This window comes from Anguilla rostrata, chromosome 8, assembly GCF_018555375.3.
Source record: "Anguilla rostrata isolate EN2019 chromosome 8, ASM1855537v3, whole genome shotgun sequence".
NCBI lineage: Eukaryota > Metazoa > Chordata > Actinopteri > Anguilliformes > Anguillidae > Anguilla > Anguilla rostrata.
Window position 1 is genome coordinate 17,958,777 of NC_057940.1, and position 54,107 is coordinate 18,012,883.

Genomic DNA, 54,107 nt, shown 5'->3' on the forward strand with positions numbered 1-54,107 from the left:
ATTAAAAGCAATGCTGCCCCCTGCAGTATGGTTGGTGTAACTATACACTTTTGCTAAGGAACACCTACTGCAATGGCCCACCAGTGATGCAGCATGTAAATTGCATGGCTGAGGGTGAATGCAGCCAGAATCTGTAGAGATACACAAGGGTCAGTCTGTAACCAGACACACTAATTCACTGAAGTAAGTCCTTCATGCTTTAACTACATTCCAGGCCATTGGGTATAGTGTCTCAGCTGTACAAGGTGTGGCTATTAAATAATGAGACTAATGCTGTAATTTAATTTTAATGAAGAAAACTTACATTTCAATTCCTTTCCCCTTCAATATATTCCCCTTCTGCAACTACACACTGCTGCATTCTGGTGTTACACTGATCAAAGCAGTGCAATAGTTCTTCCGTTAGTACTTGACCACCCTCCCTATTCACCTGATCTAGCACCATGCGACTTTGTTCTTTTCCCTAAAACCAAGTCTGCACTCAAGGAAACCCATTTCGAGTCTGTTCCAGAGGTAAAGAATAAAACGACGGAGCTTCTGAGACAACTAACGAAAGAAGACCTACTGCACTGCTTTGATCAGTGAAAGACCAGAATGCAGCGGTGTGTAGTTGCAGAAGGGGAATATATTGAAGGGGAAAGGAACTGAAATGTAAGTTTTCTTCATTAAAATTGAATTAAAGCATTAGTCTCATTATTTAATAGCCACACCTCATATATCCTGGAGATCAACCTTGCTTACCTTTGTTTATAAAAGCAATCCTTTATCATACATTGGTAAAAAAAAAAAATATATAAGAACACAAATTCAGATGCTATGTCAGGAGCAGGGCAGGACTCAAAGCCCGGTCTCCAGATTCAAAGTGTGGTCCTGTACTGATTGAGCTATTCACAAGGACTGGAAAACCAAAAAGCAGAGGCTGGCACAGAACGGCAGTTATAAAGTTTTAATTTTCAAAATTTTCAAAAAGGGCAAAAGCAAAAAAACAAAAGCAAGTATCCTCACTTCGCACAAACAAAGCAACTTAGGGCAAGAATCCACAGAGGTAGTCCAAAAAACATAGAATCAAAACTTTATTCCACAGCAGGCAAAAAAACTCAAGAAAGCTGAGAAGATAAGAAATCTCAGTGGTTACAAATAAACAGTTCTCAAAAAAAGTCACAAAACAGCCAAGACTTATTGCAATGAAGGCCGAGACACAGAGTGCTCATGCTCAACTTCACACAGAGTGCTCATGCGGTTCAATAGGCAAAGACTGAACAAAGACAGGCACAATAAGGGCAACTTAAATACACAAATCAAAAAAGACACAGGTGAAACACATTAGTTGATAACTTAATAAATGACAGACCCAAGAGAAACAAAAAAATCCATAATAGTGCCATCTGGTGGACAATAGATGGGATAGCAGTCCAGATCCTGACCGGCTAAATGAGAAGATTCACTTCTCTAATATCAGAAGGCATCCTAAGCCCTACGGTGCAGGGCGCACCCTATGTTATGGAATTTGTTTGGAAACACAACTCAATACAATTCAGCTACGTAAAACATAATTGATCATTGTGATGTTTCGTTTATGGGAAGTATCATCATTAAATAATGATCTGTTATACAAGACCAATATTTAAATATAGGAGGGCATAGAACGTCACCTTTGTCTCACCAAAGAAAATGCTTTTTCTTACTTTGTAAATGCATAAATTGTTAACAGTGTTGTGGGAGTAGTGGGTCATGGCGAGTTTTCCTCTACTGCTTCTCAGATACAGATGTAAATCCAATTTCTCTGTGGTGACTCATTCCCATGTGTATGACAGTACTGGCCACAGAGTTTATGACTTCACTTTCTTAATTCATTTATTTTTCCTGGAATCACGCCCTCCCCTGTCCATCCTACCAACTTTGCCGCAAATAATCCCTTAACTGCCTTGTTGTTGAATCCCAAATTGGTCACAGCTGGACCTGTGGAAAGTCTAGAAGGGACAATTAGTTAGCAAATGCAACCTAAAAACAAGGAGTCAGTTGCTCCCTTTCTGTGGTGATAACATGTCATTCTTGCATGAGTGTGTGTGAGTGTTTGTGCGTGTGTGCAGGCATTTGTGTGTGCGTGTATGTGTGTGTGTGTGTGTGTGTGTGTGTGTGTGATGTGAAGGTCACAGACAGCTAATTTGAGAAGACTTCTGGATTATAGCAAGGATGAGGAGTTATCCTGTTCACAGTCGCATCTGAATGATCACATAACCTCTCCTCACACCAATCCATGGCAGAGGTAATTACAATACAATTACCATTAAAGCTGAAGCAAAGGCAGACAGAGAGACACCAATGTGAGATGATGCCCAGTTTATCAGGTTGAGCCAAATTGAGCCTGTTGGGGCTCATTCTGTTAAGGCACTAGTGCGCATTTGGGCCCCCATAGGAAATGTATCTGCATGAAGTTATACTGTATGTGCCTTTCTCATATCTGTGCAAGGGCAACCTGTGAATTGCAGTGTGATAAGAAAATGCGGTGGACATTACATGCTTTAGAGGAGAGTGCATGCTTGTCTGTGCTCTCCTGAATGAACAGCAAAGATGAGCGTAGTGGCTTGATCGCGACTGGGAATTCCAAATTGGGGAGAAAAACATAAAACTGAATTTAGTACTGACTTTCCAATTAATCCCAGTATTACTGATGCTGACTGGCTGAAGCCTAATGGGATTATACATTTCTACACTTCCAAGAAAGTCTGAATCTTTAAGCAGTTGGGTCTGGCCTGAATGAACCTGACCAGTGTGTCATATAGTGAGTTGCTAGAGGAGAAGGCAAATAGACTGTCCCACTGCAACCCTGACCAAAAGGCAATCAACAAGGAACCACTTAGTGCAGTTATCATACCATTTATTTTCAAACAGGCTGTGGGGGGGATTGGGACTGTGAGCCGAATGCATAGATTACAAATAAATTGCTGACCTTTCTCGAAGAGACCAAAATGAACCCATCACCCCAAAGCAGTTTGAGTCAGAAACTGTTCTTTATAGTCAACAAAGTATCTGGCCGTGTCCACAGCAGTCTTGCCCACTGTCCGCAGGATGTCACTGCTCTCCCCCACTTCTCTCCCTGCTGTATCATCATCCTCCCCTCCTAACTCTCCGCCTACCCAGTGGTTACCTTCCTGCATGCTTTTCCAACCACTGAGAGGACCAGTTTTATCTCTATGTTCCATTCATCCCTCTGTTTCAGCAACCGCAGTATTCAGAAGAGGCTTGGGGCAAGCCAGAGCAAAAAAGGGGAAGCACAGAGTACAAGGCAAGACCTCATCTAATTCTCCCCATCACTCTTACGTAGTAAATCAAAATGGAAGATGGGATATCTGACTTGAAGCACCAACTCAACACTTTTCCAACTGCCAAATAACTTCAGACATTAAAATGACAATAATGTGTACAGAACAGCTTTCCTGTTTGTAATTTATTGGCAATTATGCGCAATTATACAAGAATAGAAAAAGACAAACGCCTACTTTTCTTTCAGCTTCGATTTAATGAGACAGAGAAAAGCTTCAAAGATTCAAAATCAACAACTAATCACAATAAAGCACTACCATGACAAAACTGTAATAATTAGCTATGCAACAAGATGAAACAATTTGTTGAGTAATGTATTTATTTGCTTCAGCAAAGACTGTAATTTAAAATTATATTATGAAGCGTTATATTATGTGTTTATAAAAAATGTTTTGTTTAAACCTGAAAAAAGGAAATCGCAATGCAGCACATAACCGAACTTATGCAGGGAAGCAAATTGTTGAAACAGACACATACATATATATGGTATGTGCTGTTTCCCTGTGCGGTTGACTATATAGCCTAACACTAGGCTTATAAGATTCATCATTCCTTTGGTGGCTCCTTAGTAATACAAACTCGTGGGCCTTTCTTTATTTACTTCCTTCACTTTTAACAAATTAGTTACTTTGTTTTTATATACTTCCATTTGCATTTGTAAGTTGACTTGGTGACTACAGTAGTTTACAAACAATACAGCTGAGGTAGGACACAGACTTGAATTATAAGGGACCGGTGTTCAATGAGAAGCTATAAAGGTCACTTCTGAGTATTGATTTGAAGACCAAATCAGTTCTGTTCTAATAAAGAAATATATCCTCACTAATAAATCATTACCCCTCCTAACCTCATTGGGTTAAAATGTCCCCAAATGTGAGCTAGGTTTGTCTGACATAGCTAGGTGTAATGGTTCCTTTCCACTCCCTGGGTATACAGTATATACTGTGCAAAATAAGTTTCCTGAGGCTTCAGCAGCCATGAGTCATCAAATTGAGCCTGGCAGACTGGCAGGTGGTGGGTGGAGTGAACACTTCAGGGTCGCTGATGCCCAGCTGTAAGTCAAAGAAGCGGGTGGAGGTTGTCACACTGCTGTTCCTGGTGTAGGTTTCCTGGACAGGGTAGCAGTCCTTGACTGTGTAAACACCAACCCAGGCCTCATCTGCACAGTACAGACAGACATTAATCAGTAATTCCACGCCAATTGCTTTTCTTTAAGATTCATTTATACCTGACCGGCAACAGTCAGGACGCTGATTTCAATCCACTATAAAGCGGGCAAGGAAAGGCATGTTTTTGTAAAGAAATGTAATGATATTTGAAACCACAAGCATCTTTATATGTCATCTTTATTTGACTTTATATGTTTAAAAACTGAGCTTTAACACAGAAATGTTCATCTTCATCTTCAATCAGTTGCAGTCTTTGTTATTAGAACTTTGTTCTTGTCTATTTGTGTGGACTGACCTCAACCTTGTTTCATTTACTCTCAGGCATAGATACTGCATAAGTCATGCATTTATACTGTATCTTACATGAGGCTGTTAACACTATGAACAGCACATGAGTAATGCTTGGCAATAATTAATATGCATGACAAAAAAATGACATTCCAAGACAAATACCGTCCTTGGAAACCGCCAGGGAAACATTCAGATAACATAAGACATGTAATCTGAAAACTCATTTGCAATCCAACAGAGTATTGATTTCTTGGTCAATAATAATAATAATAATAATAATAATAATAATAATAATAATAATAACTTTTTCGAGCAGGCTTCCTGTCTGACCACTCTTGCACTTCAATCATGTCACCAGGACCACCTATGAAGTACTGGTCCTCATAAGTGGAGTTTTCCGGAATGTCATAGGGATCCCAGGTTTGTGTCAGAGGGATCTTGGAGCACTGCTGGGTGACCTGTTCAATCTGGAATAGTACGGCACTCTTGAACAGATATATGTATTCAAAGAACCTTAAAAGATAAAGAAAGTTATTTTGCTGATAAGGTTTGTTGAAAGTAGGCATTTCATTAACCCGTTGTATTGCAGGTCATATTGTATCAGTCTGAGGCATATCATAATGCTGAAGGCACTTGTAGGCTACCACAATCTTATGGGTTCACACATTGAAAAATATGTAAATTCGTCCTGCATAGCACTTTTACAAAGCAACGCGTAGTGTAGAAATAAAATTAAAAATAAAAGCAGGATCCTGATACTTTACAATAACTGGCCATCATCATTATAGTATTCAGGATGACATGCTCACGGCACTCTCGGCTATGGATGGATGGCATTTAACCTACTGTGTGATTCGTTAATAGAAACGTTGAGTTGATACGATTATTCAAGTATTAAAGGGGGGAAGGGATCAATACGGAAAATAAAACAAATTACGTAAGGGAACACGGTTGTGTACAATGAAAAAAAAACCAAGGATGCTGCATCGCTTCTGTGCATCGCTTACGATTGACGTTTACGATTGCCGTGAAGCCCAAAATTCGTAAGGCACGCATAAAATAAAGGAGAGGATTTCTTATATTCGTATAAGAATCGCTTCAATGCATGCGTCTTTAGCAAAGAGTCCTGACAGAGTCACGTGTTCATAATGCAGTTACTGTCATCATCAAAAATGTTATATCACGTTCCGATCATAACGACTCATCAACAAATCCGATGTCAAGGACTGAGTAGAATGTTGGTATGAGCAGAATAATACGTTGCCTACTTTTTGCATGGTACGTGTCCTCTCTTCTCCTCCAAGACTCTAATTCGCTGGTTCTGTCCATCATACGAGACCATGGCCCTCGTGTTCCTCCCTGTTTTGTGATCATATTCCACAGACCTGCCTTCCCATTGTTGCGGTGCTAAACAGGGCTGAACGGTACCGAAAGTCCCAGGGTAAGCTCGTGAGGGTTTCACTTCCGACAAGCATAATACTAAAGTGGAAAAAAGCACAAGCATCTTGTCAAATGGACGTTCCAAATGCATAAACAGCTACGAAGAAACAGTATATAATCGGCACGGCTGCTAATGGCGGTGCGTTTGGCCGCTCGGCACCCTAGCTTAGAAAAACCCTCGTAATTTTCTGCAAACCGTGCTGCGCAGAAGCAGTAAGTGAACTAGAATCCCTACATACCATATACCACACTGTTCTTCTGAGCACTGGCACTTTTTTGTATGCGGTGCAGAAAGTATATCTCGAGAAGCTGTATTGGCTAGTATAACACAGTGGTTCCCAACCTTGGTCTTGGAGTACCCCTGTGTATAGCCTACTGGTTTTCATTCCAACCACAATTGCAATCCCCAAATTTTAACGAGATGTCAATTTTTCCTAATTAGTTTTTCATGAGGGATTATTTACCCACCTAAGCCACATTATATCAAAAATAGCAGTGAACAATAAAATTCCCATTTTCATATTGTGCTACATTCCAAAAAAATGCATAAAAGACGGTAAATCAATAGACGTACCTGAACACGTGCTAATTTCCTGTTATTAATACGAGGTTTGGCTCGTTATCGTTTGCTTTGTCTTAAAATTTTTCATTATCTTCCAGATGGTTAGGTTTAGTGGTCAGGAGTCCACACTTAGAAGCCTATTGATTCACATCAGTCTTTAATTTGATCGATTAAAAATAATTTACCTTTTTATGCAGTTGTTTGCAATGTAGGACAGTAAGCACAATATGAACATGGAATTGTTTTCTTCATGGTAGGCATAGCTAGTTTTGACATAATGTGGTTTAAGAGGGTGAAACAGACGATAACTGGTGGGCCAATTTACGCAGTGCAACTCCACGCTAATGGGGATGCGAGAATTTAGTGTAACTCATGTCAATGGTGTCACTGACTTTGGAAAACAATAAACGATGTAGTCGAAAAGAAGCGGTAAGAAGGCATGTCACTTGTGGCTTTTGTATTCCTCCCACGCTAAATCAAAGGTAACACTTCCATCACCGATGTTTGTAGTAGCTCCATTCAGCCATCCTTGAACTGGTATCAGCCGTGACTTAATTCTCACTGTCTTTATGAACGTGCGTGGATTTACGGGTATCAATCAATTTATATAAAGCATTTTCTTTTTGATTAGCTGGCAGGTGAACTCTTATATTGTGGATATGCTCCGAGTAGCGACCGCTATTCTGTGTTTCTTGGTAGGTGGAGTGGTGGTACATAGTGCCCCCTGCGAGCCGGTTCATATTCACATGTGCAGAACTATGCCGTGGAACATGACAAGAATGCCCAACCACCTGTATCATAGCACTCAGCAGAATGCAATACTGGCAATAGAGCAATACGAGGAGCTCGTGGACATCAACTGCAGCGAGGTATTGCGCTTTTTCTTGTGTGCAATGTATGCTCCAATCTGCGCATTTGACTTCCTCCATGACCCGATCAAGCCTTGCAAGTCGGTGTGTCAAAGAGCGAGGGATGGATGCGAGCCCATCATGAGGCGCTATAACCACAGCTGGCCAGAAATATTCGCTTGCGAAGAATTACCAGTTTACGACCGCGGAGTCTGCATATCACCTGAAGCGATGGTGACTGAATTTGCCGAAGGTGAGTCTCTAATGTTCGCCTTTCGTTTTTATGGAACAGTGAGGTGAGTATGGAAATAAATTACTAGGGGCACCGAGCGTCTAATTTTCCAAAGACCTGATAAACTATTACAACTCTACGCGTTGAACATGCTAACCGCCCTTAATTTTGTTTGCATAAATCAAATAAGCAGCACTGCGACTATTTATTTTAATATACCATTTTAACTTCATTCAAGATGTAAAAGTTGTCGATGCCTCGCTAGACGTAATGCCAAACGAACCACAAGCTTTGGACTGCAAAACGTGGAATTCTGGTGAGTGAATGCGCATGGCTGGTCTCACAAGCTAGTCACCATTAACTGAATAAATCATTGCTGATTTACTGTCTGTGCCGAATGCATCTCAACAGATAGATGCAGATGCAGTAAAATGAAACCAACACTTACAACATATATGGAGATGAAGTATGATTACGGTATGTACCCCTATACCAATAACACGTTCGGTATCAGCCTGGAAGTCTATTATTTAGTCATGGATATTTATATATATGAAAAACATATAAATGAACCCCCTTCTTGCTTCAGTAGGCTGCTGGAGCAAACAATCACTATATATATATATATATATATATATACAACAAAAATGATTTCACTGTCCAAATATGGACCGTATTTGGACAGTGAAATAATTTTTGTTGTTTTGGCTCTGTAATCCAGCACATTGGATTTGAAATGATATGATGACTATGAGGTTAAAGTGCAGCTTATCAGCTTTTATTTTAATTTTTACATCCTTAATTTGGAGCAGCCAATTGTTAAATTACTTTTGGTCCCTCAGAAAGGGGCACTATGTGTAAAAAATGGCTGCAATGTACTTGTTGCAATGTAATTGTTGCACTTGTGTCAAGTACATGTTCCACATGTACTTGACACAAATCCAATGTGCTGGAGTACAGTGCTAAAACACAAAAATTATGTTATTGTGTCAATTGGGTGAAGTACGTATGGACTGCACTGTGTTCACTGCCCACTTTATTTGGTACAACTTCTCTTTAAACTATAGTATGCTCCTCCAAACAGCTAATTATGTGGCTTCAACTCAATATATAAAGCATGCATGCAAGTTTAATTTTTTGTTTGACCAAACATTAGAATAGGCAAGAATGTGATGTAACAACTCTGACTGTGGTATCATTTTTGGTGCCAGATGTGGTGGATTCAGCATCTCAGAAACAGCTGCCCTCCCAGGATTTTTCTGCACTACAGTCTGTAGAGTTTACAGAGAATGGTGCGATAAACAAAAAAACATCCAGCGAGTGGTAGTTCTATGTTTCAAAAACACCTTGTTAATGAGAGAGCTCAGAGAATAATGGGCAGACTTGTTAAAGCTCAACGGAATGGAGTGTGTGTGTGTACGTCTTCTGTATATCTGAAGATAGGAATGTTTTACAATAAGTATCCTAAGCAGTAGGTATCTTGTATAGGTAATTAATTATTCATGACCATATTTTGTTGCATTTTTTCCCTCACCTGCAGTTATTCATGCAAAAGTTGTAGACATGAATCAGACTGGATGCCATGAAGTGATTGTGCTTGTAGAGGTGAAAGAGAAGGTCAAATCTTCCCAGTCAATCACAGAAACTCTCGTACCTGTAATATCAAATTCCTCATGCACGTGCCTGCAACCTCAACCCAATCAAGAAGTAATTATCATGTGCTATGAGTGGGGCTCAAGGTAAGTTGCTTCTGACAGCAAATAGACCATGATTACATTACTTTGAAATTCATTAGACCTGCAGGTATGAGTGTTATACAGTAACTGCTAGTTTGCACTTTTGAGACGATGTTTGTTTATTTATTTATGTATTTATGTATGTATTTATTTATTTATTTATTTATTTATTTTGGTTCTTGAAAATCCACGCAATGCAGCTTTTATGTAGTGTTAGCTGGGCATCTATTTAAGGAATATTCATTTCAAGAGCCTCTTTACATCATATTTCTCATAGAGGCAACCCTGAAAGGTCCCTGCTTTGAATTTTATCATCTCAACAGTCTTGGGGCACAACTAACCACCAACTTTATTAAAAGCTGAATGTGTGCGAAGTTTTCAATTATTAGACATTTTATGACATAATTGCACCTGGACTATATAAGGCTGTTGAAAAACCTTGTTGTCACTCCAGACTGATGATGCTGGACAGTTGCATCATAGAGGAATGGAAAGACCAGTTGTTGAAGAGATATAAGGTAAGGTCAGCCCCTTAAAAGTGCGGCCTTTCAGGTATTATTATTATTATTATTATTACAGTAGTAGAAGCAGTGGCACTAGCAATAGTATCATACATGCACATTTCTAGTCAAAGCGCTGATCCCTTGCTATTATTTAACATTAGTGCAATGATGATTCACTGAAACAAAGCTAAGCATTCATCATTTTGCGAATGGGGCTTGTGGCCAAGTTAAAGTTCATGCAATTCCTACAGTAGGTTGTCCAGTGTTTCAGTTCACTGGTTTCTTTGCCACCAGAATGTTAGAAATTGTCAAGCAATCATTTAAAACCTTTCTCTCATTAAATACATACATTTTCAGGCAGAACTGTGTCCCACCTTGTTCCAGTACACGCCACACTCACGTAAAGTCCATTGTAGGTTTTAACTCTTCCTGTGCTATTTGAGAGTCTTCTTTCCATCCATACAGCGCTGGGAACAGCGACTGCAAGAGCAACAGCAGAGGGGTCCCAAGATTAATGCGAGAGGCACAGAGGCGGGCGTGAGGAAAACAACCAGGGCCAAGAAGAAAGCGAGAAAGGGTGGCCAACATGGGAAGCTTTAAACTGCCTCTCCAGCGTGCCATATTCTCTCAGATACTGACTGCAGGAATCTGCCTCCCTTGCGATGGATATCAAAATATTTTAAAAATATATAAGGAATGTGTTCTTAATACAAAATAAAAACAAGTTTGTAAGGAGTGATGCATTTTGTGAAATGCTACATATTGAATTTGTAACATTGAATGTTCTCATGAACACTAATCTCATGTAGGCAAAAATATAATTACTTCTTATAATAAACTTTATAACGCCATCCCAGAAATGTATATGAGGATTACTGTACAATGGCTGTTTGTTCAATATGCATGTAGTTTGCTTTAACTTAATTTCCTAGGATAGAAAACAAGTGGGATAGGAGACCATTTGGGCAGTTGGCTCTGAACGAATATACAAATCCCTCTGTGTGGCCAGGGTTTCAATTTTCTGTCATGGCACTTACTGAAGTGTGAGCCAATATCTTTATGAATAAAGAAGAAAAGTACAGGAGGGTGGATGTGTCCATTACCCTTAAAATGAATAAATAAAATAAATAAGTGGGACAACCCCAGAATGCACATACAATCACTGCAAAACACCTTCCAAGATGATGTCTTCCATGTTAGAGCTCCCTGCTGAAAAATGAGGAAATTATATGCTTATTCTGTGAGGAATTATACCCAGAGACATTGCAAGTAGACACATGGTTATTATATATTGTACAATGCTTTTGTAAGCCTTCAACCGTAATTAGCATTTTCTAACTAAAGAAAAATAAGAAAAAACAGTTGGTCTGTTTAAACCAATGCTGTGTGTGTTTAGACAAAAAAATGTCCATGTGTCACAGAGGAATCACTTCTATACGGTTTACACTATGTGTCTGAAGAATAACAGCCAGTTCATTTGACAGCCCCAGTAAAATAAAAGGGTTTCTGTTGACTCATTTGTTTTCATGGATTACATTTTCTGGAGAATCTGGATGTATTATCTTTATGGAAATCAACAAGTCTCCGGCAAAGGATAAAAAAACAGATCATTTGTTGGAGAAGAAAATTATCTTAAATGGCAAAAGATAAATGGTGCGATCAACGCTCCTACCTCTGTTCATAACAGTCCACTCATCATACAAGATGTCTAAACTGTTTGCAAATAGAACTCCCTACCAGTCTGAAGGGATTAACGCCTACTGAATTCAACAGGATGCAAATCCTGCTCGATGCAACAGGATATAGTGGTACAAATAAGTGTGAACAGCAGAAATAATTGATTTTATGGTCTGGAATATTAAATAATGAACAATAACTTAAGATGAGCACTTGCCAGCTCAACGGGTTGTACTTAAAATATATAGCATTTGCACATAAGTAAGAACGGTTTTATATGGTCTATGGTTATGACCGACTTTTACACAGTCTATGGTTATTATATGATTTACCTCTGTCGTCGTAGAACATTAACACCCGTGCCACTAGAGGGAGTCATGCCTATCGTAGCCTGTGAAAACAACATCGTAGTGAGGTGAAAGTTCACGATGTTGTTTCTGATTTAAAGATGGCGAAAAAGCAGCATGGGAAAGTAGGCGTCCAAATGGGTAAGCAAAAAAGTAAGAAAATAACAGAAAATTTACATTTAGGAGTCGCATCCAGCGAAGAGGACGACGATGAGGCCCCAGAAGAGGTGACATTCGAGGATTCTAAAGCGGTGGCCTTACGGAGTATGCGAGAGGCCATTGATACCGCAAGAAGGTGCTTTGCAGTATAATATTCGCGAGTTGGCTAGTATCTCATACATTTGTTGCTTGATACAATAATTAGCTTGGTGGTTGCTTTTAACAACCGTCATTTGTTTCCAGAGAAAAAGAATTATTGAAGGAAAAACGAAGAAAGAGGCAGGAACTGTTCCAGGAGCAAAAGGTACGATTTCAGAACGAAATGGGCAATGAGAATATTGCACAGTTAGCTACCTTTCAACACAATGTGTAACTACGAAGTTCTGCGCATAAAGGTTAGTAACGCAATGAGTGCTGCGTTTTTTGTAATGTTGGTGAATGAGTTTGTATTCGCAAGATTTTACGACGTTGTAGCCTGCTGTTGTAACCTGTAAGAAGGCACTTTTGATGCATGATTGCCCCTGTCCTGCGGTATATAGGCTAAATGTAATCTAGAGGTTATATGTCCGTTTTCTCGGATAACTGGTCTGATCAGCGAAATTGTAATGATAGTATTGTTGTCATTATTATTTTTATCTGCTCCTAACAGAAAAGAAAGCTTCTCCCCGATGATATCCTGGAAGAAATAGACTCTACTATTCCAAAGTAAGCGTTCCCGAATGCACTTCTGGTAGAAGGACATGAAAATATAGTTAATTCAGTTTCACAATAGTCTAAAATAAGTAATGGTTCTCTCCTTCTATTCCTTTCAGAAAGCCAAAGGCATCCAAAGTTCAAGGTATGACATTGAACCTATATGCAGTTCGCAAATGCAGAATATCCTTCATGTTCTGCAGTGCAATTGCGTACATCAACGTTGTCTGGCTGAATGATGGCAATTAAATGCTTTTGTCAAAATAGAAAAGGCCTGCAGATTGCAATTGCTGTAATTATTATTATTTTTTAAATCACAGGTTTGAAATTTGCTTATGAATTGATGGATTAATTCAGTTACAACTTATTTTTCAAATTGGTTGACAGCCCTAGAATTAACTTTTTGATTTGCACTTCTCTTACAGCCTTGTTTATCAGTCATCTCCATTACTCCTGAAGTTATGGTCTTTCTTTGTTTTCTAGCTGAAAAAGCAGGGGATGGAGAGGAGGCAAGCTCCTCTGGAGTTGAGGAGAGTGGTGGATCAGACACAGATGGGGTAGAAGAAAAGGGGGAGGCAAAGAAGAAGAAGAAGAAGCGGAAGAGACGAAGGTAAAGTGATGGTTTACTCCAGAGATTAGCCAGAACTGCAGGATTAGGTACAGGTCTCACCTGTGTCTCAATCATGTATTATCAGTGTCTGCCAAGGCTGTGTACAACAGCACTGAGGAATGCCCATCTTGTGTGCTGTACTGGAGGGTATGCACATGACGTCACCGCAGGCGAAAGTGCTGCGGTTACACCCACTGAGTGGCAGAAAGACTATGAGTGACAGCGTTAGCATTCAGCTTGAATGCCCCGAAGACACAAAAAACATCTAAAATGGGAAAGGTTGTGCGATTGACTGTACAAATAGATTCAATAAGAAATCGGAGGTATCTTTTTACAGACTTCCAAAAGCTAAAGAAAAGAGAAGCAGATGGATCGCTGCAATTTGCAGAAACAACTGGAATCCAGGCACCGAAACGTGGATTTGCGGTTGTCATTTTGTGTCAGGTAGGCTATGTTGGATTTTTGGGTAAAATCATACCTTAAGTTATGTACTGTATTGACTACTCATCAATTAAATATTTAGCATCTTTCATTTATATTCTGTGTAACTGTGAAGTTTTTGTCAGCATTTATTAAAAATCATCCATGATGATGAGCCTTGTGTTCTACAAACAAAGGGGGGATGGTTAGATCGTATTAGCTAGCCAAGCATATAAATTATTAAGGTATGATTTTACCCAAAAATCCAACATACCTGACACAAAATAACAACCGCAAATCCACGTTTCAGTGCCTGGATTCGAGTTGTTTCTGCGAATAGCAGCGATGCATTTGCTTCTCTTTTCTTTAGCTTTCGGCAGTCTGTAAAAAGATAGCTCCGATTTCTTGTTGAATGTCCACGGACCACTGATTCTTTGGTAAATTGTAAGGATCACTGTCGAGTCCAACTGCCTTTAATTTAAGCAGATAATCGTTTGTTTTACTCCCGGTTTGGCTGTTTCCTATACTAAAGACAGCCATGTCGCAGCATGTTTTGCCACTCAGTCCCGACTGAGGGGACGTGTTCCGGTGGGAAAGTGACGTCAATGCATACCCTCTATAGGAATGGGCCAGCTATATATATTGAGTTATTTCTGTGTGTATGTTTTACTCGTATATACGAAACTTGGAGTTTTATGTCTTTAGTTATGTTATGTGATATCACAATCTCTAAAGAGACAACCTTACCCCGAACAACAAATACGGAGAACATGTGTTTCAGATACTTAACTACCTTTACAACTACCTGATGTCTATGAAGACACATGCTATAGGTCCTATAACTCAGTAATTTCTGTTGTGTCTTTAAAGAATACACATGTATTTTGAGTGTAAATATGTGTTCCACCCATCAGCTTGAAGGGGAACAGTAGCGTTATGAGATTGAAAGACCAATCCCTGTCCAGCAAGCAGCAGCAGAGCGCCCTCGATTTCATCCAGTCCCGCCTGTATGGTCCGGGGGCCAACAGAACCACAGGTGAGAACCAGAGCTCTGACAACAACAGATGCACCAATCACACTCAGTCCCTCAGAATGCTCATAACTGCTGGGTCAACTTGACAGAGGAGCTGGGTGTCACCTTGCCATACATGAAAGGCCTGGGAAGTCATACAAGTGTGTTTAAGCTGCTAGCCCTTGGTGTAGTGGCTAGCCAAGAAAAGGTGCTTTAGGCAGGAGCGGGGTTGAAAATCTGTGTGTGTTCAGATGTTGCCTGCTGTAAGCTCCTAGGGAGCAAGTATGCAATTAATTTTGTCTATCGCTAGATAAATGCCTCCTACATGACATTTGTTTGGTTTTCTAATTTGTTTCTTGTCTCATTCTCAGTCAATCAGCTTCTTTCACTGCAAAACAAGAGGGCCTTAAACAAAACCGCCGCCGTACAATTTGTGGACAAGCAGTGGGGTGAGTCTGGATGAATCGCGGGTAAACCAGATGCTTGTAGAGCATGGTCATCTTTGTGAGGCACAACACCATAGCCATATGGCTGATTCACATTAGAAAGTGGTTGTCATACTCTATCTTGGGCCCCCTGTGTATGGTTTTTGTTGCTCCCAATCAGTTTAGAGTGCTTAAGTTCCTCCATAATTTCCCCCCTACGTGGCTCAATGCAGGTTTGGCTCATTGTTATCTGCTTTACCTTTGAACTCATTTCCACTCTAGGTATTCTCACTTTCAGCAGTTAGAAACCCACCATTTTCATCTGTCAGTCTATAGTCACTTGAGTTATTTTGAAAGTTCTTTCTAAAGGAACCATTTGCTATATGGCACATTAGATAAATCAATTGTTTCTAATATTGAAAGTTTTGTAATGTGAATACCGGACATGTATTCATGGCATGTATAGCTATTTTTGAGTCTGTATGGCTTTAAGAGGCAAAAACCTCCAACAAAAAGAATTAAGTGTCTAATAAGAACAATTAAAAGCATGTAATATTGCAGGGGTTGCGGTTGTGGTTGGAGAAATCTAGTAAATAGGACTGAGTATGAGAATCCCTATTTAAAGGAACCACAGTGCACAGAATACACTGCAGATCCACTGACTTTTATGGTATGTGGATCGGCCATACCATAAAATGGGAAAGCATAAATAAGGGTCCATCCTAATAATTTAAAGATCATTGAATGCACATTGTAGTTTGGACAGCCTATTGCCCTAAAGAGATCCACATTATCTTTGGCACCATTTCTCAGAAGAACAGCTGAAAATCTGCAGGTTCGAGGGGTCTGTGGTTATATAGATTTAAATAATGTAATATTAAGTAAATCTCATACATAAAACAGGACATTAAATGACATGTTGATAATTGAAGAGAGATGGTTTAGAGGTCATATGTGGGTTTATTGTGGACTGGAGGCTTTAGCATTCTTTCTGGAGTCACTGGCCTTTCCTCTGCTGTGTCGAGTGCACAGTTCTCCTTCAGTGTTCTGAGGCTCCTCTTGCCCATTTCTCCAGGTGCAGAGAAGAAGGAGGAGGCAGAGAAGTTCAAGAAGAGGTGGAAGAACAAGCAGGGGGTGGGGCTGAGCTGAGGGTGGGGCGGAGCCACTGTGGAGAGCTCCACCCAAGTGTCCTCCCTCACTCAGACTGGAATGTGGGGCTACGGACTCATGTTGACCCAATACTGCCCTCTGTAGGAATGACCAATCTTCTGGTCAAACCGCAGCTATGTTGCAAAATTGAAAGTAACATGATGTTGTCAAAACTATTGGAGAGGAACATTTTCTGTTCCTTGTTTATTTTTTGTAAAGTATAAATAAAGTTTTCCTCAAACCATGTTTTGTACTATAACAGGGTTATATTGCACACACTTCTGGAAGCGACAACGATCGTTTCCCATATGGATATCTCTTACTTGATGATGCAGAATAAAAGTTTTGTGTGTGCAAATTACTAGAATCTGATCACTCCATTTGTTTCATTAGTCAAATTAACACTGGCTCTTGCCTTCAGCCACAATGGTAATGTTGGCCTGTTGCGTGTTACTCTACAATCCATTCCCTTGAACCATTAAGCACCCTTAGAAACTGATTTCATTAAGTAATTTGTATTCTGATTGTTTCTGATTTAATACTGGTCAGCAGTTTTGCAGAAATAGAATGCCTAATTCTGTGATGAAATTAAACTGCACAGCAATGACAAACCAGCCATAGTTTGCAGCATCCATTGAAACTTTCTCACCATTCTGTGGATGCAATAGCTCTGAAAACTCCAGACTGGCATATCAAGAACCAGCTCTGCCTGACTGGACTTGCTTTCCATTATGTTCATTTAATTCTGTGAACAGCAAACCATACTTGGCTTTTTTTCCTTCAAAATCACAAGCAGTTTGACAATTGAATGTAAAAAAACAAAAAACAAAAAAAAACATTGCACACGGCTGCGCTGTATTGGTTTGAAATTATTTCATAAGCACATATCAAAAATAATGTACAATTTTTTATGAGATAGGACCCCCCCACCAATTAAGTACTACAGTAGATTAATGGGATACAAAAGTGAATCAGGTTTCATAGACAGTCATAAAGACAACCTCAATCCATGTAAAAGCCAAAGGGATGCTTGGAAATGTTCGATGCGCTGCATGCCAGACTTGAAAGGTTTTTAAAATCCCCACCCTGAGACCGAGTGCCGGTAGAGCTGAAGGATAGGAAATGAGTTCTCCGAGAAGTCATCAATTGTACAGTGCAACAGAGAGGGTAGAGAAATCAAACAATTCATGCTGGAACGGACAATGGAAATAAACTTTAATCGGTAGTTAATGGGGATGATACACTTTGTTTCCGTTTTTCCTCAGAGCAGAACAGTACTCACTGCAGCATGTAAAAATATGTAGAGTGCACAGGGTTGACAATGTCTTCCTAGGCATTTGGTTTTTAAAATTTATTGTAAATGTCATTACCACACAGTGCTGTTGACAATACTTTTTTTTATGTTCCTTTGTTTTTCTCCTCTACGATGGCGAGGCGCACAAAGGAATGTTCCACAAGTTCCGAGCAGGCCCAAAAAAACAAACGGAGCAAACACTGAAAGAGGTCAGGAAAGTACACTGGGCCTGCAATGACTACAGACGTTTACCGCAGGAACAAGGAAGGGCACTGGGCTCCTGAGTTGTTTGTGGTTCGAGGACAAGCTTTGACGTTATTGGGGTGGAAAAACGACCAAAAAATGATGATAACGATAAAACAAAAAAGGTCAAAGCCACGTCACGTCAAACCTGCTTCTCCCATGTGTGTGCTGTCTGGGAGGCATGGAAAAATCAATGAGGAAAGAGGGAATTCGCCATTCGAACTGAAGGATTTGTCAGCGACCATGGCATAGGTTACACTAAGCGTTCGTACAAATATCCACCACAAAAAGATGCATCTCTATAATAAAAGTTTTTTTTTTTTTTGGTTTTCTTACTTTTGGTAGCTAAATATTTTTTTTTTAACTTCTTGTGTTAATATAATTCCATTAAGTTTTAAATATATATTCATATATATATGTACACAGGCTGACACATATACTGCACTCGACCGCATATGTGAGTGGTCCGATAAAACGTTCCGCCGAACGCCATGCAACTTACAGGGATTTGTAGTACTGAAGCCTTGTTTTTCTTTTTCTAAATTGGGTGTTCACTGCTGGTTTCAAAAATAACAACAAATATAGTTGTATATGCTAATTAGGCAAAACAAAAATGAAAACAGTAAGAGTGGTAATGGCCATTTGCACCATGCCTTGTAAACTGGGAAACAGGAGATGAGCGACAAATCAGAGCCTGTCCCCTGTAAGTAACAAACAAAATTAATAAAAAAATAAAATAAATAAATGCAAGGTAATTTTTCTCTGGCTTAATAAATCCGTCTCCACTTGTGTTGCAAACGTCCGGCGGGCCGGTTTGCATAGCTAGTGCAGGTAATCCTCCAGGGCGGCGAATGCACAAGAGCCGCTCCCTGAGCGAGCCATGATTGACAGGCACTGGGAGACCTGACCAACAGCCTGGGCCAGGGGGGGCTGCTTGGGCAGGTTGTGAGTCTCTGTGGGAGGGGGAACACAGACAGAACATCAGACAACTATGTGTAAGTAGTGTACATTGTTGTACTGATACTACCAGTGTACAGAATCCCACGCTAGACCAAAAGTATGTGGACACCTGACATCTAACATCTCATCCAAAATTATGGGCATTAATATGGAGTTGGTTCACCTTTTGCTGCTATAACAACCTCCACTCTTCTGAGAAGGCTTTTCTAGATGTTGGAGCATTACTGCAGGGATTTTCTTCCATCCAGCCAAAAGTGCACTAGTGAGGATGGGAACTGATTGGGCGATTAGACCTTGCTGCGAAGTTGCTTTTCAATTTATCCCAAAACGTGTTGGATGGTATTGAGGTAAAGTTCTTCCACACCATTCTTGAAAAAAACATTTCTATATTACATTACATTACAGGCATTTGGCAGACGCTCTTATCCAGAACGACATACTTGTTGTATGTCGCTCTGGATAAGAGCGTCTGCCAAATGCCAAGTGCATAACCATAACCAGGAACAAGTGTGTCGAAAACCCTAGAGAGAAGTACCCTTCCAAGTGCAGGGAACAACTGCATAGTTTAACTATATGGATCTTGCAGCGTGCCCAGGGGCACTCATGCTGAAACAAGAAAGGGCCTTCCCCAAATTGTTGGGGAAGTGCAGAATCGTCTGGAATGCGATTGTATGCTGTAGCATTAACATTTGCCTTCACTGGAACTAAAAGGGGCCTAGCCTAAACCATGAAAAACAGCCTCAGAATAAGTGGTGTCCAGATACTTTTGGTCAATAAAACTATGCGCTATTACAACAAAATGATCTACATGTATTACTTCTACAGATGTATAATCATTATACTATTGCTGGTACAGAACCTATAAGTGACTGCCGGACAATAAATTCAAACAGAGGTCCAATGATACACCACCACAGGATGGTTTAGCATGTACTACATTTCAGGGGCTGAACTTACATGTCCGTGATGCATCCGACATACATCCTATTAATATTCCATTATGTGGTAATAAACAAATACACAAAAAGAGCATCAATGATGGCTCCTAAGCTAACTATCCGTCACATTTTACATGCTGTGGAATGCTTGTGGTTGGATAATACAAATATTTACACATCTGTTTTGTAAAGACAGAATGCGCTTTGTGTGTCCAACCAAACACTTTCCCTGAGATTCATTTTCAAATTCTTGTCTAGCCTAGAAACTTAACTTCATTCTCATTAGATTCACACTGAATGCTAAGGTCATATTTCTTTCCCAGAAAACAGCTGTCCCAAACTTCATCCAGTTGAATTTAATTGCCCTCCGGCAGTTACATGATAAAAAATATTTCTGACAAATTTAATAACTGAAAATGAAGAGCAAACATCAGCTAAGGCATTATGAAGCTCTTATGCAGCTGAAATGCTGAGGCAGTCTTCTTCATTTCAACATAATAAAATCAGTCTTCCAAAAAAGAAACCTTCGTCTATAGCAACTTGCTTGTTTTCCAACCATTACATTTTTCATGTGTACTAGGCCTATAGTCATTTCTGAAGAATTACAGCAGCAGATGCTGATTGAGAGACAAACTGTTTTTTTTTCCCCCTTCTCTTCCCAGTTCGGCATCAGCACCTGCACTGCTCAAACTGTTGCTGTGGAATTGGTGGTTGTGGAAGCAGCGCTCCACTGATGCACTCACCGGTGAGCCAGTGATTGACAGTTTACGAAGTACAAGCTGATCTGAGGAGAGGTATTAGGTCTCACTAGTGTCAACTGGTTCTAGTTTGGGAGCACGTATCTCTTGGCTGTGAAGAGCCAACAAAGCAGTAACCCAAGGAATTATTTAAACGCACCCTATCACTAACAGAACAAGGCCAATGGTGTTCCACCACTGAAGACATAATCGGCTAAGGACATAGCTTATCCTCTGAGCTGAGATAATCAGCCCCCGGGTCTACGCTTGTGGCAGGCACCTTTACTGAGTAAGCACTTTGGGAATTCTCCAACCAGCCGCTTAACTGCAAATGCACCTTTTCCTTTTTTCGTTAGCTGATCCCTCACTGGCTTTTCAGCATTCAATAGATTTACTCTCATACAGAAACTGTACACAAAAAAGCCTTACCTAATATTGCACTGTTGAGGGTGGAACAGACAGGCTCTCTCTGTATGGAGTCCAGCTGATACCCAACCGGGCTGCTCCAGGGGTCTGAATAGGCCAGTAAACTAAATGCATCCTGTGTAGACAAGAAGAAAAGTACATCCTCTTCATTTAATGAGATGGCTGTGGCTTCAAAGAACCAAGAGAGCAACCACTGACAGATGAGCACACGGCGATCTACCAACTTAACCCTAAACAAACCGTGTATATACACATTTCACAGTATTGGCATACCAGTAATCAAAATTTTAGATACTAAAACATTTTTTATATTATGATGCAACTACCGTGTTAATATACAGTTTGTGGAAATGTATATTTAATATTAGTTTGTTAGTCAATATTGTTTATGTAACCAAATTAATTTTTAATTATGCGAGAGTGTAGGCTATCCGAAAAGTCACAGACACGTGAATTCATTAAACTTCCGTACATTTCTCACATCAATTACTTGGAACCACTATAACCGGACATATAATTAAAAAAAATAAATTTCCGGTAAAAAATACAGACGATTGCCAACCCTGGCTGGATAGCGAGATGTAATGTTACTTACAGGTTCAACAAAAAACAAGCGAACTTCGCGTTGCTTTTCAACCCCTTGGCGAACTTCAGCTAACGACACCGAGGAAAAGCAATCCCGAAATGATTGAATGAGCCCAGTCAGTTGGTCTTTTTTGCTTCACTATACTTGGGCCATTGCAGCGGCTAGATAGCTAGCAACAAACATTGCGCTGAGATCTGATCCCAAAACACAGGATCCGTAGCCACACCCACCCCTCCCCACACAGAAAAAAGCGCCACGCGCAAAATACAAATACAGGTAAAGTTGTGCATAAAGTGCATAAAGACAGATATTGCCAGCGCATCATAGATATGCTTTAGCATGGTTATTTGATAATATTTTCAAGTAAAAAAATCCTGCATAGTATGCCTTTACGCTAATAAAAAAGAGAATCTGGAACGTACGTAAATCTGATCTAAAGGAGTGAGGCCATCTATCCTATGGAACCTGACTGTTTTCACTTAAGTTGATTTGTGTGCATAATAATTTTTTTTTAAATGAATGTATGTGCTGCTTTTCAGAATAAGAACAGAAACGTCATATTCAAGAAATCAATACTTAAACCTTGCATATGAGGCCAAAATAACTGACTAAATTCACCATTTTCACTGGTAATACATTGGATCTTGCAAATAAAATGTATTCACGTATTCTGGGAGCATGGAAGCAGCTTCATACAGCAGACATGATGGAAAGCGTTTTTCTGAGTTCATAAGCAACCATCCATGTATATAAACAATGAACCAAATATGTTCAACTTATTATCAGCAAGAACTAATATAATAATAATAATAATAATAATAATAATAATAACAATAATCACAACCCATTTTTATTATCACATGCAGGTAGCAGGAGTCAGTCAACTGAGAGGAGGCTTAATTTCACTGGACCGTCTTCTGCTGGACATTCATTATGGTTCTGTGACCTATCAGTTACAAAACCAAAAACTTGCTAAATTCTGAAAAGGTCTGAGCAAAATGCCAACATCCATCTACCCACAAGATGACCTGTGTGCAGGGCCAGGAAGCTACCAACAGGGGGCGGTAGAGATATGTGGCGCCAGATTATACATGCTGTGTAAAGCATATCCGCTGAAGTGTGGATTATCTATGCTCATCACACCTGGAGTGTGAGAGGTGACCTCTAGTCTTAATCTGGGGTTTAGGAGGAAGGAATTAGCCATCAAGGGATTGGGATTACCTTCAGCATCTTCTTGTTGGTGGAGTTCTTGCCGCACTCTCGGCGCAGGTGCTCGCTCATGCTCTGCAGCTCGCGGCCAAAGTGGATCATGCGCTCGATGGCCGCCTGGCTGCCCCCACACAGCTGCCGCCGCGGCTGGCTGGACTCCACCTCTGGTCACACGACATGGGAAGGGGTATCAATCGACAGCCAGGGTCTGCCCACAGAATCACTCCGACTGAACCCACTCAAAGCCCACAGGTATAACAACAGAGGCAAGCAGTGGGCCACACTCAACAAAGGAGGGGTGCCTGGAACCACAGGGGTGCACTTCCATTCAGTCCCCCAATCAACAATCTGCTGCCACCTTCTTAATTAGCCTCAGCGTGAACCCTGAGGCCTCGTTATGTTGTTAAAGCTGCAGTAGGAAAACTTTTTATAAAGATATTGGGGAACAGTCGTGCTTAATTGGTTGCTATCATAGACAGCTGCTGTGAGAGAATTCCAGCACCATACACTGTCTTCATACCCTCAAATTCTGCATCTTAAAACCAGGAATTATGTATATAACTGACTAGAACCCTGCTTGTCAGCTGTAGTCAGCTAATGCCTGGTTCAGACTGACATTACACAAACTCAGCACGACAGTCCTAGATGTAGCAAGATTTATGATCCTTTGACCACCAAATGGCCAAAGGATCGGTGGGAGAAACATATCATGTAGCCTGAGTCTGGCTAGCCACGTGCGGGACTAGTACAAAGTACAGCATATGTTTACATATCTGGGGTTTTTACAGAAACTGGCTAGCTACATAATTCAGGCAGCCATCACTGTCAATTGTAGTGTTCAAGTAAACCTGGCTCGCTGAAAGGTTAGCTCCTTTTTGAATTTTCTCCTTTATTTATCAGTTACGAAAACATCACTTCATTAACTACCAAAACGCTGAAAATATATATTTTTTTTTACGTTATCGGTAATCTCAGCAACAACAAAACAGATTCCATTGTTTGGACTCTTGGTGCTGACATTTCTACTGCAGCTATACCAATCTGTAATCCTGTAATCCTGCTTGCTGAGGAGTCGTAGCTAGAAATAATGACAAGGTGTGTGGAGAAGCAGGGGGGTGGGGTTGTGTCTCTTTCCCTTCACAACATTGTGATTGTTGAGAAAGTTGACTACAGCAGCTTTAGTTAAGAAACCGGCAGAATACAAGCCAATCTGGGGCTCAAAGTGAGCACCAGCTACGCCCAGATCTCACCCATTTCCACATCGCATTCCTCCAGTTCTGCTTCGTGCTTGGAGCCATTCAGGAAGCCATTTGATGAGGACTCTGGCACCCCATTGCTATAGTGCTCCACCTCCATGTCCACATCGTTGCTGGAGAGTACGCCACAGAAAGTCATTTCTCTGACACACACCAAGAAATAAATATGGTACTCTCAACCCCAATATTATAAATGGTATCAAGAACAGACACCCATAATGAACTTGGTCATATGATAAATGTACTAGTACTGTAATCAGTCTGGTTTGTTTTTGGTACAAATCGACTGTATTCAGAGAACATATGGTAGAGTCGATATATAATTCATGCCCTGTGTTAAAACAAGAGCACGTGAAACAGTGAATGATCAATGCACCATGTTTGCTGTCTTCAATGCTCAAAGAAGTGTGCATTGAAAACACCTCTCAGCTGTGTGTTTAATACAGTGTGCTCAACATACTCAGTGTGTTCAGCACTGTGCCAGTTCTCTGTGTTTACAGTGTGAATTGTCTGAGCAGGTTCACCTGGTGCAGCTGTTTGCTTGCTGGTTCCTGGCACTGTTGATGCTGTTGAGCTCTGCGTTGGAGAGGTTGGGGGGTGACTGCTTGTGACTGTGAGGTGGGGGGTGGGGCTTGCTGGATGCCACACCATTACTGCAACTGCTGTCGAAACCTAAAGGCAGCAGGAAGTGGGGTGTCACCCGAGAGCTCGCAACAACAAAAAGACCACAAGCAGACCGTTAAAAGAGCCTCTATGTACCTACTGCTGGAGTTCTTCACAAAGTTACAGTTAAACTGAATTTAGAATCTAATAAATCTGACTTTAGATCTATTAGTCTAGAATCATTAGAATACTAATAAACATTTGGGGATAAAAATGAAGTATTCAGGTCAACTAAAATTCTGAAGCATTCTAATCCTTAAATCACAAAGCTCAAGCATGTACCTGAAAGTAGACCATACAGAGGATTTGCTTTTCTCTTCACTGAAAACACACACTGACTGACTCTGAATGGTGCATCTCGGTGCATTCAGAGGTGAGTACATGTTGTGTGCAACAATACGTGACAACCATGCCTATGACCAGTCACAGAGCCCAGCCACAATTCAGCCGTGATCTTGCCATAATCCAGGCAGTACCACAGCAAAAATCAGGAATGACCTCGACGTGACCCAGCCGTCAATAACATTGCTGTGCCCCAGACGCAGTATGACCTAGCCATGATGCAGCTACGGCCTAAGGATGAACCAGCCGTGATCCAGGCGTGACCCGGTCGTACAGCGTGGTGGGCCTACCTGGCAGGTAGGACTGAGAGCTGCTGGGCTTGGCGGGGGACGCCAGGCTGTGTATGCTGGCGCTGTGGCTGGGGCTCAGGGTGGGGCTGCTGAAGAGCCGGGGGCTGCCGGGGTAACTGTCCTGAGACTTGGGGCTCCGCCCCCCCAGGCACCGCACCTCGCTGTCCGTGCCGTTCACCATCTCAATGAACTGCCGCACCCTGTTGGGGGGGGGAGGGCTTAGCACACCACACTCAGCCTGTACTCACCCCTCTGTGATGGATTAGTACTGCCTGCCAGCCCAATATGCCAGACTCTCTGCACCTAGCACTAAACTTTGGGGCAGTAATGTGGCGTAGTGTTTAATGAGGGCTTTGCAACCAAAATGTTTCAGATTTAGTGGTGTTCTGCCCTTGGGCAAGGAGCTTACACTGACATACTTCTGCAGGTATCCATCATTATAAAAGGACAACCTGTACAAATGTAGGCTATGCAAGTCTGGCTGAAAAAGGTGAAATAAATAATGTAATCATAGCGCTTTGTTGACCTGAAAATTCCACTACAGAACAGTTTAAACCACAAGCAGAACTCATTACCCAGAGCAGGAAGGAACACTGAGAGCAGTCACCTTGCATTTAAACAGTCTATGCATACAGAGCAGGTACTCTGCCCATTGGGAAGAATTTTAGATCAACACCATTTTCATATCAACAGACAAATCAAGAGAAACATTTAGAAGGATAACATGAGCAGTAGGTGAAGCAATGTCATGAAAAAATTCCCTTGACTGCACATGGTACATTGGAGAGTTGACATCAATCCAAGCCAGACAAGGGACTGAGAACTGAATACTTGCCTTTAGTGCATTTTACATTCAAAGCAGATACACCGCATGTCTGTATGCATGCTCATTTGCAATATACTTTTCAGATTCACATACACCTGCCAACAGCAGAGACCAGAATCAAAGCCAGCCAGACAGCAATCGCACTGGCACGGCGTCCTTAAAATGTCTGATCATCGAACTTACTTCAGCATGAATAAAAGATCGGGGTTTCTTTCTAGCAGGCTGGGATAAAGCTGTTGTGTCGTCTCTATAGCCTCTCCCATTCTACCCGACAACACCAGCTTCTGGATTTCTGAAGGGGGAAAAGAAAACTGTTTATAGCACGTACATGCTGTAAGTCATACGTAATGTTTTCGTATAACAGGGGCACGTTACATTCCTTAAGGACTAGGACACACACTAGGACAGGCAATGTGTTTTTCAACCCAGGCTGGGATGCCCAAATGTAATTGCAGGCCTGTTCCACCACTGCAGTCCCACTCTCCGTAAATTCGGGAGTATGCAGCCTAAGCATGAGCAACCAGCTGCCAACAGCTTATGCTCACTCTACAGTCCACCTGCTGACCAGCAGAGTCACTGTGTCGGAGGACTAAACTTAATCAGCTGCACAGGCAGATTGCAGATGCCCAGTTGACAAGATGAGGGGTGTGCAATCTTATCCTAAAAGGGCTAGTGTGGGAGCAAATTTCTGTTTTAGCCCAGCTAAAACAGATAAAACTAATTAACTAATCATGGTCTTCAATCAAGACCTTGATATGTACAATCAGATGTCATAATGCTGGGCTTAAAAAAAACATGCCTCCACATCAGCCTTTTTGGGTAAGCCGCGCATCCCCGGACTACATGGTCACTAGACGGCAATATAAAATAAAATGAAAAGATAGAGATGGCCCACCCATTTTACCCCAGCTTACTTTGTCTGTTCTTGATTGAGGCGAGCTCCTCATGCACAGCCTGGTCCGTGGATTTGGCAAATGCTTCGGCTGTGGCGCAGTAGCCGTGGTGCACCAGGTATGATGCCACCATTCTGTAGGATGGACAGGAAAGACTGTAAAGGTGTACTATTGTGGTTTTAAGGCTTCCTTTGTGAGGAAGGTGAGGACCCCAAGGAAAGTGCATGAAGCAATCTGCTGTAACCAGAGTATGCTTTGTACGTCCAGGTAAACACTTTCACTTGGTTTCCTCTTGAAACACCTAAAGGACTTAAAGCTATTATTTATAAAGCAATTTAGGGATAAGAACTTTCCATTTGTGAAGCGAGCCCAAACATTCTTGTGCAATGTTGAGTACAGAGAATGTCTTCAAGAATCATAAAATGATGACCATTCATGGTATTTGGGTGGGTGGACTGACCTCTGGATCATGGACTGCCATTCACCCTCGCGCTCCCCAATAGGGAACCTGTCGATCTGGGCTTGGATCTTCGTCCGCCACTCCCGCATGTAGTCCTCAATGTCAAAGACGAACGGGTGCTGGCCGAAGTTAGCGTCCACAACCTCCCCCGGAGTTTGTAGCCCCACCGTGGGGTAGAGGTTGGGCTGGGAAGGGGTTTGACACATGGGGAAAACTGATTATGAGGAGGTTCTTCTACATGGACGCTCTTTTACATTTATGGCAGCCAAAGAACGTTTCAGAGAATGGCTCCAGGGTGCAAAATCAATCCTGTGGCCTTCTGCTTTCAAAGTCTTCATGGCAATTATGTACTTTTGAAGTTAAAATACAATTACAGTTACATACAATACAGTAGGGCTGGGCAATATGGACAAAATATCACAAAAAAATTATTTTCATATTATTAACGGTATGTCAGTATTTGCTTTTCCAATACCAATTGCATGGGAAGTAACCTGAAATATACCGTTACTGTAGAAAAATAAGGATCAATCAAAATGCAGTAACAATCCATCTCTCTATTAGGAACATGAACACTGAATGGTGCGAAATATTGAATAACATGAGATAGTAAACATAAAAAAAATATTTTAATGATTGGCAAGAATGAAGGACAAGGTGTGTTTATTTCCTTGCCTACCTTTACTTCAGGTGGCAGTTCTAACTGCAAGAATAAACAAATTCTTTCCCAGAAAACCAATACCAACAATGTTAATGTCTTGGAGACCAAACTAACAATGAATTAAAGTACCACTGTAGCCATTTTTACTATTGTGTTGCTTTTGACTTTGTTTAACTGTGAACACAACCATATCAATGTAGCGCAGTCACTGGCAGGCATTAGGAGGCATGAAGGTGATGATTATTATTATTTCAAATCAACAAATGTTGGAAAATGAATTCTGTTCTATGGAATCTTCATGCAAGACCTGGGGATTCAGTCCATGCAGTTCCATTATCACACTTGCTAAATGAAAAACAATAAAAACTGGATCAAACTCTGCTGTCACGTGGATCGACAGAGTGGATAATGCAGACAGTGTGTCCAGCATTTGCTGCATCTCTGAAAGCTTTAATTAGAATTGCTTCAACCCAGAAATACAAATCTAATGAGACACTTACCGGTAAATCTGTAAAAGCAATACCTAGAAGACAAAGAGTGAAGGAAAAGACATCAGTAAATAGATTAGCATTGACCTTAATGGCAGATCTTTTTCTCCTGTCTCTGTCTATGCAGACAAGAGGACTGCTACAGGAAACAGCCACCGTTTTGATTAAAAGAAACTGTTCATGTTCTCTGGATTTGCCTCATTCAGTCTATTTAAAGACAATCCCACAAAAAACCACACACTCACAAGTAAAATGCACACTCTGGAAACATGATCATTGGGTGGAAAATATGATGATGAGAACCAAAACAATGGCCGTCAATCATCTACTTCACAATCAAAAAAGAATGCACACATTCTATCAAAATCTACTCACAATTTACAACACCACTGTGAGAACAGATTTTACAGTATTTGGATGGAATTCCAGTTGAGCTCTTGCATGCAAATAGAGTGAGGTGTCAGTAATTTTTTTTAATTTTTTGCACAAAGTATTCATTTAGCAAAAATTGTCATATAGTATGCATGTTTCTGGGGTCTGAGTGAAATAAAACATACAGCTTCACTGTTATTTTTTTCAGAGGAGCACGTATTAAACATTTGTATAACAGCAGTTGTGTTAACTCTGTATAGCAGCAGGTGTTGCTTTAGTTCTCTTTGTAGTAAAGGGTATATTGAAGCTGTTACCTAGACTATGGCCATTCTTTGTATAGAAGCATGTGTTGTTGATTAGGTTGACACAGCAGCCGATGACGTCGCCTGTGGTAAACGTTGGACCGTATGGCTGCCCGGTCCCCGAGGAGCAGAAAGAGTGGCCGTCGTCACCATGGTACCCATATGAATGCTTGTCCCAACCTGAAGGAAAATGACAAAAGCACAAGTAAGCCACATAAAGATGGTCACACCATGTCACACCAAAGCAAAAACATTGGCCTTACCCATGTGTGTGCTGTTAAAATGCAAACCAACATGGCAACTGCAATTCATCTTAGAAAATGCTGCTGTCTACTACCGGACATATTTACAATTCAACCTTGAACCACTGTTTACACGACTGAAGCTTTTAAAATGTCAATCATCAAAAATGTTTTAATTTTGGACTTGTATAATGTAGGGTACCGGTAATTAACAAAGTAATGGAAACGCCAACAGTAGTACCCCCTCTCAGTAAAGTTCTCGACAGACCGTTTCTTGATGAAACTGCCTGCTCGTACATTACATTACATTACAGGCATTTAGCAGACGCTCTTATCCAGAACGACGTACAACAAGTGCATTAGTTCAAGGTGCAGAGGTGCAAAAGAAACACACTAGAGTGAAGTAAAGATCGTAGTGCCAGAAGTGATCACATAGATCAGGACTCCAACCCTGTAGGGTAACCTGTTCAGCAAACAAACAATCCTGCCAATTAGGTAGATATTTGCAGTCAACTGATTCAGAGTTGTTTGTCTGTTTTGCCTTGCAAATTGGACCATGGCATGGATATCAAGGTCGAGGACTATCAGCTTTCCACCACAGTTGCCCATAGCTAATGATGTCTTTCCCTCAAACTTCAATGCCAACACCACCTCAGCCACTGTTCCGGGAACATCACCAAAGTTCAACAACACTCATGTCTTCAGGCTCACCTCTTCAGGCTGCACCTCTCCCCATCCCTCCCTACCTCCCTGTAATCTCTTAAATGACTGTAAGCTTAGGGTTGTAACTAGGTAGCTGTTTCGTAGGTGACTTAGTTAATGCACCTGTCTTAACTACTGCTTGTATTTTTCCATAGACTGCGTTGTTGCTGTTCTCGTTTGTGTTAGTGTTAATCAGTTCAACCTTCAGGGTCCAAGTTGAACTATGCGGTTGTTCCCTGCACTTGGACCGGTACTTCTCTCTAGGGTTTTCATCATACTTGTTCCTGGTTATGGTTATACACTTTGTTGTACGTCACTCTGGATAAGAGCGTTTGCCAAATGCCTGTAATGTAATGTAATGTCAAATGTGCCCCAACAGCCACCCCTCTTTCAAAGTCACTGAGATCTCCTCGTTAAACAATGGCAGCCAAAATAATGGGCAACTGGGCCTACTCAGCATTTTTATACAGTACACAACCATGAGGAACCACACCAGTGTGGAAGCACCTGCTTTCAATTGTATCGTTCATTTACTCAAGCGCTTCCTTTTGGCAGTTACATGTATTGTGTCCATGCATTTGGACAGTGAAATATTAATTTGTGAAGCTACAGTTTACAATGCCAAAATGAGTAAATGTGTTACACAAATCCTTACAAAACGATTGTGAAACTATAAAAAAGCAGCTCAATCTTCACGACTACATTGCACCAAACCCGGAGCAACTGCAGTTAGAATCCATTTGAAAGGCATTTTGAAGACAACATTTGATACAATATCAGAAATCTGATGAAACCAACTGAAAGATCAAGGCATGAAATGAAAACAACACTCATGTCTTTTTATTCAAGGCTGGCCAGGCATTACTAATCAAATACAGAGCCGCCTCATATCTCACAATTCCACAAGTAGGGGGTCAGATCCATGAACGGTCAGATGTGAGATACAATGGTCAGGGCTCTAGACCCAAGGGTGTTATGGCCAACTCCTGTGTGAGGGAAATGCCACTATGCAACTAAAACAGTTACAACATACTTACAGAATAAGTACTAAATACAATTGTGAGTATGACTAATGGATTTAGGCTGTTAGCCAAGCGCACAAAGATATTTAATGTACAAAGATGGGGCATCAGCTGAGAACGACTCATGGCTGCTATGCATTCGTTATCTCACACCATGATCTGCACTGGGGTTTAGCAATGAGAAACGGAATTTCAGAGGTTGCTGTTCAAGAGAAGGCCTGTCCATCAATTAGTGTGTCATCAAGTGGGAGGAGGTCTGCTCCTTCCTGTGCCCCCTGCTGGAAATATTGTAAATGCATGGCCTTGGCCCCAATTTCACCCTTCAAGCATTGCATCAGTCCTGAGGGAGAATGACTATATAGACACACCCAGAGACAACACATAGGCAGGTGTGCTCACACACAAGCATGTGCACATACATGCATAAAGGTGCACACAAATGGACAAATATGCATTACTACACACACACAATAGACTGGCGCAGATACACAGAACAACAGGCACACACAGCCATTCACAGAATATACAAGAACAGGTCCATTCATACATACACAAACACACACATACACATGCACGTACATGCGAACAGCAGTCAGAAGCCAATGCAAATTTACCTGGGAGTCGGTTCATGTTAACACCTTGGGCAGAGAGACCGATTCCCATATATCTGAAAGAGCAAGAGCAAGATGTTAATTTGAATAATTTCATAAAAATATCATTGTTTTGGAACAGAACCACTTATTGCAACTATCAAAATGATCCACTTTGTGAGATGGCTTTCCATCAAAAACAAACTCAAAAATTTGTCAGAAATAAAAAGCAGGGTTCCCACTCATTTTAGGAAATCATTTTCCAGGACTTTTCAAGGACAATTTCCATGACTTAAGCCTGATTTATACTTCTGCGTTGAATCTACGCCGTAGGTACGGCATGGTCGCGTTCCCTACGCCATAGCCTATGCCGTAGCCTGACGTGCACCTCCCCAGAAATGTAACTACACGTCGCGGCGACGCAGACCGCAACAACTGTGATTGGTCCACTTGGTAGCATCGCACTTCCTCCAACGCATTTTGGCGTCGCGTTTTGGCGGTGTATTGCAGAGCGACGCAGACAGACCAGCGCACAAGTATAAATGCTCGCAACGGCGTACGCCACTTGCGTAGGCTCTACGTAGATTCGACACAGAAGTACAAATCAAGCTTTAGACTTACAGACATGAAACAAGGACAATGGTAGCCCAAAGCCGGTGGTGGACCGTGGGGTGGGGGGGAAATGTGCAAGTACCATAACCATTCAAAACTTTGTGCTGCCGTGTGTAATCTTAGCAGCTAATAAAAATGAGAAAAGCAGAGAAAAATACAGAAAAAATACAGAAAAATATGCAATCTCAGCTCTAAATATACTGTGTAATAGCTTGACTTATAGTCTAGCCTACAATTTTTCAGGACCTCACAAATATTTCCAGGACATTTTGTCAATTTAATCATTTTCCAGGTGTTGTCCATGACTAGAAAACTAGTCGATAAATTTCCAGGTTTTCCAGGACGAGTGGGAACCCTGAAAAAGGACAACCACGTGCATACAAAGCTGTGACTTTCTGCTGGCGAAGGCCTTCAGTGTCATTTTCCCTGTCTTCTGGAGCAATGTGGAACATCATCCACCATCTGTATCAGCCATGAATGTACCAATTACATTTTGTGTCCAATAAAGGCTGAAGCCTTGTTATAATTAGACTTACATTATTACACCCACACATGCACCCTAAGAAAGAGTTTGGTAGGCAGTTCAAGGATTTATCAGATACTTCAGAAATACTAATACCCTTGCAGAAGCCATACATGAGTTGTTTGCTTGTCATTGAGAGAGCACTGGTGAGCTCAGTAGTCACAAAGGGCCTAGTAGGCCAAAGATGACCTCTACAGTTGATGAACGAAGAACGAATCCAACCAAGATCACCATAATGAAGTTAAAATCCCCAAACATCTGTCTGATAGAGCAGAAGCAGTCTCCCGGAGGCATGTCATGGATTTGCTAGAGACTACTGTCCACAGAAGACTTCATGAACAGAACTACAGAAGCTACACTGCAAGATGCAGAACACTATGTTGTGAGGTCAGATGAGATCAAGATTCACTTGTATCAAATTGATGGCAAGAGAAAAGTGTGAAAGCTAATCAAGAAAAAAAAGAAGTTTTTTTCACAAACATTATTGGAGCTCACTGTATATGAATACCAAGGTAGCAGCTACCATTCTTCCTGAGGTCCACTACAGACAACTGCCTTGAGAGTTGGCTAAGGAGAGTCACCGTGCTGCAGGGCTTCACTTATAATCTGTCTGATCTGCAGTAATGAAGGCAGGGGGTGGACAAATCTTAAATTTGTGTGGCAGTCCTTGGGGCTACAAAGCAGCCAGACCTGGTTGTCTAGCTCACTTCTTGACTCATACATAAAGATGCATCATATCCGGATCTCAAACTTTGTCACTAGAGAGCCACAGCATCAGCTGGTTTTTAAATTCAGCAGTTAAGTGATTAAGTAAGTAATGGGACAAGAGTTCACAAACCTTGTTTTCAAGGCCTTAATAAATTGAAAGGAAGCCACAAAAACCTGACAGTGCAGTCCTGCAGGACTGGAGTTTGAAGCCAATACCCGTTAAAAATAACATTGCAAACTCCATTCTTTCCATCAATTAATGCACAGCAGTTTTTAATTTTATAAAATCATAAAACTTTGTTGGCATAAAAGATCACAAACTTGCATCACAACCTTAAAAATCTTTCTACTTTAATTTAGTAAACATTGCATTAAAAACACACAGAATATATTTATGAACTGAAATCCCCAGTCTTCAACTGAAAGTGGCTCAATGGTGTATATTGAATGGTACTTCACTGCCTGCTCTCCACTGCACTCCATTCTACACAGCTACGTATTCTATAAAATTAAATAAATTGGTTTATGCTGCTCATTCAGTTAACTTTCATTTTTCAATCTGCAGGAAGCCATAAGCAAGCTCTGACAGTGCTTCATATTGCATGGATGGGTCCCCTTACCCATCTCGTCCTTTGCTGACGATTTTGACTTCAAAGTAATAGACCCCGCAGGCAGCTGGGATGGGGTGCGTTGCTCGTACAGAGGCTGCATCTTTTGGAGTCTTTCCGTGACCTGGGAGAAAAGGAGGGGATTAGGTGTAGATATGAAAATTTAGTTCCCTTAGTGTATCGATTGAATCGTGATGTAACCCAGTTACCTAAAACTGCTAGCTAAGAAAGATAGTTTATATGAGCTTCTCACAACATTGAGGGGAGCCCTGCCACAGCCTATTATTCACCACCCTGACCCCAACACAATTTCAGGCTGGCGAACAACAACAACAACAATAATAATAATAATAACAATAATCAAATTGGTCACTTTATAGTGAAAACCATTAAAACAATTTGGGCCCAGTATTGAAATAAAGAACCAGAAAGTGGGCCCTTGGTGCAATGCAAGAAAACACACTTCAAGTTATTCTAAAGCAGACAGTGCACAGTTATTCTTCAAAAAATTAGCTTAATCTTATTTTGCTTGGAACTACTTTCTGAAGTGCATTTCCCTGGTATAAATGTATGATGCTCTATGGCTGGCTTTCTCTGCTGAGCAGACCTTGAAAGATGGGGCTACCTCCGTGTCTCACATGATAAGAGGAAAATCTCTATGCACATCCTACAGGGGCCATAGACACCACCAACAGCATTATTCTTTCCTTTTGAAACGTTAGCTATAAATACCCCCTATTATAAAAGGCATATTTTGTAACACACATGACACAATAAGCTAAGTAGACATTCAGTATACACAGCAAATGGAAAATGAAGGCATTGGCAAGTAAAACCTCAAGGACAATCAGCAATGCAATAAATAATTGACCTCACGACAATGCCTGCCAATTAGCATATGCATACAAACATTTTCCTTTGACGGAGTATGCTCAGTGGGTGACCCTAGGTGACCTCTTGAGAACTATATGCATTATGGCAGACAAAAAATATTATATTACACCATCTATGCCCTTAGGCTATTTTGTAGATGCCTTATGATGTAAGCCATGCCATTCTGATGGTTGTTCAAGTTGGACAAGTATAGACATGTCGATGTTCCAGGCTCCCTGGACCTAACATGTTTGTCCCATAGCACCATACCTGTCCCTTATCCACAGCAGCACTGAACACATGCTATTTAGACCAGAAGCACAGCCTGTGAAGACTGAAGTATTCCCATAGGTGGTTTGACCTTGTTCTTTGCCCAGGGAGTTATAAATCGCAGGTCAGCAGTTCTGAGTACCCTGATAACAAAAATAAGTGAGCCAGTGAATCCAATCCGTGTTATGAACATATGTTGCTCAAGAAAAAAGAGGCTTCTTCGCACCTGTCACTGGTATGAGTCAATGAGGGGTGGAATGGGCCTCTTGAACTGAAAAATTACAAGCAAATGGCAGAGAGGGTTGGGAATGACCTCTGCATTATTCTTCTTTCAGGCTCAAGAGAACAATATGGAATATAATTCTATAATAATATCTATATATAATTGAAAACCCAATGCCCCTGGGTTTCCAACTATAAAACAGGGGACTCATATTCTTGAGGATAAAATCTGTGCATAAAAATCCAGTGACCCAGAAAGCAGCATGAGATCACGAAAAAAGCTTGGTTGTCAACCAGGTTAGCAACAGCACAACACTATAAACCCCAGTCAAATTGAAAATCAAAACTTGTGAGGAGAAAGGTCAAAATGCATTAAAGATTAAAGCAATCAAAACCAAAGAAACATGCCTCATTCCTACCAGTCCTTGTTAGGAAAATGTGAGTTTGAGGAGATTCCAATATTCAAAAAGTCTTTACTGAAAACACACACAAACACACGCACACGCAAAATAAAGCAAATTGCAAGAATAAAACAAATCCTTGTAGAAGATGACCAGCCAACTAGCCACCTGACAAGAGTGTATTCAAAAGGGGCCATTCTGGGCTGCAAGTGCAGGGCATTCTGGGATATGTTGATTATGTACACCGAGAGGCCATGGCAGGACAGCGCACTCATTCCACACACTCCACAACACACCAGCAAAACAACCACCACTCCCTCCACACCCAAAGTACTCCACACACACATCACTCTTATGTACTTGCGTGTGGGGGAGGGGAGAAAGAAAATTTGACTGAAAGTAATTTTATCTCAATTGAATGATACATCATCATTCTTCTGAAATTGTCTTATTTCACCTCAACACAAACAATTAGCTATGCTAAATCTTAAGTTTTGTATATCAGCTTTTATATGTTTTAGATGTAAGCCCACTTGTCAATAATCTAAATTCAACAAACTTGAAAATAAGGACATGTATGTAAGCATATGTAGTATCAATGAAGAGCACCACTTGCAAAACCAGTCTGACTAGAACTTCTGAAGCATATCACATGAAAAAAGACAAAGTATGGACAACCTTTGAAATATTTGGTAAGGCTCAAAACGGTTGTGAAAAAGCAGTACACGTAATTCCATTCATTACATATAATATTTAGCTTTCTAAAATAATTTGTTCTAAATACTCATGGGATATCTCTCAGCGCTGTAACATTTTCACAGGCCTATATTATACGACTAAAATCACCCTCCTTCCTGTTATTTTAAGGCCTAGCTTGTATTGCTGCACTAGAGCACTGATCTCACCACACAGTCAGTGGTAATAGCAGTGGTTCTTTGTTAAGACTATTACCTACAGTTTAGTAGCCTACGATCGATTCCAAATGAATTACCGCTAGTTAGCATTACATTGTCCATTGATTATTCAAGGTATTTTTTCAGCAAATCTTCAAGTCACATTCAACTTGCCCTCTGTTTATTTTGTTATTCTGACATAGCAATTGATGCGCTTTCAATAAAGCACCATTTCTAGTTTCATTCCACGACGACACTGCTCATTATCCACTTAGATCCAACGCCAAATTTTGTTTCTCTGCTTACAGAAACTAAAATAGATGAAGACATGCTAAAAAAAAACAAATACAAAAAAAAACCGCAGCTCCAGTTCATCGAATGCGTCCATGCAAATATTGAGTGTGGATCTGCCGAGGCATTGGTAGCTCGTCAATCATAATTGCTGCTATCTAGCTCTATTGTCTATTTTTGTGGATAGCGAACCTGCTAATGTAATGTTAATGATGTTGACAGAGTCATACAAGCTTTATTCGTAGCGAATGTAACAAATTAGTAAATGTTAGTAAATTTAACTTCAGCCAAAAACAAAGGACTTTGCTGACTGCTTTTAACTAGCTGTAAGCTCGAATCCATTGTCTAACAGATGTTTTCGTAGTTGTCATGTTGCCTGCTGTACGTTTATGTAACCTGTAATCCTGAAAAAAATGGATTGGGCAGCACACTGCCTCTCGCTAGCTACTGTTCACTAGCTAACTTAGCTATAATATGTAGTACAGACACGGGGTAGCAACACAATGTATTTTCCTAACAAACCGGCTACGAGTAAATACTTCAATGTGGTTGATTTAAGAATTATGGGAAACTACGACGTTAGTCGTATAATAAATAAGTTATAAATAAATGAACGGAAATTTAGCCATTCTGCTAGCCAGCTCTGAATAGCTAGCTAGAACATTTTGTACTCCTAAGCGTAGCAAACTAGCCAGGATGGGCCAGGTGCCATGTAATGTTAACCTGTTAGCTCGCTACTTAAATTCATGAGACAATGTATCTAGTCTATCCCACGCAAACCAGTCAGAAAGCATTGCTGAAAAATAACTATTGACAAGAGTTGAGTTATTGCTCTTGTTCGAAACTGTAACGTTGCCACAACGTTAGATGCCACAGTTCGATTAACTAGCTAACGTTAGTCTATTTATGAGGCCACACTCCATTTCTTGTTGATTTTTAAACTATGCTGTAACTTCACTGCTAGAAATGAGTGATTAGCGAGCTAATGTCATCCTCGATGTTTCTGCTACTAGGCTTGTGTTTATAAGTAGCAGGGAAGGGACAAATGTCATATTCCCTAATCGTACCTTTATAATGCACCCGAAGATTGTTCTGGGAGAGACCGATGTAACTGAACTTGTCCTTGGGGCTCCAAGATCGGGGGAGCGGGGTTTCTTGTTCATTTACTGCTGGATAAAGACGCCTGAGTCGTTGGTTGAGCTCTTTTTCTTGCTCGTTGAGAGCCAAATCCCCATGAACAACAACCGACATTAGAAACCCACAGCCCGAGGACTGCCCGGACATGGCGATCGAACTGTTTTATATATTAAAATATACAATGAAATAATAACGTTACAATAGCAGCTAGGACGGTAACAAATGAAATGAAGTTATCTAACAAGTCAATTAATATTGTAAACAGAAGGTCTTTTAAAAATTATCAGTAAGATACGATTAAAAGCAGACATGGGCAGATTGCTAGCTAGCGCTAGCTAGATCTTTTGTTTGTTGTCAGTGCATGATCCACAAATCTGATTGGAGAGGAGAGGCTCCAGTCAAACTAAAAACACACTTCTTCTAGGCTGAATCCGTGCACAGACACAACCAATCAATGCCTGAACTGCATGATTCTTCTCTTCCTCTTTGAGAGAGAGAGAGAGAGAGAGAGAGAGAGAGAGCGAGAGAGACCTTTGACCTTTGACTCTGTATTTTAGATATTCACACAATCAAAACAATAGAAATTTACAGACAGAGGACAGCATCAATACTCTGAAGTAAATGCAACACCCCCCCAAAAAAAAAACCCAGAGAGCAAGAGAGAGAGAGAGTGCGAGAGTGCCAACTAGATGCATTTTACAAGTGCAGGAAGTGAGTAGTCTTTAAAATGGAAATCAATTGTATTTATTACAAATATAAAACAGGCGAGCCATTATGCTCACCAACTAAAACAAGTATATACCTTGGTGATCAAACAATAAAAATGAAACTCACTTCTCTAGTGAAAAATGTATGAGACTTAAACCATTGCACAAGGAGCTCATAATTTATATGTATTGTGTATGGTGCCATTAAAAATAATCTCCCTAGATTTAACACATGTATACAGTAGGCCTATTTCAGTACCTATGCAGAATTTCTCAGTACCACTGCACTGGCATTTTCTTAGGAAAACTGCCGGGTATGAGTAATACTTTCAGATGGCAACTGGAGAGATCACAAATCAGAGGTGGTCCGTTTGACTCAAGGAACGAGTGGTTTGACTCTTTTGGCGAATCTGTTTTAACAAACTGAGCAATCCAGCAGTGGATGTCCTGTCCTGGGTAGAATTGAAAGCCCTTATCACAAAGGCAACGGTGTTCAACTGCGTCTTCTCACAAACGTCGCACAGTACCTCAGATATTTCTTGCGCATTTCTGAGAAAACCTGTGTTATGGACAGTGTCCGCATTTAGGATCTATTTTAACAGGATTTTAATGGGCATCTTAATGGGTGTTGCGAGTGTGAAAATGTGATCTATTAATCCTCGCCTGATTAATTTCAACATAATGAGTCTGTCCTTGCCCTCTGTGATCACCTTAACTCTGAATGAGATTAGTGTGTGTGTCTGTGTGTGTGTGTGTGTGTGTGTGCATGTGTGTGTGTGTGTCCAGAATGCAAACAGGCTGTCAGAGTTGGGGTTAAGTCTGGACAGATCCACTCGTCCTGCCTTGCAGGAAAACCCACAGCCCTCTTGTGATTGGTGAGTCATCAAAAAGGAATTTTCAGTGGCTGAGATAATTCAGTACCTGTTCCTTCCAAGGCATCTACCATGTAGCTGACCAACTGCTTTACAAAGCCCTGTCCTGCACTGCTCATGATACTCTGTGTGTAGGGTTGGGGGAATTGTACTGTGCATTGCAATAATGAGCATGCACGGAAATCAATGCACATACTCTAGATGATAACATACTTAGAGTACCTGATTCTGAAAAGCTTCTAACAGTGAGCTGGAATCATATAGAGAAAAAAAAATTAAATTTCCTCAGATATTATACAGACAGGTGACTAATAAAAAGCAAAAACCAAAATAAATGAGTGGAGAAACATAACAAATGCAGATGACTCCATACAGATGTAATGCATGATACAATTAAGCAACTGACATCCTATCATGCTCTTTGGCATTAATAAAAATGCTGAGCAGGCCCAGTTGACCTTGATTTTAGATCAAGATGGTAAGAGGAAAAGATATAAGTGACTTTGAAAGAGGGTTCATTATTGAATGGTTCTGTTATGCTGTGGGGGGAATTTTCCTGACATGGTTTGGGTCCATCAATATGAAGTTATTCTGAGTGATCACCTTTATCCTATGATGAAACATTTTGTCCTGATGGGTGTGGTCTCTTCCAGGATGACAGTGTCCCCATTCACCAGGCACGAGGGGTCACTGAATGGTTTGATGAGTATGAAAATAATGTGAATCATATGCTATGGCCTTCAGTGTCACCAGATCTCAATCCAGTTGAACACCTATGGGAGATTTTGGACCAACGTGTTAGACAGCGCTCTCCACCACTATGATCAAAACACCAAATGAGGGAATATTTTTTGGAAGAATGGTGTTTCCTCCTTCCAAAAGAGTCCCAAAAATTTGTAGAATCTATGCCAAGGCACACTGAAGCTGTTCTGGTAGCTTGTGGTGACCCAACACCTTACCAAGTCACTTTATTGTGGTTTTTCCTTTGAGTTGTCACCCGTCTCTGGGTGTGTGTATTTGCATTTTTTTCTTCCTCTCTCTCAATAATACTTTTTAAGATAAAGTTTTTCTTACATTAGTTCAATTTTATCCTCTTAAGAAATTGCATTTATGTGTGTCTGTGTATGATCAGATTACTATACCAACTGTAGTTTGAAATTAGTTACTCCACAAATGAAAATAAATATGATTAATGATAATGATCAATATTGTAATAATTTTGTTGTTCTAAAACTTTTGAAAGGTTCCCGTTGGGTAGACAAGCCAGACTTACTCAATAGAAAATACTACTTCTACTTCTGACTGTTCAGGTGCAGGTGAAGAACCACAGAGATTAAATTGATGTTAGCCATATTTTACCCTAACCCTAACCCTAACCCCCACCAGAGGGAGACAAAACCAGAACTTTGTTTAGATTAGTTCTTGGCACCACTGAAACTTAGTCACAACGTATGCGTTTGTGATTCTGTTCAGTAGTTTTGCTAAGAGTCAGCTGAATTCTTAAATAATTGGTACCATGAGTCCAGATAACTAAATAGAATAGGAATCTAAGTTCTTATATGTCACTCCCCTGCTGAGGTCACTTCACTGGCTACCGGTCACCCACTGGGCAGTTACTTGTGTTCCCTAGATGGTGGCATTGTCACCTTGAAAGGGCTGACACTATTGGAAGGAAATCCTTTAACATGGAATGAAGATAATCTCTCATTACCATTAATTAATTACATTGACCTCACCTCCTTAGGATATAAACCATGCTGAGAGAATGTACCACACAGCATTATGGAACTATCAGAATCCTTTACTTTTGGAACACTGCTATGCTAACATAATATTTGCGCAGTACCTATATATTAATGAAAACTGATCAAAGTTTCTGATGTATTCCAAATAAAGCCTCCCTTCCAAACAGTGTTGCCAGATTTGAAAACGGTGAACCCACCCAAAAAATTTCCCCGCACAATGACATAAAAACGTAACCCAATTGGACGGGAATCCGCACAATCTGGCAACACTGGTTCCAAGTAGCATCAAGTACCAAAGACTCCTGGGAATGACAATTACATGTTCGTCAGTGTATGCTAATGTATGAGTTTCCTCCTAAACTTTTCAGAACACATAGAAGAATATTGATTCATACTTATGTTTTACTTCAGCCATAATCTTCTGTATTTATATGCGCTGTATTGTAGGTAACCAGGGTCTTGATCAAGATTCTTAATCATGGTTCCATTAAAAAAGAGATCCACAGTGTCTCAATGTAATTTCTCTGTATAAATAAAGGTTAAAAAGATTGCATCCAAGTATGCACTTTAAAACATGACCCTATTGTTTGCATCTACATTCCTTATTAGATGCAGTTGATGCCAACTGGAGTGCTTTTATAAAATGTTATTTCCTAATCTGGATGGCTTCTGTTGACATTAATCTACATACAGGCTGCAAAAATATGTGAGAGAAATGATATTATATCAATTATATTTTATCATATGACCTCACAATAAGAACAGCTTTCTTACATCAAAACTGAGAAATTTTTGTCCCTTTCAAAATGTACATAGAGCCACAGCTGAGGTAAATAAATGCATGTAAAGCTGCCAGTTTAAATCATAGGCTGGCACAGTAGCCCCCGAAATGACATTCAGATCAGAGGCCTCCAAGTGCGGAGGGTTCTCACATCATGTAAACAGCGCACACGGACAGCACAGACATAAGGGCGGCTGCGACGGCTGTACCGCACAGCAGGGACACCGCGAACACTTGGCTGCGGTCGCAACAGCGGCCCGGGTCCTCTTCGTCACTGGACAGCAAGGCCAAGGAGGCGCTGTCAGCGCTGAGAGGGTCGGCATACTGCGGCCCGCTGGCCTCCACCGTCCAGCGGAGGACGTTCACCTTCTGCTCCATGTCCTCAATCATCTGGTCAACCTGAGCGATCTCCGCCTCCAGATCACCCTGCTCCAGCCGCTCCACGCTAGACGGGGCCTCGTTGTGGTTCAGGTCTCTCAGGCTGAGGGCCCGAGCAGTCATCTCAGAGGTTTCACCTAAAAAAAAGTTAGATGCTGGATGGCATTCAATAGGCAAATATTATTGTTGGGATGCTGATGGACTGCTTGAAAGACTTGTTCTTGGTTACTGAGTATTCTTGCATTATAATATACCTTCCACTCCTGTAATTGTCACAAACAACAACATTAACAAATCATTAAATACAGTAAAGAGAAATATAAACAAGCACGAAACCGTCCAGACCCATGTCGCACCTGTACAAACTGTCATGAGTAAAACTTGGCTAACTATAGCTAGCTAGCTATGGCATGTCCTCACCTCTGTAACCTTATTTGTTGTCCTCCGTGCATCCATACATCTGTATCGGTGGTACACGCTAACTAGCTTAACTAAAGTAGGCGAAACACTAACATGTTAGGGTTAGCTAAAGTAACGTTAGGCGATAAAGCTGTGCTTAAAAATGTTGTGCCGTTTGAAGTGGTGATTTGGGAGATGCACCTGTGCATGCGTCTTACTAAACGAAGCACCACCGCACGACCTGCGCATGCGTTCTACAAAACGTCCCTCAAAGGTCATCTGTGAGTGAATGACCACAATTTGCCTTGCATAGCCCACGGTGGCAAGCAGTCCTGCGCACCGTGGGAAAAATGAACTTGCTTAGATTATGCTGATTCAATACAAGGCCACACAGCAATGTGGTGAATAATCTACACTGCTAAATCTTCCCACACGGTCAGTTAATTTACAGATGAATCAGATGAAAGTGCTTTATTTCAAAATTGGTGTTTATCTGTGTTTTTATGTTTTGTTCCTTAGTTTTCGGGGTACTACTCTGCTGATATTCCACGGAGCCCCCTGGTCCTGCAGTACCTTGAATCCCAGTCTGCACGAAGGTTTTGACCTTGTCCGATAGGGAGAAGCTCTGCCCAATGTTGAAGACCTTGCACATGTCAGCATGGAGGAGCTCCAGGCAGGAGGAGAAGGCCACCCATAGGAGCTCGGCTTCTCGCCGCTCTTCCTCGGGCAGGCGTTTGTCCCGCAGACGGGTCGTCAGGCACTGGCGGTTAGCTGTGGCCAGCTCCTGGGCCCGCTCCCGCGTCCGCCGTAGCTGGTGGCGCAGGTCCACGCTGTCCGTGCAGCCTCCCACGCAGGAGGACAGCTGCCGGTAGCACGCCACCACCTGGACCACAAGGGAATGCAGGTATTACCATCTCTGATATTTGGAAACATTTTTTATTATTGTGCTCTACAATAGATGGTCTAGACTTTTGGTGAAAACCAGCCTACATTTGGTGGAAAAGAAATGTTTTCTGGCCAACTAGGACTTTCATAGCCAGGCTATATCTGGTAAAACTTGAGCTAACCTAGTCCCTTTATGTCAAAACATCTCTCAACCTAGATTTGCACCCTTCTAGATGTCTAGATTCCATCTAGATTAAGATTGTGCTTCCTTGGTGCAAGTATGAGAGCTTTCATTATCTGGTTTAGTTTCTAGCTTTTTGATTGCCTTTGGAGTCTGTTATTGGCATTCGTCAACATGAGGACCAGAGTTGTGCCAGTGAAAATGAAGGAAGCCATTATGAGGCTGAGAAATAAGAAAAAAACAACAAACAAAAAAAACAGTCAGAGACTGACAAACCATAGGATGATCAAAATCAACAGGCTGAAACATTAAGAAAGAGAGCCCTAGTAAGTTCAGAAATCACAAAGAACCTTGAGAATTGTTTGATTACAAATCTAAAATTGTGGAGAACAGAGCCAAATTTAAAAAAAAGAAAAGTCCTTTGCCAAAAAATTATAGTGCTTACTGTTTGCTGTACATATATTACAGTGAAACTCCCACACTATCACAAAACTGCACATAATGCACTTCTTCAAGCCTTGAGGGAATATTATGTCCATATTGACAGAGGCTTCAATAATTAAAATCCTTGAATCGTATCTAAGAATAGCTCTGGTACAACAGAGATTATGAACACTTATCTATTCTTAAACTACATACAGAGAATTTTAATGCAAAGTCCTAAAGCAGGATTAAGTTATTTAAAAAGAGATGATAATTTAGATTTGATGATGAATTCGAATTCACTATCCCACAAGGACAACAGCTTCTTCAAAACAAATTTCACTGTATATTTTGTTGACTTTGAACATGGTATGTTGTAAGTATGTAGTTTAGAAACACAGATAAATCTGGCTTCCAGGAACATTGTACAGAAGGGGTTATGTAAATGTAATCAATATGACTGCCGTTCAAAGCATATTCTATCCCTTTCTGAAAACAATGAAGGAACTGATGTAAATGATATTGTGTTGTATTGCATTGTTTTCTGAGTGTCCATTGAGAGACATATGGAAATCTGTCCTAGAGTACCATACAAGTAGGCTAAGATTTGTCCTGCTATAAAAAAATACATTAAGCCATTCATGCTCTGTGGATTCTCAGGCAGCCCTCCAGCATCGGTGTGCACATCTTTAAATGAATTAGTCATTCAAATCTGCCATGCTTTTTAGAAACATTAGTTGATCTTCTGTGAGGGAATACTTGGCCTGTACTGACAGAACTTCTACCATATAATTTTGTGAATAAATGTAAGAATTGTTCAAACATTTTGGAAGTATCAATGCTTACCAAGCCAAGTTACTTGTATAAGGTGCCCATGGTCCTAATTCAGAATTAAAGAGGCACTTCTGTGAACATCTGTGATTTGATATTTTGAATAGTGTGTGAAAGATTATTTTGAACTGACCAATTATGTTGTAAGAAAAACATGTAGGTATCCAATGGACAAATTGACTAATCCTCCATAAGTTTTGGACATTTGCTCCATTTAGCAATAAGAGGAAAATAAAGAGGAAAACTTACCAAATTGATCATTCCATGCTTGCCACATAGATTGCTAATTTTGTTTTAAATTAAACACTTGAGACCTTTACCTCAAGAGTAAAACACATCTTTTAAGCACAACCATCAGTCTTACCTTCATCAATGAATCCACCAGAGTTTTCCCATCATCCAGAGACTGTGGTGAGCCGGCATTGTCATCGGCACCCACCTTGTTGATGGAGAGGGGCATGGGAGTTCCTTTTAGGTTGGAGTCACACCAGAGGATGGCTTCAGGGTGCACACCAGAAACTGGGCATTCATTTCTGGGTCCAGAGTTTGAGGGGGCAGGGTTCCATGGCAGGGCATGCCAGCCCAGGTACGTCCACTGTTTTCTGAAAGCCGAAGCTGTGAATGGGTATAGAGGTGTGTGGCAGTCCACAGTGCCTCTTCCTGCACAGGCCAGATCATTCCTCCGGTCATGCCCTGTGCATTGATGAAGGGCAACCCTCTCAGTATAATCTGATAATCTGCTGCTCTTGCACATGCTCTCTTCCATAGTACTACGAGCATGCACACACAGATAATCTGTGTGTGCATGTGTGTGTGAGAATACATGCATGTGTATGTACGTGTGTATGTGAGAGAGTGTGTATATAAAGAGTGTGTAAATGAGTGAATATTGTCCCTCTTGGCCCGCTTGGCTGCCAAAACTAGCCCAATGGACAAAAACCATTCAGGAACTCCCAGATCCCACAAGCGAAGTCACAAAAGCTGTTACTGTTCTAAGTGATTTTTAGCACAAAGGAAAAGATTATGCAAGCTTATTACATTAAATGCAAAGCAATTTCTAATGATTAAAACAGAAGCTATGTGCTTATTGGAGCGGAATTCAGAATTGCACATGATGATTGAGTAGCATCCAAACAAAACGCGCATGGACGAGTTCCAACTATTTTTTCTGTGGGTGATGAGATAGTTGGAGGGAAATTCTCATGGAAAATTGAGTCTCAATTTCCCCACAAAGCTCTTTGTCACGAGCTGCAACTCACTGGAACAAAATCACTAAAAAGGAATTCAAGCAATTCAAGTGTTACTTGAGCTTGGATTCAGTCAACATTTTCCCTTGGCTTGGGCATACAAATGAAATCGGAGAAGTAGTGTAGAAGTGGCCCAAGGTTAGCAAGATCACATAGTTTTGGATTATGGGTTCATAGTGTGCATTACATGCACTTCTCACCATTACATTACTGCAGCCTGCTTAAAGAGCACCTAGGGTGCTTGAACCATTAAATTCATCCAGGAAAATCATCTGGTTGACTGTAGAACCTGACTGAAGACCCAGCAGGGGACAGGGACATGATTTGTCAGGAGTTCCTTGATGAACTACGGTAGTTTTCTCCAACCATTATCCTCACTGGCCTGCATCACAATATTCAACTGGCAAGTGAAATCTGGGGCATGGTACAAACACTTTCTGACACAGGTCAAAACTGAATAGGGGATGACTGAAATATCACCTGGCCAATTAGGTGTTAGTGATTGCATTTAAACTGAATATGAAAAATATGTTGTTTTTTTTTCAAAAAAATTTTTTTTTTCAAAAATTAAAGCATCAGACTTTTAATTCACTCAGCACTTCTGTGCTAAATGTGGCATTTAGTGGAGCTCTGTTTTTTTGCTATGTTTGGTCCCATCCACTGTAAAGCACAAAACAGCTCAGTTTGATATGGATTCCTCCATTTTCAGTTTGAAGTTCTGGTTCCAAATCATCTGTTAGTATAAGGTTTGACCAGCAGAGGGCACAGTTAGGCACATCACTGACTCTTCTGTCAGATAAAGACAGGTGCAGTTAAAGGCTTTTTAAAACCTCAATGGCTTTCTTTATACTACATCACCCTCACAGTATTGCAGACCCCATCTCTATTTAGTAAAATACAATTCAAACATCAGCAGTCCTGAAAGCAGCTGTTTTGGCTGGAGCAGTGTAATTTTGGACTGTCCTAACCGTACTCTACTTTCCCAGTATGAATATGCTGAGCCCATAATCGGTGTTCCCTGCTGCATATCCTACTGAACACAGAGCAAATTTTCAGTGAGAGAAAATGAAACTGATTTAGACACGGATGCCACTGGTCTGACCCAAATATTTGCACACAAAGCAGGCTGGGAAGGGCTTTCAAAGGTAACATTGCAAAAATTGATTTTTATTGTAGTTATGAAATCCTTTAGGAAAAGCCATATAACACAATAACTCTGCATAACAGCGGAGGGCTTATTCACTGTTCTTGTTTTAAGAGAAACCTATGCAGCCTGTGAGAAAATGAATCCTATAGACAATACCTGGATAGATGTTTTTCCACTGTTTATCAACCAGCTTTGGAATATATGTTTTAAACATATTTTATAGCTCTTCATATGTCTAAATGAATTACTTTCCCTGGAGTAAAACAAAACAAAACAAAACAAAACAAAAAAACATTTTTTTTAAATGTTCCTGCAAAACAAACAAACAAACAAACAAACAAACAATAAATAATAAAACAAAAAATAATATGGGATTCATGATACATTTGCAGAATTGTGTTTTCAGGCATATGAAATAATGAATGCTGACTGTTTGTAAATCTTATGTGCAATTCTATTCATGTAATTAGCATAAGGAAACAGCCATGAAGAAATATAGACAAGAAAAAAAAAATATGAAGGCCGAAATGTTCTTGGAAACACAGTCTACAGTCTATCAAATGTTATCATACACATGTTTCCTGAATGATGCCCATTGACTTTCTGAACATATTAAAATAAATTTCAGGTTTCTATTAGAAATACTTAGTGAATGATAATTCAAGGTTGAAAAACTTTTCACCCTTCAATTTTTCAGATAACAGTTGTGCGTGCCCTATAATTTGGGTCAAAAAAACACTGGCAGTATTTTTAACAATCTTACATGCGAACATGCCTGCAGGAGATGAGACGGTCAAAACATCAAAGAACTTTACACTGCACGGGTGAAATTCATTGAGAGTATCCTCCAATGCAGCAGGGGGCAGTGGAGAGATTTTTCTGATTGTTACTAAAACTCAAGTTCAATGCGGCCTGCTGAGAGTAATGGAAATTGTATCCATCAGATGACCCCAAAACAATACATCATGTGTACTGGTCTGGGAGGTATTATATGCGATCTGATAAAAAAACTCTCCTTCCTCATAGATAAAGTAATCATGTTGTATCCTTTGTTTTCTTCATCATGTGGTCTTCTTTTAAGAGAGTCCTGTTCTGATCAAATTTCGAAAATAAAAATGATTTGAAAAATGTTTACTGTGATAGAGAATATTTGCTTACACAGCACAGAACATATTACCCCTTGTACTGGATACACTACACACACCAGTGACTCCTAGCTGCTCACATCCTAGTAATGTTGTACTGTATGTACTGTGTATTGTATATTGCAACATATAGAATGAGAGTGTTTTCAAATCAGCTTTGTTTTATGGTTTGCATGTGATGTCTTTCTTGCATATTACACATTTTGTGATGAAGAACAAATTTGCTTAATGTGTATTGCAAAATCTACAATTTTTAAGATAGATGGGGCAGTCATTTTTGTCCTTCATTACAACTGCTGTTACAGCCTCACTTGCAATTATCTGCCTATTTCAAGGTCACAAACTCGACAGGACGGAACAAGCTAGCTTTCTGTCCTGTGTAGGAACATGTTGTTGCAGCCACAAATTTTCCCACAATGTCTCAGCAGTCATGCGCAGAACACAAACAGGCGCTTGCTTTCTGAACTTGAATCTTGAGTTTAATTCTTAAGTGTTCTTAAGCATTGCTGTTATCCAATACATTCTTTAGTACAATCAAGTGTCTTGAGTGCCCTCATACATAGGGACCACCGTGCTTACAGTGATTCCTTTATATGAAGAACGTGCTGAATATCGTTTACAAAAGGAGTGAGTGATATAGCATGAAATGGAACATATTTACAGCTGTAAAAACACAATGGTTTAAAAGGTTTTATCACTGCATATTTTCTTACAATATTCAAGTGATTTTCTTTCAATGAAAAACAAAAGAGAAAGAAAAAATACACCCATATCAAGTTAATTGTAATCGCGAGTTTCTACAATTTCCAAATTTTGCTTTAGCCTTTTCCTCTCAGAATACGCCACACTGAGACATCTCAGAGCTGGTCAGATGGTTTTAGTTAAACGGTATGTTCCAGGTTTGATCTATGTTGTTCTGTATTGAATCATCTCAACACCCCTTAAGCCTCATTCTTTATATTTCAGTTTCATAATCCTATTAGCACTTCAGTTCAACATGCAACTAATGTAGAGTGTGTGCAGGTTATAACGCACTGTCCTGCTCTATTATTTGCTGCCCATTTTTGTAGTCTTCAAGGCTAATTCTCAATTCTTGCATATCCTTGGGATTAGATAAATCGGGCTACAATGGCAGTTTGGTTCAAGCATTGTTTTCTTGTAACAATGCCCCTACTTCATGCTGTAGTCCTCCCTTCTGAGGATATTTGTCAACAGTTACAACATCTTATTCTGGAAATGAGAGACATTGTTCTTCACTTAGTTTCTGTGGATTTGTGTTCCATTCATACCATACCTCTCCTCTCTTTTATAAAAATGTACAATGCAATGAGTTTGGTTCATGCTTTGTTTTATGAGCTCCTGCTAAGGTCTTAGAGATGAGGTTAGAGATGAGGTCGTAGTGCTATTTCGGTGAATTTAAAAGGTTTTTTAAATGATATATAATTGTATATACAAATCAAACTATAACAACTATTGAATACAGAATATACATGAGTTGCTATCAAGGTTTTTAAGTATCCATAATGGTTTTTACAGTCAATCACCAAACATTCTTAATCATAAAAAAGAGAAAGAATCCATAGAATCTATTCTTTTCTGTTTTGATCAGATTATGAATTTGAAAACCGTGATATGGCCTGATATCAGCTTTAACTGTATTCCATGATTTGTTTTTTTTAAAATCAATCCATTTGGGGAATCTTTCAGGATCCATTGTGGCAATCTTTCGGATCTGTTGTAAGTATTAAGTCAGGCCACTCCAGGACTTGTGAACGTACACATTTGGCTGTCCCTCAGGGTACTATGTGGACACGCAGTTCAGGAGTTCGCGACAGAGGCACTGGCTGAGTCCATAGACCATGATGAGCACCAGGCTGGATGGTACGAGGCTGACCAGGAGCACGCCCAGCGTGGTCTTCTGCATGATGAGCAAGTAGACCCCCAACGGCAAGGAGCTGAAATAGAGCAGCCCCAGGAGCCAGATCAGGGCCCGGGCAGATGCCTGACATAGCAGGGAGGCGCAGTTCCACACAGTCCAGCGGCGGGCGATGGATGCCATCGAGTCCAGACTAGGGGAGCGGTGGGTCCGACCGGCCGGGTGGGCTTGCGAGGACACAGCTGGTGACTCCTGGCCGGGCTCCACGATGGCGATGACCAGGCAGCTGGGGGATCCGCGTGAGGAAGGAGACGCGGAGGAAGAGGGAGGCCCAACAAGAGCGTTGAGGCACCGAGGGCTGAGCAGGAGCTCAGTGGAGCCCTCTAGCAGGTTCCTCCGGTTCTGCAGCCGGAGGGCCAGGGCCGCCACCAGGCCACGGTCGTCGGGTAGGCCGCCTGCGTCCGCCGCCGCCTCCTCCTCCTCCTCGGGCAGGCTGGTGGCGCAGCGGCAGAAGGGGCACACTATGGCACGTGGCGGGGACTCGCCCAGGTCCAGGATCTTGGCCAGGCACTTGGCACATAGGCGATGGCCGCAGTACAGCACCTTGGGCCGACGGCCACCGAGGTTGTAGCGGTAGTAGCAGATCTTGCACTCCAGCTCTTCGGCTCCCAGGCCCTCCTGCGCGTCCTGGGGGGCCTGCCCCATCATCTCTCTCTCCTCTCCTTCAGGGGCGCTGGGGTTGGAAGTCGGGGTGTGCGGGGTGCGGCTGAGGAACGCCGGTGCGGGGATGCCCGCCGGGACGCTCCCGGGGGCTGGAGGCTCTCGAATGCTGGCCGCTGTCAGAGTGACGGCCCGGGAGCACGGCTCAGCTCTCTGGGCCAGCGACTGTGGGAGGGGCTTTCATGCCCTCTGAGGCGGGAGGGGAGTGGAGAGGCCACAGAAAAGATAACAGTGAACAACGTGGCCGAGAACAAACACAACAACAAAGCGGGCCCTGTCGCACGGCGGCTGGAATTTTCTAGCCCCTTCATTGTTGCCAGTGAACCTCGGCCCAATTAGCGGCCCTCCGTTTGTTTCTGTCCTGGCCAGGCCAGGCCATTTTTGCCACCACTGAGCCTGCACCGCAACAAAGAGCCATTTGCTCTTTTCAGCCACCCCATTTATTCACCAATTGGGGACAGACCAGCATAAACGTATTTCCCAATAAAACAATACCAGTGTACATTCACATTAATGCTCTGTAGCAGAGGAGGAAAATTATGAACGAGAGAGATTTGTGGTTGCAGCTGTCAGTGACCTGATTTGGCAAGGAATGTGTGCTTGAAATCCAGCCAATTCAAATACTCGACAAATGACAATTACTGGAAAATGGGTCATAGTGCTACTCATCGGAAAATCACTTTTACCCTGGGAGACAGGGATTGTTCAGAATCTGCCATGCGTGACTGAGTTCAGGATTAGGCCGAATCTTGGCCAGTGAAATACTCCTTTGACGTGCCAAAATGCCATAGGACCTCTAAAAAAAAAAAAAAAAGAAAGACAGTGAAACTCAAAAAGAACTGTATCGACTCATGCCTCCATCTCTTAGCTGGGTAAACATCTTTCTCATGAGGCACTATTGCAATATTAGTAAAGAAAAAAGAGTTTATTTTCTCCTGTCTATGCAGAAACATAAGCTAGATAGTATACACCCTTTTTGGTCCTGGGGTGACTCTGAATGTTGGGTTTTGTTCCAATCACAATTACAATCCCAGAATAAAAAAAATGTTAATTTTTCATGATTTCACATTTAGAGGGATAATTTACCTCTCAAGCCACATTGTCATAAATAGCGATGCATGCCATGAAGAATAAAAGTCTCATGTTCAAATTGGGCGTATTGTGCTGTATTGAAAGCAATTGCATAAGAGCTTTATTTAGCTGATCAAAGACTGAAGTGAAATAACAGGGTCCTAATTTGGTTGTTGAACATATGTGTTAAGTTATTTTATATTTTTTCCCTTAAACACATATACACAATGTAGGTTTGGCCATTATCATTTGCTTTGTCTTTGAATTTTTCAATATCTACCAAATGTTTAGTTTTAGTGGCTATGTGTTCACACTTCACTAATTAGGAGCCTATTGATACACCTTGATCATTAATTCTTTCAGTTAAAACATTTTTATTTCACTGTGTGTAATTGTTTGCCATATAGCAGAATATGAATATTGGACCATTATTCTACATGGAATGCATAACTATTTATAGTATTCTGCTTAAGAGTTGTGTAAGTCGCTCTGGATAAGAGCGTCTGCTAAATGCCTGTAATGTAATGTAAAAGAGGGTAAATAATCCCTCTAAACATTAAAATCAAGAAAAGTAATCTATAGTGTAATCAAGAAAAATTTACAGCTTGTTAAAATTCTGGTAGTGCAATTATGGTCAAAACAAAAACCAGCATACACAGGGGTCCCCCACAAGCATTTGAGTACCTCTGACATAGAATACAACTGCATTGTATCCGGTATATTGGAAGATACTTGCCTTAAAATCCTGTGTGCAACAGATGTCAAGGTGGGTTTGCTTTCATCACTCAGGTGCTTAACTTGCCTGTCAGCATTATTACAAATTAAAGCCAGTTGTCTCAGTAAAAATGTCTATTATGGTTGTTCAGTATACAAAATGATGCTGGCCTGTGTAACTGACAATGGCTGGTGCAGTAAAAAGTAGACAATTCGTTTCCTTTTCCTGTTAGCCCAATTTGTTTCCTTTTCCTGTTAGCCCAAGTGTCAATCAATTCTAATTCTCAAAACTGTGGCCTGGCTTGATTCACCATATCACATTCACTTCTGATTTCTTGTATGTCATAC

General features: G+C 40.9%; 6 protein-coding genes across 6 annotated transcripts; 2 read left to right on the forward strand and 4 right to left on the reverse strand.

Moving 5' to 3' along the window:
- Positions 1-932: 932 nt before the first annotated feature.
- Positions 933-6,502, reverse strand: epdr1 (ependymin related 1). Its single transcript, XM_064346845.1, has 3 exons — positions 6,053-6,502; positions 5,089-5,297; positions 933-4,483 (listed from the first exon to the last, which is right to left on the reverse strand). Exons 1-3 carry the CDS (start codon positions 6,313-6,315, stop codon positions 4,293-4,295), a joined length of 663 nt encoding a protein of 220 aa, XP_064202915.1. The 5' UTR covers positions 6,316-6,502; the 3' UTR covers positions 933-4,292.
- Positions 6,503-6,536: 34 nt separating this feature from the next.
- Positions 6,537-11,915, forward strand: LOC135261011 (secreted frizzled-related protein 4-like). The gene is made up of 6 exons (XM_064346844.1): positions 6,537-7,887; positions 8,105-8,182; positions 8,278-8,343; positions 9,407-9,605; positions 10,057-10,120; positions 10,571-11,915. Exons 1-6 carry the CDS (start codon positions 7,446-7,448, stop codon positions 10,703-10,705), a joined length of 984 nt encoding a protein of 327 aa, XP_064202914.1. The 5' UTR covers positions 6,537-7,445; the 3' UTR covers positions 10,706-11,915.
- A 291-nt stretch (positions 11,916-12,206) lies between these two features.
- nol7 (nucleolar protein 7) lies at positions 12,207-16,958 on the forward strand. Its single transcript, XM_064346848.1, has 8 exons — positions 12,207-12,424; positions 12,532-12,592; positions 12,938-12,993; positions 13,101-13,126; positions 13,465-13,591; positions 14,926-15,047; positions 15,395-15,472; positions 16,524-16,958. The coding sequence occupies exons 1-8, from the start codon at positions 12,231-12,233 to the stop codon at positions 16,595-16,597; spliced, it is 738 nt and encodes a 245-aa protein (XP_064202918.1). The 5' UTR covers positions 12,207-12,230; the 3' UTR covers positions 16,598-16,958.
- An 837-nt stretch (positions 16,959-17,795) lies between these two features.
- ranbp9 (RAN binding protein 9) lies at positions 17,796-39,082 on the reverse strand. The gene is made up of 14 exons (XM_064346846.1): positions 38,568-39,082; positions 34,563-34,674; positions 32,124-32,176; positions 29,556-29,723; positions 28,882-28,904; positions 27,721-27,905; positions 27,282-27,394; positions 26,551-26,659; positions 25,542-25,741; positions 24,771-24,918; positions 24,241-24,359; positions 23,003-23,154; positions 21,199-21,310; positions 17,796-19,087 (listed from the first exon to the last, which is right to left on the reverse strand). The coding sequence occupies exons 1-14, from the start codon at positions 38,782-38,784 to the stop codon at positions 18,957-18,959; spliced, it is 1,842 nt and encodes a 613-aa protein (XP_064202916.1). The 5' UTR covers positions 38,785-39,082; the 3' UTR covers positions 17,796-18,956.
- Positions 39,083-39,358: 276 nt separating this feature from the next.
- Positions 39,359-46,620, reverse strand: LOC135261014 (regulator of G-protein signaling 9-binding protein B-like). Its single transcript, XM_064346847.1, has 3 exons — positions 46,204-46,620; positions 44,093-44,402; positions 39,359-43,257 (listed from the first exon to the last, which is right to left on the reverse strand). The coding sequence occupies exons 1-3, from the start codon at positions 46,603-46,605 to the stop codon at positions 42,890-42,892; spliced, it is 1,080 nt and encodes a 359-aa protein (XP_064202917.1). The 5' UTR covers positions 46,606-46,620; the 3' UTR covers positions 39,359-42,889.
- Positions 46,621-49,844: 3,224 nt separating this feature from the next.
- On the reverse strand, positions 49,845-52,772 carry rnf182 (ring finger protein 182). The gene has a single exon (XM_064346852.1). The coding sequence runs from the start codon at positions 51,960-51,962 to the stop codon at positions 51,180-51,182; it is 783 nt and encodes a 260-aa protein (XP_064202922.1). The 5' UTR covers positions 51,963-52,772; the 3' UTR covers positions 49,845-51,179.
- Positions 52,773-54,107: the final 1,335 nt, after the last annotated feature.

What these genes read in the sequence shown, in the direction of transcription:
- epdr1 (XM_064346845.1), bottom strand. Translation starts at nt 6,315, where the DNA reads ATGCATTTGGAACGTCCATTTGACAAGATGCTTGTGCTTTTTTCCACT. An exon ending in GGACACGTACCATGCAAAAA is followed by an intron (nt 5,298 to 6,052) that starts GTAGGCAACGTA and finishes TTATCTTTTAAG; the next exon opens with GTTCTTTGAATACATATATC. An exon ending in CAGGAAGCCTGCTCGAAAAA is followed by an intron (nt 4,484 to 5,088) that starts GTTATTATTATT and finishes TGTACTGTGCAG; the next exon opens with ATGAGGCCTGGGTTGGTGTT.
- LOC135261011 (XM_064346844.1), top strand. Translation starts at nt 7,446, where the DNA reads ATGCTCCGAGTAGCGACCGCTATTCTGTGTTTCTTGGTAGGTGGAGTG. An exon ending in GGTGACTGAATTTGCCGAAG is followed by an intron (nt 7,888 to 8,104) that starts GTGAGTCTCTAA and finishes ACTTCATTCAAG; the next exon opens with ATGTAAAAGTTGTCGATGCC. An exon ending in CTGCAAAACGTGGAATTCTG is followed by an intron (nt 8,183 to 8,277) that starts GTGAGTGAATGC and finishes GCATCTCAACAG; the next exon opens with ATAGATGCAGATGCAGTAAA.
- nol7 (XM_064346848.1), top strand. Translation starts at nt 12,231, where the DNA reads ATGGCGAAAAAGCAGCATGGGAAAGTAGGCGTCCAAATGGGTAAGCAA. An exon ending in ATAGACTCTACTATTCCAAA is followed by an intron (nt 12,994 to 13,100) that starts GTAAGCGTTCCC and finishes TATTCCTTTCAG; the next exon opens with AAAGCCAAAGGCATCCAAAG. An exon ending in AAAGGCATCCAAAGTTCAAG is followed by an intron (nt 13,127 to 13,464) that starts GTATGACATTGA and finishes TTTGTTTTCTAG; the next exon opens with CTGAAAAAGCAGGGGATGGA.
- ranbp9 (XM_064346846.1), bottom strand. Translation starts at nt 38,784, where the DNA reads ATGTCCGGGCAGTCCTCGGGCTGTGGGTTTCTAATGTCGGTTGTTGTT. An exon ending in TTGCTTTTACAGATTTACCG is followed by an intron (nt 27,906 to 28,881) that starts GTAAGTGTCTCA and finishes ACCCCTTCCCAG; the next exon opens with CCCAACCTCTACCCCACGGT. An exon ending in CAAGCAAACAGCTGCACCAG is followed by an intron (nt 24,360 to 24,770) that starts GTGAACCTGCTC and finishes CGTACTCTCCAG; the next exon opens with CAACGATGTGGACATGGAGG.
- LOC135261014 (XM_064346847.1), bottom strand. Translation starts at nt 46,605, where the DNA reads ATGGAAGAGAGCATGTGCAAGAGCAGCAGATTATCAGATTATACTGAG. An exon ending in TGGTGGATTCATTGATGAAG is followed by an intron (nt 44,403 to 46,203) that starts GTAAGACTGATG and finishes CTTGTGGTCCAG; the next exon opens with GTGGTGGCGTGCTACCGGCA. An exon ending in CGTGCAGACTGGGATTCAAG is followed by an intron (nt 43,258 to 44,092) that starts GTACTGCAGGAC and finishes ACTTTTTTTTAG; the next exon opens with GTGAAACCTCTGAGATGACT.
- rnf182 (XM_064346852.1), bottom strand. Translation starts at nt 51,962, where the DNA reads ATGATGGGGCAGGCCCCCCAGGACGCGCAGGAGGGCCTGGGAGCCGAA.